This window comes from Erythranthe guttata, chromosome 5, assembly GCF_056151865.1.
Source record: "Erythranthe guttata isolate IM_541 chromosome 5, IM_541, whole genome shotgun sequence".
NCBI classification, from domain to species: domain Eukaryota; kingdom Viridiplantae; phylum Streptophyta; class Magnoliopsida; order Lamiales; family Phrymaceae; genus Erythranthe; species Erythranthe guttata.
Genome location: NC_142537.1, coordinates 5,251,209 through 5,323,297, shown reverse-complemented (window position 1 = coordinate 5,323,297; position 72,089 = coordinate 5,251,209). Strand labels below are relative to the sequence as shown.

Sequence of the window (72,089 nt, the reverse complement as noted above, 5' to 3'; positions counted from 1 at the left end):
CGAATACCAAACTGTCGGTTTGTGGACGGTTCGATCTATCTACGGAATCGATGAAAACCCCTATACAAAATCCACCACGTCTGCAACTGAGTTATATGCTAGAAAGCAACACAAGGGGTTGCCTGGAAGTTAGAGCAAGAGAGCTAGTGTCAATTGACCAAAGTTGGAATCCTCTTGCCAACGTTATCTAGGTCGAGATCGACGAACATAGTTAGCCTAGTGTGATTTACATCTCTCTTATGGTTTGCAATCTATTAAACAAAAGTGATGATTTACCTAGTGCCTCTATATATTTAGTTGTAGGTCCCTTCATTATAAAAAGAAATAAAATCAAATTAGTTATATACTAGAAAACTCAAGTTTGTAAATTTTATGCATTAATCTTTGGGTCTTGCATACTAAATACTCTACCTTCTATTACTGTTATGTCAGCTTATAAGTAGGCCTCTTACTACTGTTGCACATCAATACCTTATACTGACCTTTTTGAGTGACCTTGTGGTAAGCTCGTTGTTAGTTCGGTGCTTAGCGGGCTAGTGGTTGGCTAACGAACTAGGTTGAAAGAAACATTACAAATGGTAGCGAACTCGATCAGGGACCGAGGTTACTGAGCTCCATAGGCTCGAATCTTATGGCCTTCTAAATATGGATTATACATTGTATTTCGGTTCTCTCACTACCAATTCGAACGTGTCTAGGGAATTAGTTTGGGATTGTTGGGTGTAATACCTACACGCAAGTGCACGTATCGTACAAGTAATAAAGTGCACAATTAAGTCCGTATATCGATCCCACAGAGAATATTTAATTATTTAGCCCTAGACGCTAAACCCTAACAATTACTATCAAACCCACCCTACACAGTCAAATTTGGAGAGAATTAACTACATTAAACAAAATTAAAAAGGCAAAAACAAGAAAGCAATTTAAACACGAAGACTAATCAAAGTAGATAAGCCTAGGATTTTATACTCCCCCCTATGTGATTATTATTCCCCCAATTCCTTCAATCATGCAAGTAATTAACTCGGATTATAAACCTGAGATGCTAAATTAATTATAACCCGCTTCCGCGTGTATTACGATTCTAATACTCTAGATTCAATTACTGTATTCCTACGCAATTAATTCTAGAACACAACATTAAGCACAAATCTCAATAATGATTACCTAAGAGATTAACTATATTCCTATGTTAATACCACAAAGGCTCTTCTACCACAGTTCTAATTATTGACCCGATCTTCCGATTCATGCGATTAACAATAACATAAAAGCACATAAGGTGATCAAGTTCATGTACTTAATAAAACAAGTAGAAGAAATAATCCGGGATTAAAACTTGCATAAAATCATAGAATTGAGTTCATAAATCCCACATAGGGTTCAAAATAAAATCCTAGAAATAAGAAAATTAGCTACTCATGATTAAAGTAAAAACGCAAATAAAATTAATCATAAACGATAAGTTTATGCTTGGAGTCTTCGAATTCTTCGTCTTCGTTATTGCTTTGTTGCTCTTGAAATTGCGTAAAAAGATGGATCCCCAATTGTGTGCTTGGCTTGGTCTTATACATGGTGAAAAATTTGAGGAAGAAGGCAGTTTCCTTGTACAATTAAAATCCCTTTACTGCGCTGCCTCTTGATCTCGGACGGCCGTCCCACATTTTGAACTAAAACTCGAACGGCCGTCCGGGCTTTAAATCTTCAGAATTTTCACTTTTTCACTTTTGCTCCATATTTTTTCCAAAATTGCAGTTTTTACCCCATACTTTTCAAATTCTTCAATTTGTACCTAAAATACAATAAATCAACTTTTTAAGCACCAATTATCATTAAAACACACCTAAAGCTCAAACAAAAAGGTACGATAAAGTTTAAAAATATACACTTAACACATCCCCAAACTTGAACTGGCTCCGCTTCACGTTGAACGTACGATTTGAATCTCGCTCTTTTATCTTGACTACCTCGTGAGGAAGAATTTCTTGGACAATAAACGGCCGCGACCACTTTGATTTGCGCTTTCTTGGAAATAACCAAAGACGGGATTTGGACAATAACACCAATTGTCCTTAGTGCAATTCCTTTTTGATTTTATCCTTACGACCCCAATATCTTGACTCATCCTTCTCTCGTGGCTTGCTCGAGTCTTTGGGTGGCAACATCTTCCATGCACTCTCATCGTCGTTACGACCCCAACTCGTATAACTTTCTCTCGGAGGAGTTGAAATTGAGTCCATGAAGTAAACTTGCTCCTTCCGATTCTCGTTTCCGCCATCATCTCCTGCACTCAAAGATGTTTTCTCATTGTCCAAGATCAAAACATCAAAATTTTCATGAGTTGTAAAATCCATAAGCCCAATAGCAAAACAATCATTGCCATGTCAAAAACTCTTATTGATTGTGCTAGTGGTGATCTTACAATGACTGTGCATGATCATTCAATCAAATTCAATGTTTTTAGTGCTAATAAAAATCCATGTGATTGTAAGTATTGGACTGCATTGCTAGGTGAGTTGGATCATCTCGTTCCATTGCAATTTCTTACCTTTCGTCACGAGGTCCTTGAGGAATTTTACCCACTTTGGCATCTTTTGAAGTGCTTCAATGAAAGGAATATTTATGCGAATTTCCTTTAACTTGTCCAAAAATCTTTGATATTCGGCATCGAGCTTCTTCTTTATAAACTTTTGAGGATAAGGAATTGGAGGAACTTGTGAAGGCACCGCTGATGGTGGCTCTTCATGAGTTGATTCTTTTTCCTCATTCACTTTCGGCTTCTCGATTACCGTGTTTCTCTTCTCTTTTCGTGGGGCTTCCTCCAATTGCTTACCGTTCTTCAAGGTGACTGCTTGGCACGTCTCGACCTCGATCTTTTTCGTTAGCAATCATTGTGGATATGGTATTGGTTCCACCCATTCAGCTACAGTGACTTGCGGCTTTATTTGAATTTCTTCCCTTTTCTCGATCTTGACATCAATAGCTTGGCACGTCTCGAACTTTTTCTTTCGAGGATCTTCCGTATTCGATGGCAATGCTCTCGCCGGACGGTTCTCTTGATTCACAACGAATTGAGAAAATTGATTCTCCAAATTCCGCAGCGAGGCTTGGTTAGCGGTCATAAATTGGGCCAATATCTCATCCGTGTTTGATATTTTGGCCGGTGGATTGTTGCCTTGATAGCTTTGTGGAGGAGGGGCTTGATTTTGGAATTGACCTTGAGGTCTTTGATATCCTTGGCCTTGTTGATTTCCTCCATATTGCCGTTCTGATCTCCACCCTTGATTTTGGAATTGACGAGGCGCGTTATTAACGTAGTTGAGCGATTCCACATCTTGTTGGCATTGGAGCTTGTAGTGATTTCCACCGCAAATTTCACAACATGGAGAATCAATTTCTTAGACTTGTTCTGGTGGACTTGCTTGGATGTGCTGCAGAAGGAGTTGATTTTGTTGAGCAATTTGTGTCACTTGAGCTTGAAGGGCCGTAATTGCATCTAACTCCAACACTCCGGGAACTTTCTTAACTCCACTAACCGTCCTTTCGCTTGACTTGGCAAAGCGATTTTGTGCAATTTGATCCACCATACTAAATGCATCCGGTATCGATTGACTCATAAAATTACCTCTGGTTGATGCATCTAAGACGGTTCGTGCATTCTCGTTAATCCCTTGGTAGAAGATGTGGATTTGCCGCCATTGCTCCACTCCATGTGTTGGACACTGCCGCAAAAGAGTTTTAAACCTCTTCCATGCCTCGTATAATTGTTCGCTTTGCTCTTGGACAAAATTACGAATTTCTTGTCGGATTCTCTCTTCCTTCTCGGGTGAGCTGTAAACTTTCATGAAAAGGTTGAGGAGTTGAGGCCACGACGAGATAGAGTGAGGGGCTTGGGACATCAACCACTGGCGAGCTCTTCCTTGTAAGGAGTGCTTGAAGAGAATTAATCGAAGCACCTCTTGGGAAACGCCGTTTTGACGATGGGAATTACAGGTATCTAGAAAATTGACAATGTGAAGATGGGGATATTCACCCGCCAATCCACTAAATATCCTGTTATTTTAGAGCATCGTCAAGAGGCCTGCTTGATCTCAAAATTGTGTACCTCAATAGGTGGATATTGGATGCTCGGGCGGAATCCGTCGACAGTTGGGATTATGTAGTCTTGAAGTGCCCGTGGCCGAACTGCTGACTGTAATGGAAGTTGAGGGGGTGGGTCTTGGATGCGAATTCCATTTGCATCGAGTAAATGACCCTCTGCGTCTCTGCGTTCTTCGTCTGCCATTATATTGTTTGCGCGTTGACGTCTCCTAGCGGCTCGAAAAGTACGTTCGATTTCGGGATCAAACGGTTCTCTAGCAAGATCAAGTCTCCTCCGCATACACAATACCTAAAACAAAAATTAAATAGTTGAATCGTGAAAATTCTTCAAATCTAGAGTTAGAATAAAATAAATAATTAAAATATTCCCCGACAACGGCGCCAAAAACTTGTTGGGTGTAATACTTACACGCAAGTGCACGTATCGTACAAGTAATAAAGTGGACAATTAAGTTCGGATATTGATCCCACAGAAAATATTTAATTATTTAATCCTAGACACTAAACCCTAACAATTATTATCAAGCCCACCCTACACAGTCGAATTTGGAGATAATTAACTAAATTAAACAAAATTAAAAAGGCAAAAACAAGAAAGCAATTTAAACACGGAGATTAATCAAAGTAGACAAGCCTAGGATTTTATTCTTCCCCCTATGTGATTATTACCCCCCCCCCCCCCAATTCCTTCAATTATGCAAATTATGCAAGTAATTAACTCGCATTATAAACATGAGATGCTAAATTAATCATAACCCGCTTCCGCATATATTACGATTCTAATACTCTAGATTCAATTACTGTATTCATATGCAATTAATTCTAGAACACAACATTAAGCACAAATCTCAATAATGGCTACCTAAGAGATTAACTATATTCCTATGTTAATACCACAAAGGCTCTTCTACCACAGTTCTAATTATTGACCCGATCTTCCGATTCATGTGATTAACAATAACATAAAAGCACATAAGGTGATCAAGTTCATGTACTTAATAAAACAAGTAGAAGAAATAATGTGGAATTAAAACTTGCATTAAATCATAGAATTTTGTTCATAAATCTCACATATGGTTCAAAATAAAATCCTAGAAATAAGAAAATTAGCTACTCATGATTAAAGTAAAAACGCAAATAAAATTAATCATAAACGATAAGTCTATGCTTGGAGTCTTCAAATTCTTCGTCTTCGTTATTGCTTTGTTGCTCTTGAAATTGCGTAAAAAGATGGATCCCCAATTGTGAGCTTGGCTTGGTCTTATATAGGGTGAAAAACTTGGGGAAGAAGGCAGTTTCCTTGTACAATTAAAATCCCTTTACTGCGCTGCCTCGTGATTTCGGAAGGCCGTCCCACATTTTGAACTAAAACTTGAACGGCCTTCCGGGCTTTAAATCTTCAGAATTTTGACTTTATTACTTTTGGTCCATATTTTCTCCAAAATTGCAGTTTACCCCATACTTTTCCAATTCTTCAATTTGTACCTAAAATACAATAAATCAACTTTTTAAGCACCAATTATCGTTAAAACACACCAAAAGCTCAAACAAAAAGGTACGATAAAGTTTAAAAATATACACTTAACAGTTGGCTAACGAACTAGGTTGAAAGAAACATTACAAATGGCAGCAAACTCGATCAGGGACTGCCCCTTCCACAAAAAAAACTCGGAGATCCAGGTAAGTTTACTATTCCTTGTACTATAGGAGGTAAAAAATTTCGATCGCTGATTAATTTAGGCGCTAGCATTAATCTTATGCCCTATTCCACTTTTAAAAATCTTGGGTTAGGAGAAATTGAACTGACGGCTATAACTCTTCAATTAGCCGATAGATCTTTAGTTTACCCAAAAGGTATTTTAGAGAATGTGCTAGTGAAAGTTGATAAATTTATCTTCCCTGTTGATTTTGTTATACTTAATATATATGAAGATAGGGAGATACCTCTTATCATAGGGAGGCCGTTAGGTTACTGAGCTCCATAGGCTCGAATCTTATGGCCTTCTAAATATGGATTATACATTGTATTTCGGTTCTCTCACTACCAATTCGAACGTGTCTAGGGAATTAGTTTGGGATTGTGCACACTGAAATGCTAATTAAATCCCGCACTAAAATTATCGAATCCCAGACATAATTTAAAAAAATTCTCTCTAAAATTCTGCAAAACTATTTTTCCTTTTCCTTCTCACTGATCTCACACTCCAAAAACTCTAGCTTCCAATTTCAATTTGGACTACAAATTAAGAACTACTTTCAACCTAATTGGATGCTGCCAACTTCAACCTCATGGAAGAGCACAACTTTCTCCACGCTTCATTAAAAAAAAAAAAAAACAGGAACAAACCAACTATTATTCATCACAAACATGAAATTAATGATACAAGTTAGCTAAAGTTATAACATTGCGTTTGAATGAATTTCAAATTTGTTAAGATTTATTGTCAAAATCAAATCTGGAAGCTAGGGTTTTAGAGTTGGGGATTTCATATATGAATAAAGAAGGAAGATAGTAAGATTTTTGAGAATTTTAGAGAGAGAAAAAATTGAGTGTTGTGCAGGATTCGGTAAATTAAATTTAATATGGAATTTAGCACCCTCTTGTGTGAAACATAATAATCTTTTCGGAACTCAAACCTACACGTGATATCTAATATGTGGAATAATTTACATTCAACTCATTTCATGGTTAGATATCCTCAAATAGAATTATACAATCGAATTAATAGTACTCAATATTAATTAGTGGAAACCATGATATAACACAATAGGGCTGACAATCGGGCCATATGAGTTGAGGTTGGGTTGGCTCAAGCTTATATACCATCAGAGCCTCATTAGTATAGGTTCAAGCTTACATATCATCAAACCTCATTACTATATGCTCAAACTCGATTCGTGTGTTTTTTTTGGCGTCAAATTTATATAGAGCTTATATTGAGAAATATATAAAGTACATACTTTATAATTTTGCATCTGAACGTGTCAAAGAAAAAACCTTTGTGGCCAAAGAACGAAAAACCGAATATTGACGAAGAGCAAAATAAAATAAAAACCATGGTAGCAAAATAGGATAAAGACCATAATCTGTTCCTTACACCTTGAAGCAAATGATGTTGAATGTTGCAAATAATTAATTCTTAAGTAATTATATGACAAAAAATGCATCATATTCCAAAATGAAGAAATACAAAACAAATAGAAGTAATTCTAGATATAAATTGTATTTTTGCATCGGAGTCCAAAATGAAGTTTTATTTTTGACTTTTTTTCGACTTAATCCCACTTTGCACCCTTGAAATGGAGCTTTTTGGCACTTTGCACCCTTGAAAAATAATAATAGCACTTTGCACTTTAAAACACAATAAATCATTCACAATTCACCCTTAATTGAATAATAAAGGATAATTCATTATTTTATTGGGAATTTTTTTGGGTGCAAAATAACAAATTAAATTGTTATTTCTTCAACCTCCAACCTAATTTCGAGTGCACAAAGTGCGAAAAAAATTAAAATCACACCGATAATTATTTTTTTTAATATTTTCTTATAAATTAAAATCAATTAAAATTTTATCACTAAATTATTCGATTGATATATCTTTTATTGTAATTGGTGAAAATATTAGGTAGAAATATTTAGAAGAAAATATAATTTTCAGATAACTTGATAACGAAATAAAAATATAATTTTTAAATACTACTAAACTAATTAAATTACTTTTATTAGCTTTAAAAACTCATGTAGGGTGCATTATGTATGATAATTTGTATTTTAAAGGTGCAAAGTGTTATTAATGCATTTCGATAATGCAAAATGCCAATATGGTATATTTTAAGGGTACAAAGTAGAATTAAGCCCTTTTTTCTTAACAAAATAAAATGATCTAATATAGTTGTAACTTGTAACTGGTACGTTTGAACATATTATTAAAATAATAAATATATTATATATTTAATTATTAAATTAATCGATCGAGCCTTATTTGAGTTGAGACAGAGTAGGCTCAAACTCAGTGCGACTCACTTAAAATTAAGCTCGACTTATATATAATCAGGAGGCATCAAGCTTCGGTTAGGCCCGGCCCAATTGCCGGTCCTAATAAACCATGGAGTTCTAATAATATCTACAGCCATAATGGTTCTTCTAATTTGGCCCAATAAAAGTTCAAGCAATTAATTGCTCTAGAAATTCAAATTTATTGCAATATAGAATGGTTTTACCAATGTTAACAATATGTTTTTTATGATGATTTTCTCCCAATGATTTCTAATAATATCAAATTAATATTATAATAATGTTAAATTAACCAATGCTTTATAATAATGTTACTTCAACTAAAACTATTTTAACCAACATTCTATATTTATTTATTTTACATGACACTTTTGTTTAAACTAAAATGAAATGGATGATTCTCCTTGATAGTCTCGGTCAATAATAAGACTTACATTCTCTAATTACGTCAACAAATAATATTAATTTTTTTCTTTTCTTCCCTTTTCTTTCTCTTCGGCCATTCGTCTTTTCCGTACAACCCAAAAGTGACGTCATCATGTCCGGCTAAAATTCACATTCCGCCCAATACTTCCTCAACGCCAATGGCAACTGCAGGCTCCATCCAACCCATGCCGCCGCCGCCGTCGCCTCCTCTGCAGCCACCGTTACCGCCGGTACAAACATACACGTACCCGCCGATCATCATCGTCCTCACAATAGTCCTCCTCATTTTCTTCTTCGTCGGCTTCTTCTCCGTATACTTCTGCCGCTGCTTCATGCAGAACATACTCTGCACGTGGCACATCCGCCACAGCCCCGCCGGGACACCCGTCGCCCCCGCCAACCCCGCCGCGGCCGGCGGCCTCGGCCTCGACCCCCTGATCGTACAGTCGTTCCCGACTTTCCTATACTCGACCGTGAAAGAGTACCGAAAGGACAAATACGGGCTCGAGTGCGCGATTTGCTTGATCGAATTCGAAGGAAGCGACAGCCTCCGGTTTCTAACCACATGCTGCCACGTGTTCCACCAAGAATGCATCGACCTATGGCTCGAGTCGCACAAGACGTGCCCCGTCTGCCGGAGAAGCCTCGACGGGCCGGTGCACACGCCGGCGAAATCCCCGATTTTCTCCGGAAACGAGACCGAGAGGGTCGGAGATAGTGTTAGGATTACGATCGACGACGAAGAAAGAGGCGGTGGTGGTGGTGACGACAAAGGGCAAGATAGGGTTTCTTGTAGCAATAATAACGACGAAAACGACACGGCGGACAAATTGTGTAGGTCGCATTCGACGGGGCATTCGATAGTGAGAAATAGGGAACACGACGACGATAGGTTTACGTTAAGATTGCCGGAACATGTTAAGACGCGCATTATCGTGGGACATAGTTCGAGCAAGAGTTGGACGGCTATCGGAGAATATAAAGATAAAGATAAAGATAAAAATGTTGGCCTTGCTGAGGTTTCTGATTCAGGCAACAAAGATTCATAGGTTATTCAAGAAACAGTTAATTTATAAATTCTTTTTAGGATGAACTGCCCTCATATAATTCTGTAGGAAGGAGTTATAATTATGTAGGTAAAAAATATTAAATAGGGTTATTGAAGAAACACAATGAAGAAAGGTGATTCCATATTTTTTTATCCTTAATTTGAATAAAGTGCAAAGGGCAAATTATATTGTTGTCTAGGTGAAGAATTAGATAATTCCCATTTGTTATTGAATGTTCCTTAGAAACATGCAATCCCCGGTTGTGGTAAATATGTATCTACAAATTTATGATCAATGTTGTTAGAATTGGATCGGATTAGACTGGCCGGTCAGACCGGTTGGGCCGTAACCCGATTATGAGGCGGTCCAGTCTGATCTCTAAAATCGAAAAAATTGAAAACTTGTTGTCAAATGATTAAAATCCGGTTTCGGGTAAAACTTGAGAACCGGCGAATGGGTCAAAGAACCCAGTTTTCGGCCAGAACATCTCAAACCACTGTTGAGTTGGTTATTTTTGGCTAGATTTGAGCAGACATTCACGAACTTAGTTGTGGATGGCCGGATCTAGTCATGGGTGGTCGAAGGATTGTCGGGTATGGTCGAATATGATGGCCAATTGCTAGATCTGGAGAATAATGAGAAAATGTTAGGTGTAAGCAAAACAAATACATAGTAAAAAATTGGGCGAGGTAGAGAAAAGTGAAACAATAGACGAAAGATTAAAAAATATAAATAAAATAGTACTTTTTAAATATTAAAATTAATAAAATATTAACATATTAAAAAAAAATTAAAAACCCGGTTGAACTGATCTGACCCTATAGAATCATGACCAAATGATCATCCAATTCCATAGCCGGTCTGATTCTAAAAACATCAATTATAATGCAATAATTCGATATATTTATGATTTTTTCTTTCAACTTCTCTAACAAGCTGGGCCGGCCCTGAGGGCAATTCGCACCTGCTGCTTAGGGCCCTAACCTAAACAAAATCCCAAAATAAAATTTCTTTTATAAAGTGCTGAATGCTGATAATTAAAAATAAGCTTAATTTTACTTTGCAGCCTTGAAATATATCACTTTAGTTATGTTTGAAGTGAATGGACATTTATATCCTCACAAAACCCACATGTGGCGCACGTGCAGACAATTCCGGCGAGAAACGAAAGGAAATAACAAAATTAAGGCACCGTACAACAATTTAACTTGTTCAGGTAAAATTTTGTATTTTTTATTTGTCCAGGGGTAACATGCAAAACGACGATAGTTTGGAGGGCGAAGTGCCATTAACCCTACGAAATTATTTGTAAACAAAATAAACAAACTTGCAAACACTATAACCCAAATTTTGTTTTTTTTTTTTTTTAATTTTTGTTTATTTTCGGGTTTGACATAAATTGCAAAAGTAAATACTTATTTATAAAGGGTGTTACTATTTGCAGCGGGACTTTTACTGAAATTGGCTTATTTGCAGCGGTACCTTTTTCATTTAATTTTTTTTTTTTCAATTTCTCTCTCCTATTCCAAACACTCTCTAGAAATTCGAATTTCGTAAAAAAATTTGAATCTCCCGTTTTCTGGAGCACGAAAACTCGAAGAAAATTCAAGTTTCCGTGCTCTGCAGAACGGGAGATTCAAACGGCTTGAATCCTCCGTTCTGCAGAGCACGGGAACTTGAATTTTCTTCGAGTTTCCGTGCTTCAGAAAACGGGAGATTCAATTTTTCGTGCTCGAGAAAACGGGACCTTCAAACTGTTTTTTGAATTTTTATTTTCGGAAAAAAAAATAAAAAATATTTAGATATGAATCTCCCGTGTTGTAGAACACGGGAACTTGAATAATCTCATGTTCCCGTGTTCTACAGAACGGAGAACTCAAAAAACATGAGGTTCCCGTTCTGCAGAACACGGGAACTTGAAGATTATTCAAGTTCCCGTGTTCTACAACACGGGAGATTCAAGTTTTTTTAATATTTTTTTATTTTTTTTTTTATATTTTTTTTCTAAATATCGAATTTTCTAATTATTTGAGGAACACGATAACACATATTCGGATTATTGTACTCGTTTGTACATTCATCATCAAATATTTCGTCAAAATCACCATCATCACCCTACCAAATTATAAAAATTAATAATACAATAAAGGAATATAAAAATTAATAATAAAAAAATAAAAAAAAAAATGAAAATTGATATGCAAGTTCCCGTGCTGTACAGCACGGGTAACTCCAATATTTTCCACATTTTTGATACTATTCGTGCTGTATAGCACGATTGTATCAACTTTTTATTTATTTTTTATTTATTTTTTCTTTCTTTTTACCATATAAAAGTTATTCGAGTCAGCCATTGAAGAAGTCGTTGTTCGTTTTTAAATTTGTCGAACGAGCTTCAAATTCTAAGTTTTCGATTTTTTTTAGTTGAGAGCGTTTCGGTTTTTTTAAAAAGTTAGAAAATTGACAAATGAGGCTACCGCTGCAAATAAGCCAATTTCAGTAAAAGTCCCGCTACAATTAGCATTTCAGATTTATAAATTATAATGTTACAATTATATATTAACTACAAATAGGAAACAATATGCAATGCATCATAATCTGGAAAACAAAAAACGATTTTGAGGGGCCAAAAACCCATATTTACATAATATTATCAAAACATTTATATAAAAAAATTAAAATAAAATAAAATTAGGGGCCTTTTGATCTAGGCCCAATAAAAATAAGTTTCACTACATATCAACCCACATGTTTTATTTATTACAAAAAACTCACAATACAACCATGTTTAAAATATCCTCTCAAGTTTCATTTGATACAAGTCCACCTAAAAAAATATTAATAAAAAAAATGGAAATACATAATAGCACAGTCAGCACCCAACCACCGCTCCGCCGCTAGAGCACCACCGCCAAAACTCCGCTTGTACCTCAAAAGAACATATTCAAATAATATATATGCACCAACAAGAATTTGAACCCAAATTTTAGATGGCAATGTACTATTCTACTATTAGACCACTAGAGTTTGTTGTTAACTTGTTATAACTGAATGTTCTGTTATTAACAATGTTGTTACCACCGGATTGAACTGGTCGGTCGGACCAGTTCGATCGTGACTCGGCCTTGAAGCGGTCCGGCCTGACCTCTAAAATGGAAATTTAAAAATCGGGGTTAAATGACCAAAATCCGGTTCGATCGGGTAAAACCCGAGAACTAGCAAGTCAGTCAAGAAATTCGGATTTCGAAAGTCTCAAACTACCGTTTGAGTTGGTTATTTGTGGCTAGATTTGAGCGAACCTTTACGGACTTAGTAGGGGGTCCGGATCTAATCATGAGTGGTATGGTCATGGGTGATCGAATAGCGATGTTCGATTGCCGAATTTGAAGAATAAAGAATGGAAAAATATAGAGTATAAACAAAATAAATATAGTAAAAAGTGGGGTGAGGTAGATAAATGTGAAAATAATAGGTGGAAGATTAAAAATATAAAAACAAAAATATTTTTAAAATATTAAAACTAATAAAATAATGACGTATTAAACAAAATCAAAAGCCCAGTTGAACCAGTTCGACCCTATAAAAACATGACTCAAATGCTCGTCCGGTTCAATAGCCGATCTGGTTCTGACAACATTGGTTATTAATATCAACTAATCCAATATTTGATTGTAAAAATCTATTGACTGCTCTTTTAATTTGTCATTAATCTTGAACCTTATGATCGAATTTCGAAGGATGATACTTCAATATTTGATTCCGTACAACTTTTCAAGCTGTTGAACTTCACGGTATGAATTTATCTATGTTAGTAGTACTTGTAATGTCATAAGGTAGAAAATGTTGTTGTGATATGATTTACATCCTTTGCATATTGTCTCTCTAGGTGTAAGGTTTGTGAATAAATTAGCAATATGTGATTTGTGAAACATCGTCTAAAGAGTGTCGCAAAACAAAAAAAGACCGTATTATTTCGAGTTGTTCTAGTTTGACAGACGCCTCGCCTCGTATAGATGGCGGGTGTCACAATAATTAGGATGCAATGGCACGGAGTCCACGATCAACACCGCCCTTCTTAGGATCTTAATCTTGAAGTCCATGATGAAAGAGCATATATATTTTCTCGGAGAAATAGACTAACAATTCCATGCTTCTGAACATTACATATAATGTAATGTCCAAGACTTTCCAACCTAAGTCGATGGCCAGCCAAGCCACTGGCACATTGGGCACATGTCTACTACCATAAGCTAGGGGTGTGCACGGGTTGGTACGGTTCGGTTTTTTGCGATAATTATCCAAACACGTATCGATATTATCGGTTTTTCATATTTTAAAACCGTGTATGTCGGTTTTTTTTCCGGTTCGGTACTAATCGGTTTTTCGGTTTTCGGTGAATGGTATCGGTATCAATTCGGTTTCGGTTTCGGTTTCGGTTTCGGTTTCGGTTCGAATCGGTTCGGTATAAAACATATGCTTGATTGTATGTCGGTTTTTTTTCGGTTCGGTACTAATCGATTTTTCGGTTTTCGGTGAACGATATCGGTATCAATTCGGTTTCGGTTTCGATATCGTTATCGGTTCGAATCGGTTCGGTATAAAACATATGCTTGATTAACGGTGAATTTGGACTTCTATCACATTTCTTTGAGAAAATTAACAAGTAACAATCCATAATTAGCTAATAAAACATATTTACTGCATTAAAAAAAAAAAAAAAAACTTCTGCCATAAAAAAACAGAATGAGATTACAACTAATAAACCTCATGTATGTCATTAATGTCATCTTCAAAAAAATAAACTTGTTGACCAACACAAAGTTCAACTACACCAAAAGATTAAGCATCTGAATATGGCCACATTGATTATCAAAAAAACTTACCGATTTTTCCTATCTATCAAACGACGTTGTTTTGTATTCCCAAATCGGTTCGGCTTGGTAAATCGGTTTGGCAAATTTTTTTTTTCTCCATACACATACCGATTTTTTCGGTTTTTCAAAAAATATTTACCGTATTGTGTTTGAAGTCGGGACAGTGTATATCAGTTCGATTTCTTCGGTTTTCGGTTCGGTTTTTCGGTTTCTCGGTTTTTATGCTCACCCCTACCATAAGCCCACCTCTAAAGTACGTGGAATGTATTGGGGTCTGGTCGTAATTAGGGGCCTCTTTACGATGCGAAACGTGGATAATTGATGACGCTTCATCAGGAATCGATTCCAATAATTTATATTATTGCGCAGGTTAACTAGAAGTGATTAAAATTTTCACAAGATTCTTACTTTTTGAATGTAGGAGGATTTCAGGAAGCTGAATATGTGATGCACTTTTTTCTTTTTTCATGTACTTCTTTTCACAATAGCTGAATACCACCTATATTTGGCATTTTTGGGCAATATATAGGGTCATGTTTGTTTTAGGAAAAAAAGAATGTTGGTAATTACTATTGGAGATATTAATATTAAATGATACGTTTTATTAATAGCTTAAGCTTTTGGTTGATGTGGTCATTCAACATGATATCAGAGCCAGACCAAATGAAAGGTCCTGAGTTCGAATCCCACAGCCACCCATTTCAAATATTTCAAATGCTTGGTCCTGAGTTCGAATCCCACAGCCACCCATTTCAAATATTTCAAATGCAAGGCTTCAAATTTAATTCGCCGGCAGGCCCGGCACGATACATTTCACTAACAACTTAAGACAATATACGATATTTTTTTCAAATATTTCAAGTGCACGATACATTTCACTAACAACTTAAGACAATATAAGATATTTTTTTCAAATATTTCAAGTGCAAGGCTTCAAATTTAATTCGCCGGCACTATACATTTCACTAACAACTTAATGCAATATAAGATATTTTTATGTCGCGACGACGAAAAAAACATGACATCACTATGATTGTTACAATTATTTCCCACCGATTTTTTTTTTTTTTTTTTAAATAGTACAAGTTACTTTAGTTTCAAGTCAAAAATATATTATGTAACTATTATATAAAACATAAATGATTTTGCATTCCATTGTGATATTTGATTAATTTTCAAATTAATCAAATTATAGTAAAATATTCTAAATAAGTATTTTGTATAAAAAAATACAATACATTAACAAACTAATAATAACATTCTTATTTTTTTTTCTCAAGACATATTTGTTATTGAGATAGTTAAAATATACTCTTATTTTAATTTATAAATAAAAATAATTTTTTTTATAATTATTATGATAATTAATCCCAAGAACTATATTACTTATAATTTTAAATAATTATTAGGTTTCTTATGAGAATATGTTGTTTCGAAAAGAAAAAAAACATGCATGTCGGGAGTATTCATATGATGTAATATAGTATTTGAGGATATTTTTGTATTTTAACTGTTAAAGTAATGGGACAAAAAAAGATCTTTAATAAAAATGTAGGTTATGTATTTTTTATTTATACAACTTATAAGCTTTCTAACAACTTATTTTTTAAAAATTTAAGATATTTTTTTATAAAAACTTACCAAATAAATTTTAAGAGATTATAAGCTATATATTGACAAAAATTGTTATAAGCTATTTCGAATAACTTATAAGTTTAGTCAATCGGGTCCATAATGTCGCCCAATTGACGAGTTAACCCAACTTTTATAGGTTCACTTGGCTTGTATCTTATGTGACACACAAAATCTTGTCATTTGAAGAGCTAAAGTTAGGTTTTAATTTGCCCAAAAATGTTACATATTCATCAATGTAAATTGCTTAATATCATTGCTTCATATGATGTGATTAACAAGTGTCTTAGTAAAAAGATGACCCAATATTATTTAAAGAAAATCTAATTTAATATATACTTCCAATTTAGCAAAATATTTAACACATTTTTACATTATAAGTTTCATGATACACACTGACACACATAGACATAGACATAAACGAGAAATGGCCGCGCCTCGTATTCACGATGTTTTGCTAGTAGTTTTTATGATTACTGGGTTGACAACAATGGAGATCGACATTGCGTTGGGACAACATCCTAAATCAGTATCCGATATTGTGTCACGTTGTTGGGACACAACCAATTTCATCGTATATTGTTCATTTTACATATCTAATAGGTATCCTATGTTCTATAAGCCAAATCAAAGATGTTGTAATTATGCCCAAAAGACGGACATAAAATTCTTTTGCAAACGATTCGTGAGTGGTAAGAATATAATATATAGTTCATATAAAGTGGTGGATCTTGCAAGATATTGTGGTAATCCACTTCCAGTTGGTACAAAATGTGGAAGTAAGTCTCGATTTCTTAACTTTTATGTTCTTATTGAAAACACTTTCTCGTAACTACGATAAATTTTATATAATGGTAATTTTTAATTAAATAAGTCTAATGTAAAAACAAGTCAATTAGCTTAAAATATTTTAAGTTGCATTTAAAATCTACCAAAATACCATCAACATAAGTTTAGATAGTTTAATAAATTGAATCCATCGTAAAATAGATCTCATTAAATTAATTTATGGTTTTATTATTATGGATTTGAAAATTTAAAATCATTTCTTCAAATAATTGGATGCAAATATTTGATGAGTTTATTAATTATACATTTAATTAGTTACTTACAATTGTTTTGACATTGATTATTTTATATATTGTAGATTACGCAGAAAGGGATAAAAAACGCGCAAGCAGCATACTACGCAGTACTAAGAAACTATATATAGCTAAATCATGGTCCTTGTAATAATTTAAAAGTTAATTAGATATTCGTTTGATGGTTAGACACAAATATAATTTTGTTATAATTTTGTGAACGATCGTTTGTTAGAAACGAGGCCGACGAGGGAATGGGCTTAATGCATCAGTGGGTCAAGCCCAATGACTTAAGCCCACTAGGGTTGAAAACCCTAGTATAAATAGACTTCAAACAAGAGTTTGAGATCAGATTTTTACACACCAAAAAAACCCTAGCCGTCCAGCCCTAGCCGTCCAGCCTCTCGGCCGACGCTGCCCCGCCGCACCGGCGCCGTCCGCCGCCGGAATCCGCCGGTTTTTCTTCTCCTTTCTCTATCGTATTTCCTTTGTTATCTAACCCCTTTGTATCTAGTGCTACAGTAGGGGGAGATCGGTTTATTCGAGGTGAAACCTAATTGGAGAGGAGCTGCTGCCCCGACGGAATCGCCACACCGCCGCTGCACCGCCGCACGCGCCGCCGCCGCTGACACGCACGCGCCGCCGTCGCCTCACCTTCGGATCAGCTGCCGTTTGGTGGTGTTCCTGCAGCCCCTAGGAGTGGTATAACGCAACTTGTACGTGTTTGAGTTTGGATTTCGATTCGTCGAAATCTCACGCTACAAGAGGTAATTAAATCGGAACTTTCGTAAATTAATTCGAACATATTTTGTATGAATTATTATTTACGAGCATGAGTAATATGTGATTACGTGTTTCGATTTTGCAATATGATAATCAAGCATTTTTTATAATTCTTTTCGGTTTTACATGTTTTAATAAAATCGATAATTACCATGTGTATGGCGGAAGCGTTAAGGTACGTTGACTATGTGATTAGTTTATGCATGTAATCGAAACTAGTTCGATCTAAAAATTTTAAATTCCGCTGCGTATACATGCACGATCCCCAACACATACGCCCGAGTTTTTGAATACCGTTAATTCTTCTGGTCTTCCAAATCATGAATTAAAACTAAATGAAGGTGTTCCAGTCATGTTGTTGAGAAATATAGACCAATCTTTAGGTTTGTGCAATGGCATCCGACTATCAATCACAAGATTAAAAAATTGAGTTTTGGAAGCAAAAATTATATCATGAACCAACAATGGTCACAAGGTGTTTATTCCACGATTCACTCTAACGCCATCAGATAGCAGGAATCCTTTTAACTTCTAGCGTCGACAATTTCCTATCACTCTTTCGTTTGCAATGACGATAAATAAAAGTCAAGGCCAATCTCTTCAACATGTGGGTATATATCTTCATAAACCAGTGTTTTCACATGGACAATTATATGTTGCTATCTCAAGAGTTATGAGTCGAAGAGGCTTGAAGATACTTATTTGTGACAGGAACGGAAACACCTCAAATACTACTACGAACGTCGTTTATAAAGAAGTTTTCCAAAATCCGAGCTAAGTAAATTATTTATATTTTTTTTAAAATTTATTTATGGATGTTTTGTCTTGAAAGTTTTATAAAAAGTTCTTTTTTCTTTTATTCTGTCCTACGGTGCAGGTGACATATGATCAAGAGTTGAAAACAACTACTCTATTAGAGGCCGAATTAATTCTTTGGTGGATAGAGTTTTATCAGATTTTCCAGTAAAATATTCAATATATAGTTTTTATTAGATTTTTCAGTTTAATATTCAATATATTTGAATTTCTGTTCTTTTAATGATTGTTATGTTTGTTTGTTCAATCCCGTGCATCGCACGGGTCAAGTTACTAGTTATATAAAACATAAATGATTTTGCATTCCATTATGATATTTGATTAATTTTAAAATTAATCAAGTTATAGTAAAATATTCTAAATAAGTATTTTATACTCCCTCCGTGGGTGGTTACGCGTAGATTAAGATAGTCAATAAATATGCATAGTTATACCAAAAATAACATAGTAAATACTAAAATACCCTTGTTATTAATTATTTTTATAATTAACTAATTAAGAGTGATAAGGGGCAAAATTGATAAAAATACAATTAATACCTTATTGGAATTCTAAAGTGACAAATAATTTGGGACAAAAAAAAAACACCCAAAAAAACATATAATAAGGGACATATGGAGTATATAAAAATATACAATCCATTAATAAATTAATAGTAACATTCTTATTTTTTTTTTCTCAAGACATATTTATTATTGAGATAGTTAAAATATACTCTTATTTTAATTTATAAATAAAAATAATATGTTTTATAATTATTATGATAATTAATTTCAAGAACTTGATTACTTATAATTTTAAATAATTATTAGGTTTCTTGATTATGAGAATATGTTGTTTCAAAAAAGAAAAAAACATGCACGTCGGGAGGATTCATATGATGTAACTTATAAGCTTTCTAATAAAAATGTAGGTTATGTATCTTTTATTTATACAACTTATAAGCTTTCTAACAGTTAATTTTTTAAAAATTTAAGATTTTGTTTTTATAAAAACTTACCAAATAAATTTTAAGAGATTATAAGCTATATATTGACAACTTATTATAAGCTATTTTGAATAGCTTATAAGTTTAGTCAATCGGGTCCACAATGTCGCCCAATTGACGAGTTAACCCAACTTATATAGGTGACATTTGCCCAAAAATGTTACATGCTCTCATCAATGTAAATTGCTTAATATCATTGCTTCATATGATGTGATTAACAAGTGTCTTAGTAAAGATGATCCAATATTATTTAATGAAAATATAATTTAATATATACTTCCAATTTAGCAAAATATTAACACATTTTAACATTATAAGTTTCATGATACACACTGAAACGCATAGACATAGATATAAACGAGAAATGGCCGTGTCTCGTATTCATGATGTTTTTCTAGTAGTTTTTATGATTATTGGGTTGACAACAATGGAGATCGACAAGGCGTTGGGACAACATCCTAAATCAGTACCCGATATTGTGTCACGTTGTTGGGGCACAACCAATTTCATCGTATATTGTTCATTTTACATATCTAATAGGTATCCTATGTTCTATAAGCCAAATCAAAGATGTTGTAATTATGCCCAGAAGACGGACATAAAATTCTTTTGCAAAAGATTCGTGAGTGGTAAGGATATAATATATAGTTCATATAAAGTGGTGGATCTTGCGAGATATTGTGGTAATCCACTTCCAGTTGGTACAAAATGTGGAAGTAAGTCTCGATTTCTTAACTTTTATGTTCTTATTGAAAACACTTTCTCATAACTACGATAAATTTTATATAATGTTAAGTTTTAATTAAATAAGTCTAATGTAAAAACAAGTCAATTAGTTTAAAAATATTTTCAGTTGCATTTAAAATCTATCAAAATACCTTCAAAATAAGTTAAAATGGTTTAACAACTTGAATCCATCGTAAAATAGATTCATTAAATTAATTCATGGTTTATTATTATGGATTTGAAAATTTAAAATCATTTCTTCAAATAATTGGATGCAAATATTTGATGAGTTTATTATATACCTTTGAAATCCTCCTTTCAATCACTAATACAACATATGTAGTATGGTTAATGAGAGTACTGAAGGAAAATAATATAAATTAAGTAAAATTCTAGAAGAGTTTAATTGAAGGGAGTCAAATTGAATAAATTTCTTGCAATTGTTTTGATATTGATTATTTTATATATTGTAGATTACGCAGAACGGGATTAAAAAAACACGCAAGCGGCGTACTACGCAGGTACTAAGAAACTATATATAGCTAAATCATGGTCCTTGTAATAATTTAAAAGTTAATTAGATATTCGTTTGATGGTTAGACAACTCCTTATAATATAGAGTTAGTTCAAATCGTTATTTTCATAGGTATCAATAAGCTTGGGTAGCATCTAGCATGTAGCGCAATCGACGCCTGGAAATAAATAATGTCCAAACAAGAGTCTTATGTTTTTATCAACATCGATTCTAATGGACAATTTGAGAATGCGCCCTTGATATGTATTGTACTTCTCAACAATGTATATATTCCAATTATTTTCCGCAATACTGTTTATGTACTTCACAAATAGACTCCAAATTTTCAGGATCTTTGAAGCAATTCTCAACATATTCAAGATGTTTTGCCGAAGTGATATTCTATATCCATTTATCTGCATATATACACATTTGATTTTTAAAAGGATAAATTATAATTTCAATTTTCTGATAAGGATGAAATATTTATTTGATAAGGGAAGAATATAGTCTTGAATGCTTTATTGCATGTTAAGCTCATTCTTGGTTATTATAGTTAAATATCCTATTCTTCTCTTTTCTTAAATCAAATAAAAAATGTAGAATAAGATGTAAAATGGGGCTAACATAAGCACATGAATGTTCCTTCTTCTTAGTCTAGATGCAATGGGGCTAATAAGCTCCCATGGTGATCTTTGTATATGAGAAAATCTAATACTAACCATAGTTCGTTCGTTAATTTTGGCAAAACCTATTATCACACACTCATCATCCAGTGTCACGGTCTTGGAATGTACATATATCATAAATTGTTCATGTTCTTTTAAAGATGAATCCTATAATGTAGTTGTTTTAAAGTATATATTGTTGAATATAATAAACTGAAACACTAAATTCCTAAACTTGTAGATCGATTAAAAAAACCCAAAAAGTGATGAGGACATGTAAATTAATTTCATGGCATATACATGTATGATGACTTCGCGTCGAATCAATGATAGTAGCACCTCATTTTTTTAAGAAAGACAAATTTTAATCGATAGACATATGACTAAAGTAATACAAGGGTTCGATGAAAAGAAATTTCATGATGCGAAGAATAATTAGTGGATATTTAATATGGAATTGTTTCATCAAGATCACTTTGTGTGTGTGTTTGTGTGCATGTAATTGTTAAGTGATACTTCAATTGAGGCAAGAGCATGCATGGCATGTACAAAGGCAAACATAATACATCAAATTGAAAGACAATTACATTATTTTTATAGCCGACGATTCGATTCTTCTCAATGGCGTTACGTTCCTCCCGATTGCCAATATAGTACAAATTTATAGATAGTCCGTTAGATGAGCGTTTTCAAGATTAGCATACTTCTCTTGTGCGATTATTTCATACATCTTTTTGCATTGTTTGCCTCTAAATTAGTGAACAATTAGATAAAATAATAATGTAGATGGACCAGATATGATGCAACAAGATCTAAATCTCTTAATTGACTTCCAATTATAGTTAACATAGTTACATGTGAAGTCGACGATCTTCTGCTACCAATTGTTAGCGCCAATGATAATTCCGTGAATTATCAGAGCTCTGATTAGTTGACTTGATTTAGTTAATAAATCGTCGGAGCTTCGATTTCATATGGTAGAACCAATCACGAGACTCGGGAGGTTAAAAGTTTCGCTAGAAATTATTGGTAGGGTTCAAGAATTAAAACTTATAGAAAATAATTAAATAATTGTTTATTACATTTTTCAAATAATTATTTTGTTTAATAAATTTGAAACATATATATGAATTTGTTCCAGTTAGATAAAACATTAAAGGGTTAATGTCAAAGAGACCCATGATAAAGGTACTTCATTAAAAAAATGACATTCAACTTTTTTATCTTTTAAATATTTTCAGTTTATTCAAATTTATTTGCAAATCACTTTTAAAAAAAAAACTCATTTGCAAATAAGCAAAACCCTTTTATATATACCAAAATTATCCACAATTCATTGAAACTCAATTCAACTCTAATTTCATGATTTACACCCAATTTAACCCAATTTCACCAATTAATCAATTTTGACCCTAATTCCAAATTTGACCCGCCACCACCGGAGACCGCTGGTCTCCGACGTTAACTTTTTTTAATTTTTTTTTTCGGTAGGTCAACCGCCTTTGACTGCCGGGTCTCCAGCGTTGACTTTTTTTTTTTAAATATTTTAATTAATATTACTGTTTTTGCTGCTAAATTATTGTCTTCAACAGTAATTTAAGTGTTAATTGACTTTTTTTTCCTTAAAAAAATTATTTTAATTAATATTACTGTATTGGCTGCTAAATTATTGTCTCCAATAGTAATTAAACTGTTAATTGACTTTTTTTTTTTTTATTTTTTTTTCTTAAAGAAAATTATTTTAATTAATATTACTGTCTTGGCGGCTAAATTACTGTATCCAGCAGTAATTTAACTGTCTGAAACAATAATTTAACTGTCTGACATAGTAATATTACATTCTAAGACAGTAATTTACTGTATTAATTAATTTTATCGTCTTGACCTGCAATTTTGCTGTATTCGGCCGTAATATTACTGTCTCTTGCAATAATATTACTGTTTGCGACAGTAATATTATAATTCGACTGTTCCGGAAAGTAATATTCATATTACTGTCCCAAATAGTAATATTACTGTTTGAGACAGTAATTTAGCAGCCAAGACATTAATATTATTTAAAATAACTTTTTTTAAGAAAAGACAAAAGTCAACGGCGCTAAACTGACTGGAAACAAATTTCAGAAAAAAAAAGTTTTCAAAAAAAAATGTCAACTCTGGAATTTGGCCGAAAAAAAAATATTTTCTGAAAAAAATTAATTACTTTTTCAAGAAATTATTAAAATGGTGGTTAATGTAATATATTTGTTTAAATCCAGGGTCAATGTGTAATATTGATAAAAAAATATATTATGGAGGGTAATTTAGACTAAAGACAAGGGGATGAGCTTATTTAAAAGACTGTTTTTTGTGTGAACTAATGTGCATTTAAGTCTCTTGCCATGTCCCTCTTTGCCATTTACCCAAATTAAAATGCACGGTTAATATATTTGAATTGATCGTCTTATCTAAAATTCATCTTCATATATCAAGCAAATTAAACTAAAGAAGATTTGTCATTTTTGAAAAAAATATTAGTGTCGATCGATTCATGTATACACTTGGTCGCCGCTATCAATTAGTAATCTTGGTTATGACTTATGAATGGCTTAACTCTATACTAATTAACCATATTATTTATTAAGTATTAAAATTGTCTATCTTGTATTACAATTTACACCAAGTGTTGAACAATGTTAAAAAAAATTATTATTAAATGTTATATGAATATGAATATCTTATTAATATCCCTAGTCAATGATAAATATATCTTATTTTTCAAATTTTATAGATTAAATCGTTATTACAAACTTAACCGTCTGAGTTGGGCCAATTTTTGTTACTCCCTCCATGCCATTTTAATTGTCTTTTTGGGCTAATTCACACATATTAAAAAAACTAATAAATGTGCATAGATTCTAGAAAAATCATGATAAAATGACTAAAAAACCACTTTTATTAAATGTTTAGCCATTAATTCTCTTAATAGTAATAAGGGCATAGTTGAGAAAATACAATAAATATTTCATTGGAATCATAAAGTGACAATTATTTTGAAATGAAAAAAATTCTCTAGAAAGACAATTAAAATGGAATGGAGGGAGTAGTTAGCGGCATTTATTTGTAGTAGGCTTCAGTTTTTGAAGCAGGTTTTAATTAATTTAAATCTTGCCAATGAAATACATTAGTAATTTATATCGTTTAGTTTAACAGATTTGATGGCAATAATGAAACCAAGATTTAATCAAAGAAAAATAAAATTAAAAAGATCAAATATAATATATATGTAAATTCAAGTTGGCGGAAACCAACAAAAGGTTACACGTGAAGTCGCATGGGCCGACGTTGACTCTGGAATACACGAGTTTGGGTCGGAATGTGCACAAAACTTGTAAAGGGGGATGAATTTTCTTCACCAATCAAATATGAATTTTTCAATTACTCAAAAAAAAAAAATATGAATTTTTCAATATTGGATTAAATTCATTTTTTCTATCTGTTTTAATCTTATTAATTCAACTATAATTATTAATTATCTCTTATCAAATTATTAAATGATTAAGATTATTTGAGTATTTCTAATATATTTTCTTCTAAAATCAAGAAATAAAATTCTTAATACTTGTACAAAGTTAAAAATGACGAGTAATAAAGAACATAGGAAGTAATAATTAATAATTTTGTATAAGTCCCTCCTATGTAGTAAAGCAAAAAATTGCCCTTAAGAAAAGTAAGGAAATTGCCATTCCAAATAAAATTTATCCAAAAATTAAGTTGTACTCATATTTCATTAATCAAATTAATAATTGGGGGTGTTGATTTTGATTTTGGATGCATTGCACTATTGTCTAAGTTGGATTCAAGTACAAAGCATGTAGTAATTGAGTCCCAGTACAGTAAAGTGGTACCCCCTCCTCCTCTTTTGTCGTTATTTCTCCACGTGGCATTGCCGCTCCATCACCACTTCACGTTTTCTCCGTGGCACAGTCGGCCCACCACCTCACACGTCACCTTAATTCACGCCGTTAACCCAGCCGTTGCCGCCATCCACTCATCACGTGCACGTATCCACGTGGCGGTCAATCACCGGCCCATACGGTCAACGCACCCATATATATATATATATACGACCCCTTTCTTTCCTGAAATTTCAACAGTTAAAAAAGAGAGAAAAAAAAGGATCTAGTAAATTAAGAATTAATGGAGTCTCTGATTTTTCGAACCGGATCCGGTTCAATTCCTCTCCAATCTCCACTACCGCCGGCTTCACCTCGACACTCCGTCTCCTTATCCGCCGCCGCCGCCGGTGGTGGTGTATTTTCCGGCGAGAAGAACGGTTCGCCACCACTGAGGATCTCCCTGAATATGGAGATATCTCGCCGGAGCATTCGCCGCTCGTATTCCGAACCCGACGTCGCTCGGTCGGAGTTCAGGGCTCTGAGTAAGCTGGGCTCGCGATCTTTCACGGCTCTACCGGAGGTGGATCAGCCCGACGGTAGTACTGAATTGGGTTTCCCAGGCGGCGGAATGAACAAGATCAACAGGAATTCCGGCGGCGGCGGCGGAGGAGGTGGAAATGGAAGCGGCGGCGATCGTCACAAAATGGGGGAATATTACGAAGAAATGCTGAAGTCGGATCCGAGAAACTCGCTGCTGTTGGGAAACTACGCCAAATACTTGCACCAGGTATATACATATTTCTGTAAATTACGAAAACCACCTTCACCTATCCGTAATTACCGACCCCTATACGACTCTTCACTGTTTTTTTTATTTATTTATTCTAGCCAATAGACTTTACATAATTCCAAATATTTTTTTTATTTCTCAATTATTTAACATAATAGTCTGTACAAATTTTCTTTATTAAAAAAACTTGATCAACAGTTAATCAGACATGAATTTTGGTTATTACGGATATGTGAGGGTTGTTTTTTCGTTATTTAACTTAGTTTAGGACGGTTTCAGTTATTTACACTATATATATTATATAAATACTCCATTAATTATTTACCCAAAATAAATTTAAAAAAAAAAAAAAAAAACTGAAAATTGATTATGAATTAATTGGAAAAAAAAAACAGGTGGAGAAAGATGTGGTGAAAGCAGAAGAGTATTATGGGAGGGCAATATTGGCAAATCCAGGTGAATGTGATGGAGAAGTACTTTCACTGTATGGAAAATTGATATGGGATATACACAGAGATGAAAACAGAGCTAATTTTTACTTCAACCAAGCTCTTCTAGCTTCCCCTCACAATTGGTACAATACTAACACTCTCTCTCTCTCTCTCTCTAGATTTCTCTCTCTCTCTCTCTCTAGATCTCTCTCTCTCTCTCTCTCTCTCTCTCTCTCTCTCTCTCTCTCTCTCTCTCTCTCTCTCTCTCTCTCTCTCTCTCTCTCTCTCTCTCTCTATCTATCTCTCTCTATCTCTCTCTCTCTCTAGATCACATGTTTGATTATGTTCTAATAATATGTTTAATTGTGGCAGTATGATAATGGGTTCGTATGCGAATTTCATGTGGGAAGTTGAGGAGGAAGAAGAAAAAGAAATTGCGAGATCAGTTAATAATAATAGTATAGTAACATCATCAATTATGGTGGAAGCTTTCTAATTTAATATTGTAATCTTAAATATATACTATATAAATTACAGCTGTCAGTCAGTCAGTCGTAGGTTTTTCTAACAATGTTACAGATACAATCATACAACAACAATGTAAGAGGAAAATAATTCTGAATTCTAGTCGGCGAGGATGTATATAGTATATACAGTGTATATTTCTTTTTCTTTTTTTATTTAGTAAATAATATTGTTAGAGGTTAATTTAACCGCCACCAACATTCGCTCTTCTCGAACACCTTCCACGATTTCAATCGTTGGAAATTTACTCTTTTCACTTGAAATCCTGGGACTCGAGCCCAATAGAGTTTCCAATAACTATATATTATAAATTTAATTAAATAAATTGGAAGCCGCCTATCCTCAGAACCAGACTTGGTCGATTTAAATAAACATGATATAATTTTAGTTTTATTGTATGGAGTTAAGACTGAGTATCAACAATTTAATTTAAATATCGAGCCCAACAGCCATTTTTACTGTCCATGCAGTGTAATAAACTTCACCAGAAGCATCAATTCAAAAAAAAAGAAAAAAGTAGATAAAAGTTGAACTCTATTATAACATATAATTACTTTATGGACTAAGGAATGACAAAGCAAGATATATATCAAAGCCCTATATTATCCTATTTATGAGATACGTGTCATGCTCTTAGCAATTGCTTAGTTAAATAAAGCATGACAATGCTTGTAATAAATTTGTGTATAAATACCCATCTTTAGCAATGAAAACATAGCAGCTTTAACTAGCAATTCCACATTTTCTCTCACTCAAATGCATCTTCTATTATTTTGTATTTTAAACACTTACAGTATAAATAAGTATAGCTCGTATATATACATAAATATGTGCTGCTTATGACTTTATTCTATAACACGTTATCAGCACGAGATTTTGCTCGATAGGGATTTGCTATTTTCGTATTCTTCTTTTTATTTTATTTTACGAAAATCCAGATCCTCGATCTATTGTCAAAAAGACAAACAAGAATGATTAGCGAATACTTCCGTATTTTATACGCTATCATTTCTCAAAGGATATGATGGAGTCGTGTATATAGATCTATTGCTTATTTATTTGTTGAATTGCTGAAATTTGTATTTATAAGCTTGTGGATCCCAAGCAGTGTTATAAGCACGAAGTTTAACAGATCTGTGGCCGACTTAGAGGCCAAGATATTCACTCTGAGCATGATGCTCGTTGAGTAAAAAATATAATAATCTCAGTTGAAAGTCGATTTAGAGACTATGAGATTAACTCCGAGCCTGATGCTCGTGGAGTTGGAGAAATAATAATCTCCGTTTAAAGTCGATTTAGAGTCTATCATTTTAATTCCGAGCATAGTACCCGTAGAGCATAACAGAGACCCTACTATATAACTCCGAGTCGAAAAACTCGTTGAGTCGAGACGCTGGAATTCCCGTCAAATAAATGAAATATAGCTCCGAGTTTAAGCTCGTTGAGACAAGATCAAAGCCGATTTAGAGGCTAAATCGTTAATATAACTCCGAGTCTAAACTCGTCGAGACTAGAAAGCCGATTTAGAGGCTACATCATAAATATATCTCCGAGCCTGAAGCTCGTTGAGTTAAGACGTGATAATATCAGTCAAAAGTCGATTTAAACGCCAAATATCTGAATATATCTCCGAGCCTGAAGCTCGTTGGGTTAAGACGTGATAATATCCGTCAAAAGTCGATTTAAAGACCAAATATCTAAATATATCTCCGAGCCTGAAGCTCGTTGAGTCAAGACGTGATAATATCCATCAAGAGTCGATTTAAACGCCAAATATCTGAATATATCTCCGAGCCTGAAGCTCGTTGAGTTAAGACGTGAAAATATCCGTTAAAAGCCGATTTAAAGGCCAAATATCTGAAAATAACTCCGAGCCTGAAGCTTGTAGAGTCACATGACGCGGTAAAATCCATCAAGAGCCAACTTAGCGGCTATTAGTCACAAGTCAAAATTGAAGGGTTTTGGGTTATCTTGTACCCAGTGTATATGTTATCTTGTACCCAGTGTATATATAATATCTCTTGAAAGATGTGATTCCCGAGATTGAGTTATCTTGAGTGTATCCATGTACAATCTCTCTTGGATGATGTAATTCCCAAGATCGAGTTGTTTTAAGTATACAAACATGTATATATCTCCCTTGGATGAAAATTTCATGAGGTCGAGCTGATTTTGATACACGTACATGAAAAATATGGACAAATATGACTATTGCCTACTGATAGTGAAACTACACACTCAATATTCAATAATAAAATATATTTCTCGAGTGTGACTTTGTGCAAGGCACAAGTTAAAACCATTGCAGGTTCCGCGGAAATAATAGATGGCTCCGGGAACGCAACAATTGTGTTGCCTAATGGTACCACTTTGCATATTGAGAATGCATTGATATCCGGTCGATCAAACAAGAATCTACTGAGTTTTAAAGATGTGAGACGCAATGGGTATCATTTAGAGACATTGGTTGAAAATACCGTGGAGTGTGTATGCGTCACATAATATGTCATGGACAAAAGAATTGTTCATGAGAAGTTCGAAGCGACAGCTTCTAGACTGTATTGTGTCCAAATTCGAGCTTTCGAATCCTACGCCACTATGCCATGAAAACTTGCTAATCCTGATGTACGTGGGTTATGGCATGATCGACTGGGTCACCCAGGAACGACTATGATGCGTAGGATTGTACAATATACTAAGGGACATCCATTAAAAGATACAAAAATCTTGATGTCCAATGAATATTTCTGTACTTATCAAAAAAAAAAAAGCAATGAATATTTCTGTGAATCATGTTCACAAAAAAAACTCATTATAAAACCTTCCATTGAAAAGGTCGGTTATGAATTACCATCGTTTTTACAACGTATTAATGGTGATATTTGTGGACCAATACACCCTGCAAGTGGGCCATTTAGATATTTTATGGTTTTAGTGGACGCATCCTGTAGATGGTCCCACGTATGCTTATTATCTACGCGAAATGTTGCATTTGCGCGTTTGCTTGCACAAATTATTAAACTCCGAGCACATTTCCCTGATTATCTTATCAAAAATATAAGGATGGATGATGCCGGAGAATTTACATCAAAAAGTTTTGATGAGTATTGTGCAGCACTAGGAATAAATGTTGAGCATCCAGTAGCATACGTTCACACTCAAAATGGACTGGCGGAATCTCTAATTAAACGCGTCCAAATAATTGCTCGTACACTGCTGATGAGATCTAAACTCACTAGTGCAGCATGGGGTCATGTTAGCACTTATTAAATTACGCCCACTGCTTATCATATGCATTCCCCAATGCAATTGGCATTAGGTTGAGCCCGATATTTCGCAACTACGCACATTCGGTTGCGCTGTGCACGTGCCAATTCCTCCTCATCAGAGGACTAAAATGGGTCCCCAACGCCGACTTGGCATATACCTTGGGTTTGATTCACCGTCAATTATTAGGTTCTTGGAACCAATGACGGGTGATTTATTTACCACTAGATTTGCGGATTGTCATTTTGATGAGACATTATTTATACCGATTGGTAGAGATATTCAGAATATCCGTGATAATGATAAACAAAAATCAATCGAGAATCTCACATGGTGTGAGCAACATTTATCTCATCTAGACCCACGTACCTCTGAATGTGAAAATGAGATCCGTAGAATCATTCATTTACAAAATATTGCTAATAGACTTCCTGATGCATTTAATGATGCTAGTAAAGTCACGAAGTCTTATATTCCAGCTGTGAATGTGCCAGCTAGGACCGCTGTTCCTGAAGAACATGCGAAAATGAATGATTATCCCCCACGATAAAAACGGGGTAGACCTATTGGATCAAAGGACGTTGTTCCTAGAAAAAGAAAGGGGAAAATCGATGAACCCTCGAACCAAGTGGTTCCTAATGAGAATGCTCCAGATGAATCTGTTGAGCCTAGTATCGAAAAGGCGATATCAAATCCCGGGAATACCGAGAGTCGCATAAGTTATTGCAATGAAATGTTGAATAGAAATGAGATAATCATCGATAATATTTTTGCATTCTCGGTTGCACAAGAAATTATGTACGATGATTATGATAGTGAACCGCGTTCCATTATGGAATGCCGCCAAAGAAATGATTGGCCTAAATGGGAGGAAGCAATAAAATCTGAATTGGCTTCCCTAGAAAAACGAAAAGTATTCGGGCAAATCGTTCAAACTCGATGATGTAAACCCCGTTGGGTATAAATGGGTATTTATCCGAGAACAATGAAATTGTACGATATAAAGCCCGCCTTGTAGCTCAAGGTTTCTCCCAGCGGCCTGGGATTGATTATGATGAGACGTATTCACCAGTGATGGATACGATCACTTTCCGTTTTCTTATCAATATGGTCGTCCAAGAAGGACTGGACCTGCGTCTAATGGACGTTGTAACGGCCTATCTATATGGTTCACTAGATTCTGATATTTATATAAAATTCCCGATGGATTTAAAATGCCAAACTCTGGCGCTCCTCGTGAGCTGCACTCAATCAAATTACAGAGATCATTGTATGGTGTAAACCAATCCGGTCACACGTGATATCATAGATTGAGTGAATACCTTATCAGGGAAGGTTATAAAAATAATCCTATTTGCCCATGCGGTGTTATTAAACGATCAGAAACCGGATTTGCTATTATTGCGGTTTATGTACATGACATGAACCTGATTGGCACTCATGAAGAGTTGGCCAATGCTGCTGAATAAAGATAGAGTTTGAGGTCAAGGACCTTGGAAAAACCAAACTTTGTCTTGGTATTGAGCTTGAGCATAAAAATAACGGTATACTTATACACCAATCTGCATATACTAAACGAGTGCTTAGAAAGTTTAATATATAAAATTCTAATTCATTGAGCACCCCTAAGGTTGTGCGCAATTTCGATCCTGAAAATGATCCCTTCCAATCTAAAGAATTTAATGAAGAGATACTTGGTCCTGAAGTGCCGTATCTCAATGCTATCGGAGCGTTAATGTATCTAGCACAATGCACTCGACCTGATATTGTTTTTGCGGTAAATGTGCTTGCGCGATACTGTTCTGAGCCTACACGGTGACACAGGAATGGTGTTAAACATATTTTTCGATATCTCCGTGGTACTGCAGATTTTTGATTATTTTATTCGAAAAATTCAACCAATCAAGGGTTAGTTGGTTATGCCGATGCGGGATATAGATCTGATCCCCACAAAGCTCGCTCACAAACTGGATAGTTGTTTGGTTATAATGGTGCAGGTATATCTTGGCGATCTACCAAACAGACATTGGTGGCCACCTCCTCAAATCATTCAGAAATAATAGCCCTTTTATGAGGCATGGAGAGAATGTGTTTGGCTACGATCGGTTATTTCGCATATACGAAACTCCTGCCAATTACATCCAGTTACAGCCTCGTCCACTGTTATTTATGAAGATAATGTTGCATGTATAGCACAAACAAGAGGCGGATATATAAAAGGGTGATAGGACCAAACATATATCACCAAAGTTCTTTCATACGCGTGAGCTTCAGAAGAATGGAGAGATCAATGTTCGACAAATTCGCTCATGTGAAAATCTTGCTGATTTATTTACAAATGCCTTGCCGACTTCCACGTTTGAGAAGTTGGTATACGCAATTGGAATGAGAAGAGCCAATGTGAAGGAAGATTGACGAACCATTTCGAAGGCTATATTGCTCATTTTAGGGGGAGCAATGGTGCGCTGCACTCTTTTTCCCTTATGACTGGTTTTGTCCCATTGGGTTTTCCAGCAAAGGTTTTTAACGAAGCAGCTTATGCACCCCGCTTGGATTGAGCTTTGCACCCTTTTTCCCTTCTGACCGGTTTTGTCTTACTGGATTTTCCGGCTTGAGATTTTTAACGAGACATATATATTTTACTCATCCGAATTTACAGCCACTACAATGCTTAGTTCAAGGGAGAGTATTACAACATATAATTACTTTATGGACTAAGGAATGACAAAGCAAGATATATATCAAAGCCCTATATTATCCCCTTTATGAAATACGTGTCATGCTCTTAGCAATTGCTTAGTTAAATAAAGCATGACAATGCTTGTAATAAATTTTTATATAAATACCCATCTTTAGCAATAAAAACATAGCAGCTTTAACTAGCAACTAGTAATCATGCCCGTGCGTTGCACGGGATCGTATTCAACAAAAGGAAAAAAAAAATTGTTTGAATGAATAGTACAAATTGTACTAAAAGAACTATCAAATAATATTGAAACATATATGTGGAATTTATACACCCACACACACACACACACCTCGATTGTCAATATATAAAATATATATTAAACAGTAAATAATACAAATTTAACATAGGGGACGGCAATTTTAAATATCAATTGTTTCTCATTTCAATGCCCTGCATAAATAATAAATAGATAATGACATCTATACCTTTAATAAAAATCAATATTACACAAACATGAAAATCAATTGTTTTTCATTTTTCTTTCTTTAACGTAATACACACAAACCCCTCACACCCCTCTGTTTCTTCTTCAAAAACCCTCTCTCTCATTCATGTTTCTTCTTTTTCTTCCTCCTCCTCCTCTACTTCTTCTCATCATCATTCTACTCCTCCTGTTTTTTCTTCTTCTTTTTATTTTTCTTCTATTTCTTCTTGTTCCTGCCTCTTCTTCTCTTCCTTCTTCTTCCTTCTTCTTCCCGCTTTATCTTCCTCCTCTTCGTCATCCTCGTCTTCAATCTCCACTAGGCCAAAACAGCTCACTTGCGACGTTTTTTTTGGCGACGATTCTGGAATCGTCGCTAGTTTGCGTCGATTTTGACTAAAAAACGTCGCAAGATATCGGAAAATAAGATTTTGATGGAATATCTCGCGACGATAACAGTAATCGTCGCAACTATGCGACTAATCTCATTAAAACGTCGCAAACGAAAAAAAAATAATAATAAAGCACTCTCGTAGCGACGTTTTTATATAAACGACGCATGAAAAATATTTTTTGCAATTTATTTTTTTACCGTAGCGACGAATATGACGTATACGTCGCTAGTGCAATTGTCAAAAATAACATTTTATTGGGTTGGCGACGAATTTGGATAAACGTAGCGTAATAAAGAGGAAATATTAAATAATATTTATTCGTAGCGACAATTTTAAGCCCGACAATTTTCTCATGGGTTTAGGGAAGCGTGCAAATCAGGTATCCACCCTTTTCCTTATTTTGATTTTCTAATTTTTTGTGCTGTTTTGGTTTTAGAATATTTGTCGTATCAATGACTCTATCAATTTGACCGGTAGGTTTATGCCATTGATTTTGGACTTGCCAAGAAATATAGAGACTCCTCAACTCATCAGCATATCCCATATAGGTAAGCTGTCTTCAATAATGATACCTTCAAAACATGGATCTTCAGTATGTATTTAGGCTCTCATTGTTGACTTCTTTGTAAAATTTCTATGATATATTCAAATCCATATTGTATTTTGATCAGCATAATTCAGCTATATTATACTGTTGAATGCAGAGAAAATAAAAATTTGACTGGAACAGCCAGATATGCAAGCATGAATACGCATCTCGGCATTGGTATGCATGTGGTCTTATGACATATCACTTACTCTTTTGACATTTGAGATTAAAAAAAATGATATCTGACGAAGTGTTGCTTTCATGTCTGATTTTGCTCCACTGCTTTGACCAATCATAGAACAAAGTCGCAGGGATAATGTTAAGTTGTTGTATACATGGATGGTTTTTTTGGGATGTTCATTTATTAGTTGTTATGCTGTCGAAATTTTTTCTAAACAAGTGTACTTAATCATTTTCAGGATGATTTGGAACGAGTGTACGATGAGACAATGCGTGATGGGAGTGACGAAAGCACGGCCAACTCAACTGCGATAGAAAAAGTGCTCGGAAAAAGCAAAGGGCTTGGAATTAAGATTGCAACCACCACAAAGAGTTCAAAGTCGAGATTTTCTTCAATTCCGCCGGAAGTGCAAATGGAAATGAATTCAATGAAAGAGCAAATGCAACTTAAAGATGAAAAAATGGAAAGATTGGAAGCGGAATTGAAAGAAACCCGAGAAATTGTGAACACATTGGTCGGCCGTTTTGGTTTTTGAATTTTGTTTGGTTTTTGAATTAAAGTTTGAAATACTACATTATATGCTTTTAAGTTTTTATGTACTTTTTTAATTTATGTTTTGTGCTACCTTGATATTTAATCCGTATAATTGGTTTTAATATTTTTGATAAGTGTTTTTTTTTTTTTTGTACAACTGTATTCATTGTTGAATACAGGTTGAATTTGTTAATTGAAAAAATAAATAAACCAAAATTTATATATATATAAAAAAAAAAACTTGCGACTAAAATATAAATAGTCGCAAACAGAAACTGTAGTAACTAGCGACGAATAACTAAAACAAATCGTCGCAAATAACTCGTGGGACTTGCGACGAAAACGGATATTAGTCGCACACATTTTCGCAAACGTAACGACGAAATCATCACAAAACGTCGCTTACTCTCGCGACGAAAATATAATTCGTCGCAACGGGTAAGCGACGAAAGTATAGGATCCGTCGCGAACATTAAAAAAAACAATTTTTTTCAGAAAATACGAATGTTGCGACGATTTATGTAATTCGTCGCCAAACTTGGCGACGCAAATGACGTTTCGTCGCAGACCTTGCGACGGGGCGTTTGGCGACGTTTTGTGTAGGATTTGGCGACGAAAAAAATTCGTCGCAAACAGTACAAAATCGTCGCCAAATATACATTTTCGTCGCCAAATTTCGTCGCCAGTCGATCATTTTGGCCTAGTGCTCCACCTCGTCATCCTCGTCTTCAATCTTGTCCTCTTCGTCCTCCTCTTCTTGCTCATCCTCTTCGTCTTCGTCTTCCTGTCTCCTCTTCTTCTTCTTCTTCTTCTTCTTCCTCATCCTCATTGTTCTTCTTCCTCTTCCTCTTATTCTTCCTCATTGTTCTTCTTCTTTTCTTCTTCCTCTTCCTCATTGTTCTTCCTCGTCTTCTTCTTCTTCTTCTTCTTCTTCTTCTTCTTCTTCTTCTTCTTCTTCTTCTTCTTCTTCTTCTTCTTCTTCTTCTTCTTCTTCTTCTTCTTCTTCTTCTTCTTCTTCTTCTTCCCTTTGCTCAATCTCTTTCCTCCTCAATCATCGTATGTTTTCTCCTTCTTCTTCCTTAATCTACTTTTTCTTCTTCTTCTTCTTCTTCTTCTTCTTCTTCCTTCTTCCTTCTATTTTTTATTTCTTCTTTTCCTCATTTTCTTTCTTCGTCTTCTCCTTCTCGTTCTCCTTCTACTTCTCCTTCTCCTCATCCTCTTTTTTATTCTTCTTTTTCTTCTTCTTCTTCTTCTTCTTCTTCTTTCTTCTTCTTCTTCTTCTTCTTCTTCTTCTTCTTCTTCTTCTTCTTCTTCTTCTTCTTCTTCTTCTTCTTCTTCTTCTTCTTCTTCTTCTTCTTCTTCTTCTTCTTTCTTCTTCTTCTTCTTCTTCTTCTTCTTCTTCTTCTTCTTCTTCTTCTTCTTCTTCTTCTTCTTCTTCTTCTTCTTCTTCTTCTTCTTCTTTCTTCTTCTTCTTCTTCTTCTTCTTCTTCTTCTTCTTCTTTCTTCTTCTTCTTCTTCTTCTTCTTCTTCTTCTTCTTCTTCTTCTTCTTCTTCTTCTTCTTCTTCTTTCTTCTTCTTCTTCTTCTTCTTCTTCTTCTTCTTCTTCTTCTTCTTCTTCTTCTTCTTCTTCTTCTTCTTCTTCTTCTTCTTCTTCTTCTTCTTCTTCTTCTTCTTCTTCTTCTTCTTCTTCTTCTTCTTCTTCTTCTTCTTCTTCTTCTTCTTCTTCTTCTTCTTCTTCTTCTTCTTCTTCTTCTTCTTCTTCTTCTTCTTCTTCTTCTTCTTCTTCTTCTTCTTCTTCTTCTTCTTCTTCTTCTTCTTCTTCTTCTTCTTCTTCTTCTTCTTCTTCTTCTTCTTCTTCTTCTTCTTCTTCTTCTTCTTCTTCTTCTTCTTCTTCTTCTTCTTCTTCTTCTTCTTCTTCTTCTTCTTCTTCTTCTTCTTCTTCTTCTTCTTCTTCTTCTTCTTCTTCTTCTTCTTCTTCTTCTTCTTCTTCTTCTTCTTCTTCTTCTTCTTCTTCTCCCTCTCCTCCCCCTTTCTCCTCCTCTTTCTCCTCCTCCTCCTCCTCCTCCTCCTCCTTCTTAAATAATTATATTGCTTACATGTAGAAAGCAATTGCTTACGTTGAAAAATGTTAGTGGGGAAGAAGAAGACGAACAAAAAATTAAATGAGCAAGAAGAAGACGAAAAAAAATTGTGTTTTTTTGTAGAGTCCACCATGAGTTTTAACAGACTAAAATTAGTAATGGGGTTGATACCAATTGTTCTAACTTCTACCATGATGAGTTAGTGGGTGGTTAGAGTGGAGAAGGGAAATCCAAAAAAAAGTTAGAAACACATTAACAGGAAAATATTACCACTAACAAAATAATAGAAAAAAATTAGAAACACTATAATTAGAGTGGAGTGGCATTATTCCACTACACAAAATAATAGGAAAATATTACCATTTAAATATTAGATGTTTTTAAATTAGAGATTTGTAATTACAAAATTATCCATAGGTTTAGGTCTAGATTTTAGTTTTAAAATATTTTTCTTTTATATATAAGATTTTATTTACAATAAATTATTAAAGCTCAATTTCCATTCAACTCCTCTCTTATCCAATATGCTATTATTTTCTCAACATTGATTACTATTTTCATGATACAGTTTTTCCCATTTAATTAAGTGAATGAATATACACTAAGTAATAAATATTCTTCCCAATATTTTAACATCAACCAAGTAATTAAAACATGTCAATACAAATAAGCCACTGAATCAATATGGAATAACACAGTGAAAGGAAGAATTAAACTTGACAAAGATCATACTAACACTAAACATGGGAAATTATAAAGACATTGACCAATCTGAAATAATACTCATCAACTCACTCCATGCATATAATGTGCAAATATAATGTGCAAATATATTATTGATTTATCAAGGGGTATAAGCTGTCGAGAAAGTGACATAAAAGCTGAGAATTTTTATCTCCGTGCTAAGGCAATCCCAATTAATCTCTGAATTAAGTCAATCCTAATTAATCTCTAAATGTAAGAAAGGAAAAACAGCTAACCATTAAACATCACGGACGGACATCGAGCAGGAAGATCATTGAGAACCAAATTTTCCGAAAAAGAATTACAACCGTTTTTTGTGCAGAAGATTCAAAGTTGAAGATGGGAATTTCGATGAATTGGTAGTGTGTAAAGCAATACCTTTGGAGATGGGAATTTCGATGAATTGGAAGATCTACCGTCTTGTACTGGTGTGATGATGTAGCATAAACTGTTATGTTATATTGTTATGTTATATATCTTGTACTGATATGTAAAAGAAGTAATACAGATGAACGACACATAATGAATAAAACAAATCTGAAAATTTGTAATTTGGCTTACACACTATTTATTCATATATAAGAAGAGTGGTTGATGTGAGAAGTTGCGAATAGCAGTTCATTGAAGATCGTGGTGGGTTTTGTTGCCTTGCGATTTTCTTGAATTTACAAATCGTGAAGAAAAGCTGATTAAGAAGAATAACTGTGTCCAGTTATGGGATCGTGCTTTTCTTTTCCTAGAAAAAAAAAAAGTTTCTAAAAGATTAAACTGCATGTAAAACAAAAAACGACTAAAATACCCCTAAGTTTAGGTTTAGGGTTATAACTCAAAATATCTTCTTTTTATATATAAGATTCCACATTTTCTCTCACTCAAATGGATCTTCTATTATTTTGTATTTTAAACACTTACAGTATAAATAAGTATATCTCGTATATATACATAAATATGTGCTGCTAATGACTTTATTCTATAACAAACTCCTTATTGATTTTTATTAAGAAAAATGTCATCCATCTCCGAAAAATTCATAATTAAAAATAATTAAAATTAAAATACAAATGCTATGGGACTTCTAACAGAGTAGTCGGCAGAACTCCATGTAATAAACCCTTGAGTTTGAGTAGTAGTATTCGTCACCTTTCTGGTACTTCTTAATACGGTGAACGTTACATTGTAGCTCAGTTTATCGCCCAACTTTTGAAAGAAGAGTACCTCAGGTTTCACTTCCACGAAAACACCGTCAGCCGTCGAACCAATCTCAACGTGATACGATGAATTAGGCTTACCGACGTTTGTTAATGTTCTCGTAGTCGTGAAAAATTGATTAGTCGGTCCCGTTAGTACAATCGAAAACGAGGGATAATTCAATCGAGCCTCGGGAATGCTTCTAACTTTCGCGCAATCCACCTTACGCCCAACAATGATGCCGACTTCTTGGTTCGTGTAGTTCAAGCCACACAAATAAGGGATATAATCGTCTGGCGAGATATCATAAACCAAGCCCGGATCATTTGCCCGTGTAGGATTAACATGGCCCGAACCAATAGAAAAGACATCGGCGGTATGCAATTGTTCATCCTCGATCGGATTGCCTTTAATGTTCACTTGATCCGCAGTGGTCATGATTGCTGACTTGATGGCTGCAGGCGACCAATCAGGATGCGCGCTTTTGAGCAATGCTGCGACCCCACTAAGATGCGGGCACGACATTGATGTACCCGAGATTATGTTGAATGTGGACTTTGTGTTGGTTTGGTTTTCGAGAGAAACGGGCCAAGCTGCAAGAATGTTAACTCCAGGACCAATAATATCCGGCTTCAAAATACCTGGAGTGACCTGACTAGGACCCCTTGAGGAAAACTCAGCCACAACTGGAGCCTGATTGTTACCTATAACAGCTCCTTTAAACAACATTGCGGCCGTGGCATTTGGAGTCGAATCCAAATATTCAATTATCTTGAGGCCATCTGCGTAACCGACTTGCATTGCTGGAAGAACGTGCAGATCATCGAAAGTGGTGTCACCTTGATATTCGGAGTTCCATATAATCACAGCGGCCCCACCATAAGCTTTTACCGCTATTCCGGACCCGATTCCGTCGACTAGAATATTATTTTGGCACACAACTATCTTTCCTCTAATATTGGGGTCCAACTGGCCACGACAAGCTGCCTTTCCGCCGCGACGTGGTCGAGGGTAAACAAGGTCCAACTTTTCGATAGAGGGGAAACCCTTGCCAGTTTCTCCATCTATTTGCTCGCCGTTTCCGAGAACCGCAGTGACGGTTATTCTCCGGTCGGTGGTGCTGGCTCCGACTGTCATAATCCACGGTGCCTCGTTAGTCACACTACCGAACGCGCCGGCATTACCTGCGGCTGCGCTGACGATAATGCCCCTCTCCATGGCCCTGTAAGTGCCGACCGCGAGAACATCGTTGGCGAAGTGGGGGTGAACCTCCGCTCCGAGGGACATCGAGAGTATGTCGACGCCGTCGTCGATGGCGGCATCGATGGCGGCGCCGATAGCACTCTCGGGGCAGCCGGTCTTGTTGTCGCACGCTTGGTACACCGCCAGGTGAGCTAGCGGCGCGATTCCGGAGGCGGTGCCGTTGGCGTTGCCGAAGAATCCGGCGCCCGCGACGAAGTTCCCGGCGGCTGTGCTGGAGGTGTGTGTGCCGTGGCCTTCTTTGTTGGTCAGTGGCGAAATTTCAGGGACGAGGAATCTAGCTCCGATCAGCTTATTGTTGCATGCCCCCTTGCCGGCGCGGAACTGACACTCGCCCTTCCATTTCGCAGGCGGCGGCGGCATCCCTGCGTCGGCGAAGGACGGGTGGCTGGGCTCGACTCCGATATCCACCATGCCGATGATGATGCCCTTGCCGTAGTTCGATTTTTTCCATAAGCCCGTGTTTTGGTTCAACCCCAAGAAACTGGGAGAATGCGTGGTGAGCAGACGCAACACCCTTTCGGGCCGGGCCGAGACGAAACCCTTCTTAAGCCGCATTGCTTCGACATCGGCTGCGGATAATTTGGCGGAAAAACCGGAAAACACGTGGCGGTAGCGGTGCAATATTCTGGGCCGGTTGGTAGTACTATTGGTTGAGCCGGCAGCTACATTGGTAATCGTCGGCAAGAATGAATCGTAAAACGTGTCGAGATCGTCGGAATGTGAAGGATCGACATGTACGATGTATACATCGAGCTTTTCTGCTTTGAGAAATTGATGAAAATTGAGTATGCAGACGAGACCTAGAAATGAAGTAGTGATGAAACTCATATTTGATGGAATGATTCTTGAAGATGTATCTATCTATACATATATACATATATATATAGATATATATGTGTATATGTATACGTTGATGGTGAGAAGAATTTGAAGATTGTGGAAATATTGTATAATTTCTAATTTGGACGAGATTACAATACAATTCCTCCAATAAAGTTTCCGAGTCAAACCTACAAAATTATTTGATTTGTTTCCATTCATGGATTTCTTCCAATATATTAGTGTAATAATATCTGATCTCTATAATTTTGATTATACATTGATTCCTTCTGCACCTATTCAGGCAAGTAGTTTAAATACTAGAGCCAAACGTATGAATTTGAATAAAATACACTATCCCAAATATTTTGTTATATTATATGAATATCGATAGCATATATATTTTTTTTCAAACAACTTATCTTGTAGTCAAGATTAGTAATTATTTAAAAAATTATCATAAGAATTATCATAATGATTATAACATAAATTATTTTGTATTTATATTTTATATGCATATAGAAATTAAATGCTCGAATATTCTTATTATCTTAATAATAATTATATTTGTTGACAAAAATAAGATTGTTTTCCTACATTAATATATTAACTAATAATTTACTCGTGCGTTGCACATGGAATTTATCGTAAAAATAAATATTTGATTTAAAAAAAAGTCATGGAAATAGTAAGATCAATGATATGCAATACAAAGTAGTAGAAAAGTAAAAGAAAATAAAAAAATATATTTTGTATTGTGTACGTAATGAATACCAGTACGCCAGTACCAATATCAATACAAATGCCAATACCATTACCTATACCATTACCATTACCATCATCAATATTAATACCATTAACATTACTATAACCATTACCAACTATTGCAGTTACCGTCACCAATACCAATACTATTTACTATTTACTATTTTCATTATCGTTATCAATACCAATACCAATACCTGTAGCAATATCAATCATTATCATTATCATTACCATTACTAATGTTATAACTAATACTAATATGATAATAGTACTATTACTATTAATGTTAGTAATCCTAATGATATTTCTAATTCTAATCCCGGCATTAACTGTAATCTTAATTCGAATACTAATCTCAATCATAGTTTTAATCCAAATTGTAATCCTAATGCATGGTAATGTTAGTCTTAATCTTAATACTAATTCTAATCATAATCTTAATCCTAATAATAATACGTATCATAATTCTAATCCTTATAGAAATGCAAATATGCTAATTCTAACGGTAATCTTAATATCAATCCTTATATGCTAATGCTAATGGTAATGCGAATCCTAATTCTAATTATAACTCTAATCATAATACTTGTATTAATACTAATTCTAATCATAATGCTAATCCTAATACTAATATTCATACTAATATTAATTTAGTATGCTAATTGTCACGGCCCGCGAGTTTTGACCCAATCCCTTGCCAATTTTCCTTGGGTTGGGGAGGTTAAAGAGTCCAAGATGTAGCCCAAATAGGGTTAGGCCCAAGTTGGCCCAATTGTATAGTGGTAGGTAGGGATTCTTTGGTAGGTAGATTTAGGTGGTGATAGGTAGAGACATTTAAGGGATTCTTTGGAGTGTTCCACTTCCAACCGTTAGATCATATCGATCTCCACCGTCCATTGAGGAGGTGGTCTTGTATAAATAGAGGTAGGGTCCTCATTTGTAATCATCCAACAATCCAATATTCCAACAAACACTCTAGCACTAAAGTACCTTCTTACTCTCTTGTCTTCTTAAGTTCTTCTTTCGTGTTTCCATCGCTTAGCATTCGCAATACAATTCGGGAGAGGCTGACTTAGTTATCGCGAGGGGCGAGAAGGAGCTAAGGCCGCACGGTTCTTTGTTGAGAGAACAAGTCCGTGACATAATGCTAATATTAATGCTAATGCTAATCCAAATATACTAATGCTATTATTAATACTATTACTAATATTAATTCGCTACTGCTAATGTTAATATACAAATGCTAATACTAATACTAATACTAATACTAATATACTAATATCAATACTAATATACCAATACCAATATATACTAATATCAATATCAATACTAATACCAATACCAATATCAGTACAATTATTAATGCCAATACCAATACCAATACCAATACCAATACCAATACCAATATCAATACAATTACCAATTCCAATACTATTACCAATATCAATACCAATATCAGTACAAATACTAATATCAATACTAATACCAATACAGATACCAATATCGATACCATTATCAATACCATTATCTTTACCATTACCATGATCATGACCATTACCATGACAATTATCGTTATCATTACTGTTACCATTACCATTACCATCACCAATACCAATATCATTCGCATTACCATTACCATTACCATTATCATTACCATTACCATTACCAATACTAACATCAATATCAATATTGATACCAATATCATCCATTACCATTACCATTACCATTATTACCATTACCATTACCATTACCATCACCATTACCATTGCCATTACCATTACTGTTACAATTACTAATACTAATAGTAATATCCTAATATTAAGACTAATCTGATAATAATACTATAACTATTAGTAATTATAATGATAATCCTAATCATAGTACTAACATTAATCATAATCCTAACACTAATGCTAATGCTAACTGTGATCATAATACTAATTTCAATCATAATTTTAATCCTAATCATAATTCTTATCCTAATCCTATAATGGTAATGCTAATTTTAATTCTAATATTAATTCTAATATTAATTATAATATTAATTCTAATTATAATCCTAATTCTAATTATAATACGAATCATAATTGTAATCAGTATAGAAATACAATTATGCTAATGCTAACACTAATTTTAATACTATTCCTAATATGCTAATGCTAATGCTAATGCTAATGCTAATGCTAATGCTAATGCTAATACTAATACTAATGTTAATGCTAATTTTTAATAATAATTCTAATCATAATGATAAGATTAATATGCATCATAATCATAATGGTAATATTCATACTTATATTAATTCCAATATGCTAACGGTAATGCTAATGCTAATTCTAATCTTAATCTTAATGCTAATACAAATACTATCATTAACAATAATACTAAACTAATACTTATATGTTAATGCTAATGCCAATTCTAATGATAATCTTAATATACTAATGTTAATGCTAATCCTAATATACTAATTCCAATCTTTTTATACTAATTAATGTTAATCGTAAATTCTACTGCTACTGCTAATAGTAATGCTACTACTGATACTGATGCAACTCAAAATTGCTAATACTAATTTTAATGTTCATATTTATGGAAATGGTAATATGATAATGCTAATGTTATTCCTAATACTAATTCTAGTTCCAATTGTTATGTTAATTCTAATTCTAAGCATAATTATAATGTTACTTCAAATTCTAATCCTAAATACTAATGCTAATGCTAATTCTAATAGTAATTCTAATGTTAATGCTAATGCTAATTCTAATTTTAATATAATAATTGTATTATATATACTTTGAATCCTACTTTTTATTATCGACCAATAATGATCTTGTTCACCAAAAAGAACTATATTATTTTTCCAAAATTAAAATAAAATAGACAGAAAATATATAATAATTAAATATAAGAATAATGTTTAGTTGCATCACATCCTTTCATTTGCTTCACCACGAAAACATAACAATAAGCATGAAATGTAATAAATGTCCTTAACATTCATTATATCAAATGCATATGAGAAATATTGAACAAATTAATACCATTTTTTATCTCAATCGTTGAAAATTGTATTACAACAATATACGGCCCTACACTAATATCTTGAATTCATTGAAGTATGTATTCAACAAACTTTCCCCACAACAAACAGTTGTCGTTCGAACCACTTGCATAACAAATAAAATGATGATTGATATATGAAACAGATGTAAATATATATGATTTAAAATCCAAAAAATATATTTTAGTGATTTTTTAAAATACTCAATATCTTCAAGTTCAAATGGAATGTTCTGTTTTGTTCCACCCGATAGGTGATTCAATGAACCTATCGACAAAAGCGAACCAATAACATCTGCAATTAATATTAACAAATTGTAAGAAAAAATCCAATAAATAAATGCTACATATTAAGAAAATGATCAATGGAAACATTTAATACCTATCGTATACTCATTGTTGTTTGACGCTTGCCGTATATCTGGGTAAGGAGTGAACTTAAATGAATACATTGGAATGGACGGAACGTCAACTTTTCCCACAGTAGATGTATATTTAAAAGTAACTCTATAATCATTCAAGGCATGCTTGTACGTCTTGACACTAAAAAAAATGGATAGGTTTGACATTATATAACACCTGTTCACTTTGGATCTTAGACTCAAATTTGTATAACAGTGTATACTTAATGGAAACTTGCACTGTGTCGCCTTGCGTAATGAAGAAACAAATGTGAAAATATATTTTTCTAACAATCAAATTTGACGTATTAAAATAAAATAATCACATGTTCATCAATGAAGATCATCTCCATGTCTTGAAGATCTTTCTTAAAATAATTTGGTTGTTTCCAAATGTGCAAAACACGGATTTCGAGATTCCATGATTTTTTTTCACCTCCCAAGTTTCTAATGAGATCTACTTGCCTTGACATCTATATGTATTTAATACACGTAATCAAAAGTTTGTTAGTGAATTAAGTCACACAATAAAAGAAGAACATACGATTACAAAAATCTTGAATTATATATATTTCTTAATACGAATAAAGTATAATATATAATTTATATGAGAAAGGTACATTAATTCATATACTCGGGTATCGTGAAAGGAAAAAAAAAGTAAAGATTATTCTAAAATAATATTATACTCACGATTCACACAAAGAGAACGATGGTCGGCTGATGAAGTATCGAGAGAACAATATTATCCTGTAGTTTAGAGTAACAATGAAATGAACCGTGTATATATAATATGATGAGATTTAGTAGTTCCTAAATCATAAGAAATGAAATGCAATCATGGTAATAAAATTATAGTTCATAAATTTTAGTTCTCTAATTATAGTAAATGGAATACAATTATATTTCACAGTACTTAAATTAGAGTAAATTATTGTTAATAAATATTCATATTCCACGTATGAACTAAAATTAAGCAATTTCCTATAAATAAAATGCATAAATTTCAATTAGGCATATATTTATATTAATTATAGATCACCTACATAAATATAAAAGATTACATCAATATTAATTACTATAAAGAAAATAAAATCAATATTGTGGCAAAATATCCATATAAAAAATAAATATAGGGAACATGCATATTATATATATATATATATATATATATATATATATATATATATATATATATATATATATATATATATATATATATATATATATATATATATATATATGTATATATATATATATATATATATTGTACACGGATTCTATTGTTTAAATATGTATAATGATTATATTGATTTAATTGACTCTTTTGTTTAAATATACGTCATATATATTGTGACTATTTTTGTAATATATTATAATTGTTTTATCGTTTCTACATATTTATTTAGTTTATCTTATGGGTATTTATTTCTGTGTGGATGCGCACAATTATGTTAATGGCATACAATGCTCTTTCAACATGATAGATAAAATAATGAAGAAAATGAAAATTATTTGTAAATCGATGCAACTCATATTATTAATAATAAAACTTTAAGAGGGCGAAGACATATCATATTGTTGGAAAGGCTGGGCCGTGCCACACCTCAAGTACATCATCCTATTGGTTAAAAAAGAAAAAGAATACGGGTTGCCGCAAACCATGTTATTTGCGTAACAAAACTATGTCTAACCCTTAGTGAACAACAAATACATTTTTCCATGTTTTTGTCGTGAAGATACCGCAACTTGAAAATTATTTCCCTCCTCGTATCGAATATTGATATTAGACAATCTTGTCAACCGAGAAGCTTCAACAAAAGCATATAGAAATCAAATACAAAATAAAGCAATAATTCATTGTTATACTAAAAAAAGGACTATAATGAATATATACCAATGCAATTCTTTTTCAAGAATTCTCTCCATCTCCGAAACAGAAAAAAGTATGTGGAAAAGTTGAAAAATGTTAATGTGTTAAATGTTAATTTATAGTAGAGTTAGGGAATGTAATAAAGGTAACAAATAAAGTAATTAATTTAAATTGATGTAATTACCTATTTTATCTAAAATACTTTAAAAATAATAATATATGATATATATGGTGGAACATAATCGCATTTCAGTCCCACGTTTTTTTTAATAAAAATATTGTTTATTAAAAAAAAAGCTCTTTAACCAATAAAAAGACATTATTTTGACACGTAGGAGAGATAAAATTTCTAAACCAATGATGTTGAATGATTTCATTAACAATATGGGTGATTCTTGTAAGTGGGTTTTTTTGCAATTAATATAATATTGTGCATAATATTTAATCAATTGTGAAATTAAAATAAATGCATTTAAGTCCTACACTATTTTAATCAAAATATTGTTTATAAAAAAAGAAACTCATTAACCAATAAGAAGACACTATTTTGCCATGTAGGATAGATGAAATTTGAAAATTAGGCTTTTTTGGCAATTAATATAATATTGTGCGTAAAATTTAATTAACCCAAATTAAGTGGAATGTATATTTATATATTTACGTTTTTAATATGAAGCAATTGATTAAAAAAGGAAACTAAATAACCAATAAAAAGACACCATTTTGACATGTAGGAGAGATAAAATTTAAAAATCAATAATGTGAAATTAATTCATTAATAATATGGCTGAATATGGTAAGTGGAGTTATTTTAAAATTAATGATAACATGTGATATATGTGGTGGGACATAATTGCATTTCAGTCCCACGTTTTTTAATGAAAATATTGTTTATACAAAAAAAAAAAAAAAAAAAAAAAACTCATTAAACCCTACACTATTTTGCCATGTAGGATAGATGAAATTTGAAGATTTGGTTTTTTTGGCAATTAATATAATATTGTGCATAAAATTTAATTAACCCAAATTAAGTGGAATCTACATTTATATATTTACGTTTTTAATATGAAGTAATTGATTAAAAAAGGAAACTAAATAACCAATAAAAAGACACCATTTTGACATGTAGGAGAGATAAAATTTAAAAAGCAATAATTAATTAAATTGATGTAATTACCTATTTTAGCTAAACTACTTTAAAAATAATAATATGTGATAGATGTGGTGGAACATAATTGCATTTCAGTCCTACGTTCTTTTTTAATGAAAATATTGTTTATAAACAAAAAAAACTCATTAACAAATAAAAAAGACACTGTTTTGACACGTATGAGAGATAAAATTTGCAAACCAATAATATGGAATTATTTCATTAACAATATGGGTGATTCTTGTAAGTGGGTTATTTTTTTTTGCAATTAATATAATATTGTGCATAAAATTTACTCAATTGTGAAATTAAAAAATTGCATTTAAGTCCTACGTTTTTTTAATCAAAATATTTTTTTTATAAAAGAAGAAACTCATTAACCAATAAAAAGCCACCATTTTGCCATGTAGGATAGATGAAATTTGAAAATTGGGCTTTTTTGTCAATTAATATAATATTGTGCATAAAATTTAATTAACCCAACTTAAGTGGAATGTACATTTATATATTTACGTTATTACTATGAAGCAATTGATTAAAAAAGGGAACTAAATAACCAATAAAAAGACACCGTTTTGACATGTTGGAGAGATAAAGTTTAAAAATCAGTAATGTGATTTAATTCATTAATGAAATGGGTGAATATGGTAAGTGAGGTTATTTTGAAATTAATAAAATAATGTGGACTCAATCTCCTCAAGTGGATAACTTTTATTGTGTATCTTAGTTTTATATATAATATATATTTTAATCAAAATATTTTTTTTATAAAAGAAGAAACTCATTAACCAATAAAAAGCCACCATTTTGCCATGTAGGATAGATGAAATTTGAAAATTGGGCTTTTTTTGTCAATTAATATAATATTGTGCATAAAATTTAATTAACCCAACTTAAGTGGAATGTACATTTATATATTTACGTTATTACTATGAAGCAATTGATTAAAAAAGGGAACTAAATAATCAATAAAAAGACACCGTTTTGACATGTTGGAGAGATAAAGTTTAAAAATCAGTAATGTGATTTAATTCATTAATGAAATGGGTGAATATGGTAAGTGGGGTTATTTTGAAATTAATAAAATAATGTGGACTCAATCTCCTCAAGTGGATAACTTTTATTGTGTATCTTAGTTTTATATATAATATAGATGGGGTACAACAAATTGGAACTTTCGTAAACCTACTTCTTTAAAATACTAGTAACTTCACCCGTTCGATGCACGTGATTGAAAAAAATTAATGCAAAGGTGAAGTTAATTTACTAAAAAAGTCATTAGACTTCAAAAGACATCTAAATATTTTATGTAAACATCGTGTTTCAATTATTAACTCCTCTCGTGGAATGCACGACATATATATTTTCGATTAGTAATTGTATTAAATTATGTGCATATATACGATAAATTATAAACATTAAAAAAAGGAGAGAACAATTATGTGCATTCATATGAAAAATTAAAAAAATTGAACACATCATACAAGACGGAGGGAAAAATTAACATCCAATTTTTAAACACCAAGTAGAAAGGGAAACCATAAACTTCTGGTAGAGAGAATGTTGTAATCAAATTTTCCAACTGTCAATTACAGAAAATAAAAACCCAATTTAATAGAAAATTAGTAATCCACCCGTGCGATGCACGGGATCAATTTTTTTTAAATGTTTTTTTGAATAAAATAAAACGAACGAAAACTTTGAACAGTTGATATACATGTAAATAATACCAAAAAAAAATATTTTATTGAATCAAAATATAAGAAAACTTGGAAAGAGAAAAAGTATATTGAGATAAACGCACTCCGAGCATAAGTTACTTGAGAAATAGCTCCACTAACTCCAGTCATAGCAGAAACTCACAATATACAAATAATTATATCAATGTTTGCATGTGTATGAACTTAGGAAATAATAAGTACCATCAGCATCACAAGAGGGTAGCAAGGCACCAACCATCTTCGTAGGATGTAATTACTTAATCAAATTAATCCCCTTCAATAGAGACAAAGTAAGTGAATTTTAATAGAATATAAAACAAACGTAGCATTAAATTATACATCGGTGTAGGAAAAGGGATCCCAACTGACTGCAACGACATCAAACAACACAGAGAGAAAATTATATCCAAGATGAGATGGAAAATAACAGAGAAAATAGAGAAAAGTAAAAAAAAAATAAAAAAATAAAAATAAATAAGAACATTACCGAACATATTTCTTAGTAGCTTCTCCAAACCCCTAAGTTAGTATCATATAGTCAAAACTCAGCATGCCAAAAATACAAATAAAACTTACATACATATTCTAAAAAAAATTGCTTCGAGCAACAACAACAAAATGAAACCGATATGGAGTATTTTTTGCATCGAAACGTAATAAGTAATGGGCAAATTCAAGAGAGAAGAAGAAAAATATACCAAATAACAAAATATTTTGTCTGAATTGATCAAATGTAGAACATGAAAAAGGACTTTTGGGTTACAAATAGATAAATAAAGCAGCTTGAACAATTTGTTAGAATGCAAACATAAGTAACGTCCACAAAGTGATTTCTTATTCAATTTCATATGTTTAGCCGCATGCAATCAGTTTCATCAATCCAAGTACCGAAACATGTCACTGAATAGTACACAAAATAAAAAGCATGTTAAAAAAATAAATGGTAAGAATCAAATATAATAATTTGAAACACCGTATATTCACTGCAATAAGAAAAAAATCAAGATGGCCAAAACTCATATCTCTTAATATGACACACATTAAATTCAACAGGGGGAGCAAAATTTGAACTGCGATATATAAAAGGTTGATTCTACAGATTGTTGGTTCAAGTTTCTGGAGTCGTAGAGAAAAATCCTTAACAAAAGTTACGTGGGTGTGAAGATTTATATTTGAAGATATTCGTTGATTTGTTCAACCTTATATTTTGAATTGTAGAATATTTGAAGATTTATGTTGATTTATTTGCCTTATGATGCGGCAAATTTAAATGGCTGAAATTTAATTAGCCTAACTAATTTAACAATCACTGAATCACAAGTGAAATTAGTAAATCCTATAAACTTTAATATTTTCTCTAATTTTGAGCAAACCAAAATTTGAAAAAATTATATTTAATAAATAAAGTATACCCATGAAATCAATAATAGAAGTCAATAAAATTACTTTTTTTTTTTGATATTTTCCTTAATTCTGAGCGAAAACAATTCATAAAATTAATTTAATAAATTAAATATGCCCAGAAAATTTATATTATAGGAGCCATTAATTAATTGCAGAAATTTGAGGCAAAAGAATGGGAGCCAATGATTAAATATTGTTAAAATAAATATATTAAATGAATTAATTAAATAAATGACAATTATGGCTAACAAATGAGCGGAAAAAACCTAAAATTTATCGGGAGCAACCTTACTTTTATCAAGAAAATTTTATTACAATTAATTTTAAATAAAAACAAAGTTAAATATCATGTGAACATTAATGAAATCATTTTTAGTTAATTAGAATTTTATATGATTTTTTTAATTAAAACTAATGTAAGTTATAAATATTACAATAATATTTGAGGAAAAAAATACTAGAGTAAAATTATAAGTTAAACAATTATAATGACATAAATATGTTCAAAAATATTAAAATAATGTCATGTACTATTCTGACGCAGAACGGAAGCACGGTAAAGAATTAATTTCTACGAATTAATTTTATAGAACACGATTACTCTGGAATCCACCAGAGAGAAAACTCATAAATTTTATTAATAATGAAAGATGCTGAAAAATAAACCCTAGAGCAACTATTTATACTAAAGAAAACGAAAAACCTAATCAAACTAGGAAAACGAGAAAATTACCAAAAAAGGCAAAAAACTAAATAACTTCTAAACCTAATAGAATACCGAAAGTTGGAAACAACCCAACTCGCGGAATTCAAATCCGATTTTTGTAGAATTAATTATGAATTATTTAAAATTTTCCTAAAATAGCAAAAACATCGTTTTGAAGGCCTAAACGACCTCGAAACGCCATAATCCATCGCACATCACAACATATGTGTGAGTTTGACTCCCCTCGTCGTTTCGGTTCGGAAACACTTGGCCCCACCCAATTCCGACTCCGCCACCTCTGCATCAATCCCCTCTTCTTCGAAAGAGCTCGACCTCGAGCTTGTATCGGGATAAAGTGGGGTATTCTCCTGATACTCGTACAAGTCTGAAACGTTGAATGTTTTCGAAATACCCATGTGAGCCGGGAGGTCGATTACGTAAGCATTATCATTAATTTTCTGAAGGACTATGAACGGTCCATACTTCTTTGGCTTGAGCTTGCTATATGTTCCTACCGGGAATCGCTCCTTTCGAAGGAATACCATGACATCGTCCGCGGTAGCTTTATACTTGGCATTCTTTTGCTCGAGCCTCTCCTTAACCTCCGCTTGGACTTCTCGTACTTCATTAGCCAGTCGCTCAGCCGCCACACTTTTTCGGTGCTCTTGAGGGAGGTGTATCAAATCCACTGCATGCTTCGGAGCTGCTCTATAAACCAACGCGAAAGGAGACATTCCAGTGGCGCTATGCACGGCGCTATTGTAGGCAAACTCCGCTTGTGGTAAAGTATGATCCCATTGCCTCGGGCGATCGCCGCAAATACATCGTATCAAATTTCCCAAAGTCTGATTAATCACCTCTATTTGGCTATCAGTTTGCGGATGTGCTGTGGTGCTTCGCTTGAGGGAGGTGTCAAACATCTTCCAAAGGACAAGCCAAAAATGGCTAAGGAACTTCACGTCTCGATCGGATGTGATTGTCTTCGGTACGCCGTGTAAACGGACTACTTCTCGAAAGAACAATCTCGCAATATGAGACGCATCAGAAGTCTTTCGGCACGGAATGAAGTGAGTCATCTTGGAAAACCTATCAACCACCACGAAAACCGAATCAACCCCCACAGGTTCGCGGCAAGCCCAACACAAAATCCATCGATAGATCTTCCCAAATACCACTTGGGACCGGGAGAGGTGTATACAACCCCGTATTTTGAGATCGACCCTTCGAAACTTGGCAAACATAGCACTTTACAACTATCTTACCAACATCTCATTTAAGTTGAGGCCAATAAAACCGCTCCTCGACGCTGCTCGTCGTCTGGTCTCGTCCCAAATGACCGCTTAGCCCGCTCACATGTAGATCCACAATTAACATTTCGCGAAGAGAAGTCCTCGGAATGCACAGCTGGTTACCTCGAAATATGAATCCTTCACTAATATAATAATCCTCCATCGGCTGTCGCGCAACACACTTAGACCATATTTCTCCAAAATCCTCATCTCCTTCGTACAGCTCCTTCAAACACTCCAATCCGATGCTTGATGACAAATGGAAACTTCTGCAGGAAATTCGTCCACCTCACATGCATGTTGTCGACACTTTTCTGACTATTCAGAAACCTCAAAGCTTGGTGGTCGGTGTATAGTACAAACTCTCGCTGTATCAAATAGTGTTCCCACTGTTTCAAAGCTCGAACTACTGCATAAAATTCTTGATCGTAAGTGCTCCACTTCCTTCGTGCGTCGCTCAATTTCTCGCTGAAGAAAGTCACATGATGCTTTTCTTGGGACAAAACAGCTCCCACGCCTACTCCACTGGCGTCACATTCTACTTCAAATACCTTCTCGAAACTAGGCAAGGCTAGGATAGGTGCATTACTTAATTTCTCCTTGATCACTGCAAAACTCTAATCTGCCTCGTCACCCCACATAAAATTTTCCGTTCTTCATACATTCAGTAATTGGTGCCATGATGGTGCTAAAATTCTGAATGAACCATCTGTAGAATGTCGCCAACCCATGGAAACTCCTGACTTCCGAAACATTCTTAGGCGTGGGCCACTCACGAATTGCCCGAACCTTTTCATCATCGACATGAATTCTTTCCGCCCCAACTATAAATCCCAAGAACAGTAATCGACTAGCCATAAAAGTGCAATTCTTCAAATTGATAAATAACTTATTATCTCTCAAAACAGTTAACACCTCACGCAGGTGTCCCATATGCTCGTCTTCGTGTTTACTATAAATCAGGATATCATCAAAATACACAACAATAAATTTTCCAAAAAAGGGTCGTAATACCTGATTCATCACGCGCATGAAAGTGCTGGGCGCGTTCGACAACCCAAACGGCATCACCAACCATTCGTATAAGCCATCTTTTGTCTTGAACGTTGTCTTCCACTCGTCCCCGAGTCTAATCCGAATCTAATGATACCCACTTTGAAGATCAATTTTTGAAAACAGCTTCGCACCTTCCAGCATATCCAACATATCGTCAAGTCGCGGAATGGGAAAACGATACTTTATGGTAATCCGATTTATTGCTCTACGGTCGACACACATCCTCCAGCTGCCGTCTTTCTTCTTCACTAGTAGTACATGCACCGCAAACGGGCTCATACTCTCTCTAATAAACCCCTTTTTCAGCAGCTCCTCCACATTCTCTTGCAAAACCTCACATTCTTGCGGATTCATCCGATAATGTGGCAGATTTGGTAGGCTAGCACCGGGCACTAAATCAATGTGGTGCTGAACGTCTCTCATAGGCGGCAACGAATCTGGTAGGTCATTGGACACCAACTCATCAAACTCCGTAAGTAATGGTTGCACACTCTTAGGGATTTCGACGGTTTGTTTATGAACCTCCTATTCCCTTTCAATTCCCAAAGACCTCATCATCGTCATGTATACTCCGGCTGCTGATTCGACATCATTTATGAATTCGCTCTCAGATTGGGAGACCACAAAAATTGGTTCTTTTTCCACTATTCTGGCAGGCTTGACCGTCGACTCCGATCGGGGTAACATCACAATCTTGTGCCCACCCCATTCAAATATGCATAAGTTTTCTCTCCCCTGATAGGTCATATTAACGTCGAATTGCCAAGGCCGACCAAGTAGTATGTGGCTAGCATCCATGTCTATTACGTCGCATGACACCTCATTGGCATAGTTCATTCCTATTGAGATAGGCACACGACACACTTCTGTCACTTTAACTATTGGCCCTCTCTGAACCCACCCAATAGTGTAGGGAACTGGGTGTTTTTCCACCGGTAACTTCAAATAATCTACCAGTCTTCTCGCAACAAAATTTTCGCAACTACAATTGTCAACTATCAGATCGCACACCTTCTTATTAACTGAGCACTGAGAACGAAATATGCTATTTCGTTGGTTTTGCTGCATCGCCGTACAAAGAACTCGTTGCACCACTCAGTTAACTTGCTCTCCATTCTCCTGACTATGATATTCTGCCGTATCCTCTTCTTCTTGAAAAACGTCTTCATCATAACCTTCCTGATCACTCTTGCCTCTCTGCTCCGACCCACCTACTAAGTTCACGGGTCTTCTCTCAGGGCACTCGTTGGAACGGTGCCCAGGTTTGTGACATCTAAAACAGTTTCCAGGGACTGGTCTCGCATAAGGATTGTTTGTTTGAGGTTGAACGTGCGTGCTCGAACTACCGGCACCGGCTCTCGTCTGGATCTGTGGTGCTCGTGTTGGCGAGGCAACACGATTAGGGGTTTTGGGATACGAACTTACCCCTATCAACCGATGGTGGTGCATAATTTGGCGGTCTACGATAATTATTCACGTTGTTCCGTCGCTCAAATTCTTCTGCTCGCAATGCCATACCCTGCGCATCCTGAATGGTATAAACTGGCTGTAAACCTATTCGGTCACGGATATTAGCTTTCAACCCGTCCAAATACCTGCCCACTAGCTGGTTCTCCGACTCCCTTAAATTATTTCGATCTGCCAATTTCAAGAATTCCGTGGTGTATTCGTGTATAGACCTACTACCTTGCAAACAATTATGGTATAAATTGTATATGTGTTGTTCATAGTCGGCCGGTAGGAATCGATCGTGAAGAAGCCCCTTCATCCTCCTCCAAGACTGCACTGGGCCCTTCCCTTGTCGAGTCCGTGATCGCTGCAACTGGTCCCACCATACAGCCGCACCACTTTTCAACTTGTACGCAATTATCTTGACTATCCTCTTGGGTGGGGTGTTCATCACATCAAAAGCACTCTCCACTTCGACCACCCAATCTAGAAAATCCTCTATGGAGAGGTTTCCATGGAAAGGTGGAATTGCAGACCTTGTCGGATAATCGTCGTACTGCCTTTGTCCCTGCCTAGGTTGATTTCCATCGACTATTGCTCTGTCGTTCTCATCCAAGTCTTCGTCACTGCCCGGGTGAAGACATGGTTGGTTACGAATCTGATTCCTAACATGCGCACCTCGGGCTAATTCTCCAGCGCGCGATGTATTAGGTTCGCCCCTCCTGTTGTTGCCATTGAGGGCAATTCCCTGTAGCAACTACCGAAGTTGCTGCAGCTCACATCGGATCTCTACTCGAAATTCCTCTATATTCTGTCGAGATTCTTCTCGAGCGAGCTCGACTGCTGCCTGAATGTTGTCAACCTCAAGGTCATCGCCATCGCGGTTGTCGTCTCCTTGTTTCGCACCTTTCGCCATCTAACCAGGAAAAATCTCGCTACTGATGCCAACTGACGCAGAACCGGAGCACGATAAAGAATTAATTTCTACGAATTAATCCTATGGAACACGATAACTCTGGAATCCACTAGATAATTGAGAGAAAACTCAGAAATTTTATTAATAATGAAAGATGCTGAAAAATAAACCCTAGAGCAACTATTTATACTAAAGAAAACGAAAAACCTAATCAAACTAGGAAAACGAGAAAATTACCAAAAAAAGGCAAAAAACGAAATAACTCCTAAACCTAATAGAATACCGAAAGTTGGAAACAACCCAACTTGCGGAATTCAAATCCGATTTTTGTAGAATTAATTATGAATTATTTAAAACTTTCCTAAAATAGCAAAAACGTCTTTTTGAAGGCCTAAACAACCTCGAAACGCCAATTCCGACTCCGCCACCTCTATAGAATATTTGAAGATTTATGTTGATTCATTTGCTTCATGATGCGGCAAATTTAAATGACTGAAATTTAATTAGCCTAATTAATTTAACAATCACTGAATCACAAGTGAAATTAGTAAATCCTATAAACTTTGATATTTTCCCTAATTTTGAGCAAACAAAAATTTGAAAAATTTATATTTTATAAATAAAGTATACCCATGAAATCAATAATAAAAGTCAATAAAATTACTATTTTTTGATATTTTTCTTAATTCTGAGCGAAAAAAAATTCAAAAAATTAATATCATAAATTAAATATGCCCAGAAAATTTATATTATAGGAGTCAATAATTAATTGCAGAGATTTGAGGCAAAAGAATATGAGCCAATGATTAAATATTGTTAAAATAAATATATTAAATGAATTAATTAAATAAATGACAATTATGGCTAGCAAATGAGCGGAAAAAAACCTAGAATTTATCGGGAGCAACCTTACTTTTATCAAGAAGATTTTATTACAATTAATTTTATATAAAAACAAAGTTAAATATCATATGAACATTAATGAAATCATTTTTAGTTAATTAGAATTTTATATGATTTTTTTTAATTAAAACTAATGTAAGTTATGAATATTACAATAATATTTGAGGAAAAAAAATACTAGAGTAAAATTATAAGTTAAACATTTATAATGACATAAATATGTTTAAAAATATTAAAATAATGTCATGTATTATTCTATTATTATGATGATAAAAAGAACTTATATCTCCAAACACATCCAAACACATGAACAACTTATAAAATCTCAAAGTAAATAATAAGATACACACCCAAACACCTCAAATAATTTTTTTTAGGGAAAAAGGAAATTTTATTCGACTAAACTAGCCAAATTTAGAGGAATGAACTGACCCTCCGAGTTAGCGAGCTCAATAGAGTTTGCTAATGCATGAGCTTAATTATTACAAGTGCGAGGTACAAAAGAAAATTGACACAAAATGAAGATGATATAAGAGCCTGGATGTCCTCTAGATATGCTCCAAATGGGCATAAACTAGCGTCTTCATCCCTAAGAGCCGTAATGAGTTGCTGACAATCTCGTTCGAGGATAATCGAGTTCCAACATTTAGCCTTCGCCATTTGGATCGCTTTGAGGGATGCGTGGGCTTCTCCTTCTACCGATTGGACAGTGCTTGTGAATTGTTTAACGCACCACCAAAGTACAACCTTCTCTGAATTTCGGGCCACCATACTAACTCTGTAGAAAGATTGGGATGGCGGTAAAGCGCCATTAAAATTTACCTCGATGAAACCGTCTGGTAGTGAGCTCCAATTTCGTCGTGGGACGGGATCTTTGAGCATAGGCTGGACGTGGCATGCAACCCTGAAAACTGAAAGATAGTTTTCGCTCCATCTACACAACTCCCAACCTCTTAATCCCACCTCTCCATGAGCCTCGCGATTCCTTGAATCCCAAGATTTCCAGCAGAGAATCATTGTTAGGCAGAAAAGATATTTCGATAGCTTCTTCCTAATTTGCTCAATCCATTGGCGGAAAGAAGCAGGCCCGATTGCCCCGTGGAGTTCGAACGGTTGGCCCAGCCAAACCTCAGTTAAGCTCCTACAGTGGACCAAAGCATGAACGTTTGTTTCGGGTTTAATCCTACAGCTGCCAAAAAATGGGTTAGATGAAACATGTCGTCGGAATAGAGCAGCGTTGGTTGGGATAAAATCTCCAGCAGCTCTCCAAAGGAAGATTTTGATCTTAGGTGGAATACTCAAATGCCAAATAAATTTCCAAAACTCTTTGTCTTCACTCCGCGAAGGGTTCTCGTAGTCATGGTCTCTACTATCAGTGTTGTGGCGGTGCATAATGTTATGATAACAAGATTTGACCGTGAAATCTCCAGAGCGTGAATAGTGCCACACCAGCCGGTCATTTACGTCGGTACTACCGATGGGGGTCGTGAGTATTCTGTGGCGGTCGATTGGTTAAAACGTCTCGTCGATGAGCTCCAAATTCCATGTACGAGAGTCGGGCATAATTAGATCAGCAACTTTGTCCGGGAAAGCGGACTATATCGGCTTGCGTGTTATTATACAGAAGTTACCATCCTCTTTAATCCATGGATCACCCCAGATGGAGGTGTGCTCACCGTTACCAATACGAAACAGTAGGCCATCTTTGACGTGGAGGCGAGCAAGGAGGAGGCTCCGCCAAGAGGCCGACGGGCGGAGCCCCACTGGTGCTGACCAAAAGTTGCCCGACGGGAAGTACTTTGCACGAAGCAGCCTGGACAACAATAGCTCCGGATTTGTAACTATCATCCATACTTGTTTAGCCAACATTGCAAGATTGAACGAACGAAGGTGCCGAAACCCCATGCCCCCGCTTTCTTTAGGAGCACACATCTTGACCCACAGTGTACAAGCCATCGAACGAGCTTTTCCGTTACTCCACCAAAACCTTTGAATCGCCTTCTCCAAATCATATATAAGACCCACTGGGAGACTAAAATAACTCATGAGATACGAGGGAATAGATTGGAACACCGCTTTGATGAGGACTTCCTTTCCTGCTTTCGATAATTGTTTTTCACCCCATCCCTCTATGCGAGCGAGAATCCGATCCCTTAGAAACCCAAAAATGGCCTGCTTTGATTTCCCCATAGATAACGGCATACCGAGATATTTGTCATGACTCGCTACTATTTTAAAACCCAAGGTGGATTGGATCAAGTGTTGCGTCTCTTGTGGTGTCATGGGGCAAAAGTTCATTGTGGATTTTTCAAGATTAACAACTTGGTCCGAAGAAAGTGCATAATCTTGTAGTATCCGGTGTAGGGTCATAGCGCTCTCCGGTGTTGCCTGGCATAACACGATGATGTCGTCCGCAAAGCAGAGGCATGAAACACTTGGCGCGGTGCGAGCTATTTTGATTCCTTGGAGAGATCCGTCAATTTCAGCCTGGCGGATCATTGCTAGGAGAGCCTCCGTGCACAAAATGAATAGGTATGGGGAGAGTGGGTCCCCCTGCCAAAGTCCTCGATTCGCCTTTAACAATCCAAACTGGCATCCGTTGAAAAGAAAAGAATAAGTCACAGAAGAAACACACAGCATAATCAGCTCAATCAAAGATGGAGGGAAACCAAGTCGATATAATATTTTCCGTAAGAGAGGCCATTCAATTCGATCGTACGCTTTACTAATATCCAACTTAGCCGCCATAAAGTTTGTATGTTTTTTAGAATTAGATTTAATATAGTGGTTTACTTCATAAGCGACAAGAACATTATCAGTAATAAGGCGTTTGGACACAAAAACTGATTGGGTGGGGGAGACAGTATTTTGCAGAAAGGGTTTAATACGATTAGCAACGGTTTTCGACCCAAATTTATATATAACGTTAACCCTTCTTAAGCCGCATTGCTTCGACATCGGCTACAGATAATTTGGCGGCGAAACCGGAAAACACATGGCGGTAGCGGTGCAGTATTCTCGGCCGGTCGGTAGTACTATTGATTGAGCCGGCAGCTACATTGGTAATCGTCGGCAAGAACGAATCGTAAAACGTGTTCGTCGGAATGTGAAGGATCGACATGGACGATGTATACATCGAGCTTTTCTGCTTTGAGAAATTGATGAAAATTGAGTATGCATATGAGACCTAATGAAGTAGTGATGAAACTCATATTTGATGGAATGATTCTTGAAGATGTATCTATACATATATATATATATATATATATATATATATATATATATATATATATATATATATATATATATATATATATATATATATATGTATACGTTGATGGTGAGAAGAATTAGAAGATTGTGGAAATATTGTATAATTTCTAATATTGGACGAGATTACAAGACAATTACTCCAATAAAGCTTCCGAGTCAAACCTACAAAATTATTTTATTTGATTCCATTCATGGATTTCTTCCAATATATTAGTGTAATAATATATGATCCCAATAAAGTATATTTATTATTCTAGATTTAGGGTATATCTTTTTCATCTATAAGTCCATCTCTTTAATATATATTACAAATAAAGGAAACATTTATGTATATGACAATATTACCCCCAACTATTTATACACAATTCTTAATTGTAACCCTAATTTAATCAATTTTGTCCACAAATATCGAATTTTGACCACAAAAATCCAATTTTGACTTTTTTTTTCAAAATCTTTTTTTTTCAAAAAAATTGTTTTGCTGCCGGTCTCCGTCGTTGACTTTTTGATTTTTTTTTTTATTTGGTTTGTTTTTTTCCGTCTCCGGCGTTAACTTTTTTTAGCGTCTTTTTAAGTGTTTTTTTACGTCAACCGCTAAACGTTGACCGTAATTGTGCTATCACTGACAGTAAATTAACGTAGTTATACTTTCAGTGACAGTTAATTAGCATAATTGTATTGCCGTTGACAATACATTTATATAATTGTTCTGCCGTTGACAGTAAATTAACGTAATACTATTATTTTTTATTTTCTGTTATTTTTTTTATTTTGTTTGATTTGTTGACAAGTCAACCTAATTATATTACGGTCGTTGACAGTAAAATAACTGTAAACACAATAATATTACTGTCAACAACATCAATATTATTATTTTGTTGGGTTTTTTGATTTGTTTGAGTTAATCACGGAGTAACGTAATAATATTGCTGTCTATTATTGTAATATTACAGTCAATACAATAATATTACTGTGGTTGACGGTAATATTACTGTTGTTATAGTAATATTGCTGTCAACCTCATCAATATTATCATTTTGTTTGGATTTTTTTGTTTGTTTGAGTTATTCACGGAGTAACGTAATAATATTACTGTCTATTATTGTAATATTACTGTGATTGACAGTAATATTACTGTTGTTATAGTAATATTACTTTCACTCACAGTAATATTAATTCTTTTGGCTTTTTATTATGTTTACATTTGTTGAACGGTCAACATAGTAATATTACTCTATTACACAATAATAATGAATTTTGTTGTGTTAATATTACTGTCCTAGAGATTAATATAGCAATATTACTGTATTAAACTGTAGTTTAGTTAATTTTACTGTGTTTAACAGTAATATAGTTAATATTATTGTCAATCACAGCAACATTGCTGTTTAAACGGAAAAAAATATGTTACAGAAAAAAAAATCAAAAAAGTCAACACCGGAAACCGGCGAAAAAACACGGAAGAAAAAAAAAATGAAAAGTCAACGCCGGATTCGGCGGGAAATTTGTTTTTTGAATTTTGTTTTCTTGAAAAAAGAAAGAAGTTTTGGTCAAAATTGAATAATTTGTGAAATTTGGGGCCAAATTGAGGTTACATTAAGTTAAGAATGAAATTGGAACGTATAAAAGTATGAGGAGCTATTTTAGTCTTTTACAAAAATCTGGACCATGTGTGGATTTATTTGTAAATGACTTTTTTTTATCTAAATTTCTTTATGAATGAGTATCCATTAATAAACTTATTTATAATGACCCATTTTGATTATACATTGATTCCTTCTGCACCTATTAAGCCAAGTAGTGTAAACTTTAAATACTTAGAGTCAAACGTACGAATTCGAATTGATAGAAGGAGAATAATTGGAGAGAAGAGAGAATGATATCTCTTACGTATATTGAGAATATATATAGTTACATGTAGGAAACCCTAACCTACTACACAAGGTAATCTAATATACAAGGTAACCTAATGTATAAGGTAACTATAATAAATAATAATAATAATAATAATATACGCTAATACACCCCCGCAGTCGAAACGGGAAAGGAGAGAACGTGGAGACTGGAAACAAACTGTTGGAACAGTTGAGTGGGGAGACCTTTCGTGAAGATATCAGCAAATTGGTAGGCGGATGGGACGTGAAGAACTCGAACGTGTCCCAAAGCAACTTTGTCTCGGACAAAGTGTATATCGATCTCCACATGTTTCGTACGAGAGTGTTGAATGGGATTGCTGGATAGGTAGACGGCACTAACGTTGTCACAGTAGACAATGGTGGCTTTCGGAAGTGGGCAGAGCAACTCGGAAAGTAGGTTGCGTAACCAAGTCGTTTCGGCAACGGCATTTGCGACAGCTCGGTATTCGGCCTCCGCACTCGATCGAGAAGTAGTGACCTGTCGTTTGGAGGACCAAGAGATGAGGTTGTTGCCGAGGAAAACACAATAGCCCGATGTCGAACGACGAGTGTCAGGGCAGCCACCCCAATCGGCGTCGGAGTAGGCGATAAGTGAGAGGTCCGGATTGGGGGAGAGCTGAAGGCCGTGATCGAGAGTCCCACGGATGTAGCGAAGGATACGCTTGAGAGCAGCCATATGAGGTTCCCTCGGATCATGCATGAATAGGCATATTTGTTGCACAGCATAGCAGATGTCAGGACGAGTAAACGTGAGGTATTGCAGTGCACCGGCAAGGCTGCGATAAAGAGTGGGGTCAGCAACGGGGGGTCCAGTGGTTGAGGACAACTTGCTCTTTGTGTCAGCTGGCGTAAGACAAGGGTTGCAGGAGGCCATGTGTGCACGCTCTAGTATCTCGTCAGCGTACTTGCGTTGAGAGAGAAACAACCCATTCGACGAGCGAGTGACTGAGATGCCGAGAAAGTAGTGAAGATCGCCAAGATCCTTCATTGCGAACTCTTGAGTAAGGGCAGCGGTGATAGAACGTAGCAATTCAGGTGTGGAGGCCGTGAGTACAATGTCATCGACATACAGCAGAAGGTAGGCGCATGAACTGTTGCGACAGTCGCGTGAACTGTTGCGACAGTCGCGGGAACTGTTGCGGCAGTACACAAAGAGTGAAGTGTCGGACTTGCATTCTCTGAACCCCATGCTAGTAATGTGAGATGCAAAACGCTTGTACCAAGCACGTGGTGCCTGCTTGAGGCCGTAGAGTGCTTTGTTGAGACGGCACACGTGAGTGGGGCGAGATGGATCGACGAATCCGGGAGGTTGCTCGCAGTAGACAGTTTCAGAGAGATTGCCATGTAAGAAGGCATTTTTCACGTCAAGTTGGTGGATAGGCCATGATCGCGAGAGAGCAAGACTGAGAACTGTTCGAACAGTTGCTGGTTTGACCACCGGACTGAATGTTTCATCGAAATCTATGCCAGGGCGTTGATCAAAACCGCGAACAACCCATCGTGCTTTATACCGTTCCAATGAACCATCAGCCTTCAATTTCTGCTTATATAACCACTTGCCACTGATAACATTAGTAGAAGGGGGGCGGGGCACAATATCCCATGTGTTATTTTTAATCAAAGCAGTATATTCCTCAAGCATGGCCATACGCCAGTTTGGATCAAGGAGGGCATGGCGATATGTAGTGGGAGTTTGGGATGCGGTAGACACGGTAAGAGAAAAGGGGATTTTGGGCTTGTGAATACCGGCCTTGCTGCGTGTCAACATAGGATGGTTGGGTGGGGGTGAGGAAGTGGGAGTGGGAGGCTGTGGTTCTGCTGGTTGTGGAGATGCAGTCGGGTGGAGGGGCATGGGTGTAGTTGAGGGAGGACTGTCGGACGAACTGTTGGGACAGTTGGTTGTAACCGTAGGTGGTTGTGTATTGTTGTTGGACGAACTATTGGGACAGTTTTGTGAGACATGTGGTTGGACTTGTGTAGGCTGAGGAAGGAAGAGAAGTGGGTGCAGGGGTTCGGTCATATTAGAGGTGGGGGAGTTGTGGGGTGAGTCGGTGGATTCAGCGAATGGAAAACGGCTTTCATCAAAGATCACATGGCGGGAGATAATGATTCGACCGGTTGACCGATCGAGGCAACGATAGCCTTTGTGCGATGAGGGGTGACCAAGGTAGACACAAGGAGTAGAGCGAGGGGCGAGTTTGTGAGGGGTGGTGGCGGTTAAATTGGGATAACAGAGACAACCGAAGACACGAAGGTGAGAGTATGTGGGTTTTGATTTGTATAGGGATTCATGTGGTGTGCGATTTTGTGTGGATTTGGTAGGAAGGATGTTGATGAGATGTGTAGCCATATGAAGGGCTTCGACCCAATAGGTGGGGGGAAGGGAAGCTTGAAAGAGAAGTGAGCGGATCATGTTTGTGATGGTGCGGATCATGCGTTCGGCATGTCCGTTTTGAGGGGAAGAGTGGGGACATGAGAAACGGTGTAAGATACCGTGTTTGGCAAAATATGTTTGAAAATCTGTATTTTTGAATTCACGTCCATTATCGCATTGTAAAGCTTTAATGGGGTGCTGAAATTGTGTTTGTATAAGTTTGTGAAACTGTTGGAACAGTGAGAAAACATCGGATTTATAGTGTATGGGGAAAGTCCATGTATAGTGGGTGAAATCATCTATTAGCACGAGGTAATATTTGAAACCAGAAATACTAGAAATAGGAGAGGTCCATAGATCAGCATGAATAATTTCAAAAGGTGCAACGGTAATAGAATGACTAGTAAAGAAAGGTAAACGAGAATGTTTGCCTAATTGACAAGCATTACAAAGAGACTCCCGTGGGTCTTTGGTACTAGAAATTAAATTGGAAGAAAAAAGACGAGACATGACAGGGTTTCCCGGGTGACCGAGACGACGATGCCATGTAGTAGAGGAGACAGACGTGGTGTGAGCAAGGAGGGCGGTTGCGGATGGGCTGGGAGAAGGGGCGCCAATAGGGTATAAATCACCGGAGCTATTGCACCTGAGGATGACTGCTCTGGTCCGAAGGTCCTTCACAGAAAAGCCATAAGGGTCAAATTCAACTGAACAAGAGTTATCTCTAGTGAATTTTCGGACAGACACAAGGTTCTTAATGATGTGAGGAGTAACATAGACATTGGTTAGACGAAATGGGGTAGAGGGTAGGATGGTGTGGCCAATTTTATGGATAGGAACAGTGGATCCATTACCAACGATGACATGCTTGGGAAAATTATTACTAGGATTAAAAATAAAATGGAAATTACCTGAGTGAGGTGCCATGTGAGATGAGGCGCCCGTGTCCATAAACCACTGAGGTTCGCTCGATGATTGAAGGGTCAACGTGTTGAGATGAGTGGCAAGATCTGTTGGCTGTAGGGGACCACTGTTCGACGAACTGTTGGAACAGTTCACGTGCTGTTGGGGATCTTGCTGTCCAACGAAATAAGCATGAGCTGTAGGAGCATGATAAGGACCAGGAGAGCTTGGGGGGGGTCCAAGAATCGATGAAGGTGTCTGAGGCGTATAAGGGGCCCGCCAAGGTTGCGATTGGTGGTGAAATTGATTGAAACCGTAGTGTTGCATCGGATGTCGTGACTGACCACGACCGCCACGACGATTCGTGCGACCACCACCTCGCTGATTGCGCCAAGAACCACCACCTCGAGAATTGCTGGGAGTGTTGGGCCAACTGTTGGAACTGTTCGGCCAACTGTTGCCACTGTTCGGCCAACTGTTGGAACTGTTGGGGCGAGATGCGTAGAGAACAGTAGGGGTCTGCTCCGGTTCAGCGATGCGCTGTTCTTCCATCTGGAGTAGTGAACGTGTTTGGAGAAAAGAAGGTAATGGAGTTTGGAAGGAGATTAGGTTGACAATGGTCCCGTAATGTTTTGGTAGACCGTGGAGGGTTTGGAGGACGAGTTGCTTGTCTGACACGGGGTTGCCGACGTCTGCCAAGTTGTCGGCAGTGGTTTTGAGAAGTTGACAATAGTCATGGATCGAAAGAGATCCTTTCTTGAGGGACTTGAACTGTTCTTCGAGTTGGATGGCCCGATAGTCTTCGTTGTCTGTAAAGAGAGAAGCGAGGGCCTTCCACAGATCAGGAGCCTTTGCGGTTTTGGAGAGGACCATGCTTGAGAGGTCCTCGGTGATGGTGCCATAGATCCAAGATTGGAGGAGGTAATCCGCGCGTTGCCATTCGTCGGCGGAGATGTTGGTGGGCTTTGCGTTTCCGAGAAGCAGATCGGTGAGGCAGAAACGGCCTGCGGTGATGATGAAGAAATGACTCCACTTTTGATAGTTCGGATTTTTAATATCCAGGGTAACAGGAATAAGAGCTTTGATGTTGGATATGGCATGAGCAAGATGAAAAGGGTTGGAAATCATGGTCGGTGTTGGTGTTTCGTCGGCCATGGTGGATATAGAACAGATGAGAGAACGAGAAGAAGGAAAAAAATTGAAGAAGAACGAGAAAAAAATTGAAGAAGGGGAGAAACGGCGGCCTTAGGGTTTTTGGCTTGATACCATGATAGAAGGAGAATAATTGGAGAGAAGAGAGAATGATATCTCTTACGTATATTGAGAATATATATAGTTACATGTAGGAAACCCTAACCTACTACACAAGGTAATCTAATATACAAGGTAACCTAATGTATAAGGTAACTATAATAAATAATAATAATAATAATAATATACGCTAATATGAAATACACTATCTCAAATATTTTATTATATTACATGAATATAATTTGAATCAAGATTAGTAATTATTTAAAACATAATCATAAGGATTATCATAATAATTATAACACAAATTATTCTGTAGTTGTATTTTATATGTATATAAAAATTAAAGGCACGGATATTCTTATATATTATCTCAATAATAATTATATTTATTTACAAAAATAAATTGTTTTCCTACATTAATATATTAATGGGGTAAAAGAAATTGGAACTTTTCGTGAACCTGCTTCTTTACAATTAATTTTATATAAAAAAAATCAAATTTCATATGAGTATTAATGAAATCCTTTTTTTTTATTAGAATTTTATATGATTTTCCTTAGTTTTGTTTTTTTTAGAAAAAAACGAAATATTATCAGGTACTTATGGCCAAATTAGAAGGAATAGAAGACCCTTCTAAACAATCCATCACGGAGATAGAAGCAAGATCGTGAGCAAGGCGATTGCCATGTCTCTTAATGAAAGAAAAAGAACAAACTAAGAAGAAAGAAGACAGGGAAAAACATTCATCTAAAATAGCTCCAAAGGACTTGAGAGTTCGAGTCTTTTCGCGAAAGGCATCAATAACTTCTAAGCAATCTCCTTCCAATATAATATTCCTCCAATGCAATGTTCGGGCACTAGAAATCGCTTGTAGGACTGCGTTAGCTTCACCATCTACGGAGCGAAGTTGACCGAAGACCTTCCTGACCTTCCACCAAATACATTGTCCGTCGGAATTTTGGGCAACTAAGGAGATGTTGTAAAAATCTTTGCCAGGTGGAAAAACAGCATCAACATTGACCTTCATGAACCCCCAAGGTGGAGGTTTCCACACCTCCTCGTGGTTCGGTTTATGGGGGCGTAAGTTATGAAATTGGGCATCTTTAAAAGCGTGGAGGTATGAACAACACCAACCAATGATCTCACTCAGCTCAAGGGCCTCTTCTCTATGCTTTGTTCACGCTAACCCTTGTTCCATGCTCCTCTAAGTCGATAATGATTCCCTCCTCTTCCTCTACGGTTAGGGCGATTTTCTTGGCCAGAGTTTCCGTTATGCTGTCCATGGAGATGAGAGAGTGAAGATGAAAGGGGAACACAACTATGCTTCAAGCACTTACGCAGCTTATGTCTGAGATATGTGGTGGACAGAAAATAGGTGCAGAGCGGGAAGTAGGGTTAGGGTAAGAATTGAAATAGAAATAACGATATGAAAGAAATAAAATAAAAGCGCCGTAAATAAACATAAAATAACCGAGAAAACACCTAGAACAAAACTATCCAGAATTTAAACCACATAAATTAAACACCAGCAACTCATTCCATGGCCAAACTTAAACAAAGAACAAGGGAGAACGAAGCCATAATCAGCAAGGGGAGATCTCTGTAGCAATTTGACGGGGGATGTCTCTCATGAAGAGAGAAGGTGCCTCTCATAGAGAGAGAACTTTTTTTTTATACCTTATTTTTAATTTATTAGAATTTTATATGATTTTTCTTAATTGAAACTAATGTAATTTATAAGTATTACAATAATATTTTCGGAAAAAAAAAATATTAGAGTAAAATTGTAAGTTAAACAATTATAATGAAATAAATATGTTCGAAAAAGTTCAAATAATGTTATGTACTATTTTAACATTACAAAGATAAAAATAACTTATACTTCGAAACACCTGAATAACTTATAAAATCTGAAAGTAACTTATAAGATACACACTCAAACACCTCAAAAATTAATGGCAAATGGCAAATGCAAATAGGCCCATCACAAGGGCACTTAATTCAAAAAGGGACATCCAATTTTTTTGTTATTCAAATATTTCCAGCTCATTCAAACTTATTTGTAAATAAGGAAAACCCTTTTATATAAATCAAGATTACCCCAATTCATTGAAACCCAATTCAATTTCAATTTCATGATTTACACTCCAATTTAGTCCAATTTCATCAATTAACCAATTTTGACCATAATTTTAATTTTGATCCCAATTTTGACCCGCCACCACCGGAGACCGCCGGTCAGCCGTCGTTGACACCCGAAGACCGTCGGTCTCCGGCATTAACCCTTTTTTTTTCCGGTAGGTCAACCGTCGTTAACCGTCGGGTCTCCGGCGTTAACTTTTTTTTTTTTCATAACAAAATATTTTAATTAATATTATTATCTTGGCTGCTAAATTACTGTCTCCAGCAATTATTTAACTGTCGGAGACATTAATTTAACTGTTACTTGACCTTGTTTTCTTAAAAAATATATTTTAGTTAATATTACTGTCTTGGCTGCTAAATTACTGTCTGCAGCAGTTATTTAACTGTCGAAAACAGTAATTTAACTGTCAATTGACTTTTATTTTTCTTTTCTTGAAAAAAATATTTTAATTAATATTACTGTCTTGGCTGCTAAATTACTGTTATTTAACTGTCGGAGACAGTAATTTAACTGTTAATTATTTTTCTATTTTTGAAAAAAAAAATTCTTAAAAAAATGATTTTAGTTAATATACTGTCTAGGCTGTTAAATTACTGTCTCCAATAGTAATTTAATCGTCTAAGACAGTAATATTACTGTATAATGGATCAATGTGCAGTTAAGTCCCTTAGTATGTCCCTTTTTGCCATTTGCCCAAAATTAATTTTAAAAAAGGCTTATTTTATAGGACAAATGGCAAATAGGCTCATGGGCCATGACAATGGCATTTAATTCAAAAAGGGACATCCAACTTTTTTGTCTTTCAAATATTTGAGTTCGTTCAAACTTATTTGCAAATAAGGAAAACCCTTTTATATATTCCAAAATTACACCAATTCATTGAAACTCAATTCAACTCCAATTTCATGATTTACACCCTAATTTAGTACAATTTCACCAAGTAACCAATTTTGACCATAATTTCAATTTTGATTCCAATTTTGACCCGCTCCCCTCACAATTGGTACAATACTAACTCCCTCTCTCTCTCTCTAGATTTCTCTCTCTCTCTCTCTCTCTCTCTCTCTCTCTCTCTCTCTCTCTAGATCACATGTTTGATTTGTTCTAATAATATGTTTAACTGTGACAGTATGATAATGGGTTCGTATGCGAATTTCATGTGGGAAGTTGAGGAGGAGGAAGAAAAAGAAATTGGGAGATCAGTTGATAATAATAGTATTGCATCATCAATTATGGTGGAAGCTTTCTAATTTAATATTGTAATCCTAAATATATACTATATAAATTACAGCTGTCAGTCAGTCAGTCGTAGGTTTTTCTAACAATGTTACAGATACAATCATACAACAACAATGTAAGAGGAAAACAATTCTGAATTCTAGTCGGCGAGGATGTATATAGTATATACAGTGTATATTTCTTTTTCTTTTTTTATTTAGTAAATAATATTGTTAGAGGTTAATTTAACCGCCACCAACATTCGCTCTTCTCGAACACCTTCCACGATTTCAATCGTTGGAAATTTACTCTTTTCACTTGAAATCCTGGGACTCGAGCCCAATAGAGTTTCCAATAACTATATATTATAAATTTAATTAAATAAATTGGAAGCCGCCTATCCTCAGAACCAGACTTGGTCGATTTAAATAAACATGAAATAATTTAGTTTTATTGTATGGAGTTAAGACTGAGTATCAACAATTTAATTTAAATATCGAGCCCAACAGCCATTTTTACTGTCCATGCAGTGTAATAAACTTCACCAGAAGCATCAATTCAAAAAAAAAAAAAGTAGATAAAAGTTGAAATCCTTATTGATTTTTGTTGGTATATATATAACAATCTGCGTAAACTAAAAATACTTACTTGTTTGTCGAAAAGAGGAATTGTGAAAACCACAAAGAACGATCGAGGCTTGCCAAAACAATTCCCTTAAGACAATATTTCCGGGCTTTCAAAGGTGCACAGTCTCTTCCCGGTAGTCTCCCA

General features: G+C 35.0%; 4 protein-coding genes and 1 long non-coding RNA gene across 6 annotated transcripts; 3 read left to right on the top strand and 2 right to left on the bottom strand.

Annotated features, from left to right (window-relative positions):
• Positions 1–8,572: 8,572 nt before the first annotated feature.
• On the top strand, positions 8,573–9,892 carry LOC105961142 (RING-H2 finger protein ATL29). The gene has a single exon (XM_012985385.2). The coding sequence runs from the start codon at positions 8,707–8,709 to the stop codon at positions 9,595–9,597; it is 891 nt and encodes a 296-aa protein (XP_012840839.2). The 5' UTR covers positions 8,573–8,706; the 3' UTR covers positions 9,598–9,892.
• Positions 9,893–25,453: 15,561 nt separating this feature from the next.
• Positions 25,454–71,500, top strand: LOC105962433 (Tetratricopeptide repeat (TPR)-like superfamily protein). 2 transcript variants are annotated; one of them, XM_012986738.2, is made up of 3 exons: positions 25,454–26,345; positions 26,744–26,922; positions 71,230–71,500. In XM_012986738.2, exons 1-3 carry the CDS (start codon positions 25,860–25,862, stop codon positions 71,348–71,350), a joined length of 786 nt encoding a protein of 261 aa, XP_012842192.2. In that variant the 5' UTR covers positions 25,454–25,859; the 3' UTR covers positions 71,351–71,500. The 2 variants fall into 2 exon arrangements, with proteins under 2 accessions (XP_012842192.2, XP_088674845.1); XM_088818719.1 differs by lacking the exon at positions 71,230–71,500 and adding an exon at positions 27,152–27,502.
• Positions 34,466–35,574, top strand: LOC148770485 (uncharacterized). The gene is made up of 4 exons (XR_016031233.1): positions 34,466–34,515; positions 34,614–34,684; positions 34,841–34,902; positions 35,024–35,574. It is a non-coding gene; the product is annotated as an uncharacterized LOC148770485 (long non-coding RNA).
• On the bottom strand, positions 39,230–41,565 carry LOC105962407 (subtilisin-like protease). The gene has a single exon (XM_088818242.1). The coding sequence runs from the start codon at positions 41,542–41,544 to the stop codon at positions 39,316–39,318; it is 2,229 nt and encodes a 742-aa protein (XP_088674368.1). The 5' UTR covers positions 41,545–41,565; the 3' UTR covers positions 39,230–39,315.
• LOC148770484 (uncharacterized) lies at positions 66,081–68,142 on the bottom strand. The gene is made up of 2 exons (XM_088818718.1): positions 66,709–68,142; positions 66,081–66,472 (listed from the first exon to the last, which is right to left on the bottom strand). The coding sequence occupies exons 1-2, from the start codon at positions 67,853–67,855 to the stop codon at positions 66,435–66,437; spliced, it is 1,185 nt and encodes a 394-aa protein (XP_088674844.1). The 5' UTR covers positions 67,856–68,142; the 3' UTR covers positions 66,081–66,434.
• Positions 71,501–72,089: the final 589 nt, after the last annotated feature.

Bases quoted from the DNA above. Each gene is read 5' to 3' on its own strand.
- LOC105961142 (XM_012985385.2), top strand. From the start codon at position 8,707: ATGGCAACTGCAGGCTCCATCCAACCCATGCCGCCGCCGCCGTCGCCT.
- LOC105962433 (XM_088818719.1), top strand. From the start codon at position 25,860: ATGGAGTCTCTGATTTTTCGAACCGGATCCGGTTCAATTCCTCTCCAA. The intron at 26,346-26,743 runs GTATATACATAT...AAAAAAAAACAG, and splicing joins ACGCCAAATACTTGCACCAG to GTGGAGAAAGATGTGGTGAA. The intron at 26,923-27,151 runs GTACAATACTAA...TAATTGTGGCAG, and splicing joins CTAGCTTCCCCTCACAATTG to TATGATAATGGGTTCGTATG.
- LOC105962407 (XM_088818242.1), bottom strand. From the start codon at position 41,544: ATGAGTTTCATCACTACTTCATTTCTAGGTCTCGTCTGCATACTCAAT.
- LOC148770484 (XM_088818718.1), bottom strand. From the start codon at position 67,855: ATGGCCGACGAAACACCAACACCGACCATGATTTCCAACCCTTTTCAT. The intron at 66,473-66,708 runs GTAATTTCCATT...TTTTCTGTGAAG, and splicing joins TCACATGGCACCTCACTCAG to GACCTTCGGACCAGAGCAGT.